Raw genomic sequence first — 72,089 nt, forward strand, 5'->3', positions numbered from 1 at the left:
AAACGACAAACTTTGATCTCTACACTTAGAGACACAAGTTGAAGACCAGGAAAACTAATGTAAACCTACCTCACAGATTCCCAGAAATGTTACCCCGTGATGCAGTGGAAATAAATTCGAACATAAATTGTAAAATAAGTTTAAATCTTTCAAGAATCTGCTAACATCACAATCAGACAGTGAATTGGAGTAAAACGAAAGAAATGGTTGAGTTGTAAAACATGGAAACTGATAAAGAAAAGAATAACAAAACTTGACAATCATTAAAAGGAATAACAGCAGATTTTTTTTACCTAATTAAGAACTGAATATATGAGCCTTGATAGTAAAGTAATGAGATGATTTAGAAGCGAGAAAAGAAGGGTCACAGTTCCTTTTGTTTTTGGACAAGAATGAAAAATAGCAATTTGCTGACTTATGGAACCTGTTTGAAATATCTTAGCCATATAATAATGTATGAAGGACAGCACATACATTAACGTATACTCTGCGAATATGTGTTTTATATGATTATATATAGGCCTATACAGGCCTATACAGGCCTATACGTATCAATATAAATTTTTCCCATTGTACTGAAATAACTAAACCCATATATATGGATTGAACATTGCATTTTAATGTAATATTGGTCATTTATGCATAATATAATGTACATTCAATCAAAATAATGATGATTTCGTTTATTTTATATTGTTTTACCATATTCTCTTCAGTTATTTATTTCCTTATATCCTTTCCTCACTGGGCTATTTTTCCCTGTTGGAGCCCCTGGGCTTATAGCATCTTGGTTTCCAATTAGGGTTGTAGCTTGGATAGTAATAATAATAATAATGTATGGAGACTGAACAATAAGCTAAGCTATGAAATTATGCCAGCCAGAAATGAGAAATAGTAGTGTACCTTAAATGTGAATAATATAATTTAGCATAAATTTATCAAAATGTTATAATAAAGTAATTATTATAACAGAATATATTTATTGTATTAAATTAACTAATTATATTTCATTATGGTGGATAAAGTAATGATAATATACTGTAAAATGCAATACAATACACAAAATGGCCGTTGTCGGTCGGCCCAAATAATGCTAGCATATGTATTAATATTTCTTATTCCTTACTGTATTTAGGAATAAAAAAGCATAAAATAAATCAAAATAGAACTAAAATTTATATTTAATTTTTTAAAAAAGTATAAAAACACTCAAAAATTATGAACAAAGTTTTTAATAATATAAAATAAAATAGAAATTAGAACTATTTTACTTATCTTCCCGGTATTGGATCCCAGAATGAATGTAAACAGACGTTCAGAACTTCAGATGATTCGGTCTTTATTTAAAAAAAAAAAAAGTCTCCTTTAACAAACAGTGTCTATTTCACATAGAAAATTAGCAGGTAAGATTAATGTACACTTTTGTAAAAGTTTATAAATGTCATTTGTCATATATATTAAGAATATAAACTTAATTTCGTTGATTTTAGTTGAATCTTGGGGCCCAATGTCTTGACCCGCTTACGATTCATATTAACTTATGTCCCCTAAAAGGTGTTAATACATAATTAGCTATGAGTATAACAGTTAAATCTCACCCATATCAATATATAATTTATATTGAACATTTCATCTTACTTTAGCAGAGCAAAGCTACCCAGGCTTGATGGAAAATAGTCATACGGTGGTGGGCTGGTTCTCGAATGTAGTTTTATCTATTTAATAATATTTTTAGATAATAGATAAATATTCTTATCATATATCACGTTTCGGTTTTATTATAGTTATATGCAGTAAATGACCAATCTAGTATAACTAGGGAGCAGTTATAGTATTGTTTTCTTATAACTGGCTTATGGATGCTATCGCTTATATTTACCCTTGCACCGCTAACCCAGTTTACGAAGGTAGCTTTACCCTGGTACCCCAATGACCAAATATCTGTTCTGTGTCTCCGTTCCTACCCGCCACACCTCGAAGTATCTCGGTACAGTGCACTGGTAAGGGGTGTATGTTTGATAGCGGCCACCTGTATGTATAATGACGGCTGGGGAAGAATAAGCCAGTGTAAGGGGGATTGTAGGGGGCCGTTACACCCCCGTTATTAGGTAAGTAGGTAAGGACACAGGTTGTAGGTTAGGTTAGGGGGGAAAATTTATGTTAATGTCAATTTTTAAACCGAATGGGAGGAAGTGGCCGCTGATATGAAAAGGCTGCGGTAGCTATTCCCTGGTACCCTAATGACCTAATGTCAGTTCAGTGACTCCTTTCCCACTCGCCAGACCTCATAGTGTCTCTGAACAGTACACTAATAACGGCTGGCTAAGAATACGGCAGTGTAGGGGGCCGCTAAACACACTCCCCCTCGTTAGGTAAGTAGGTAAGGACACGGCCTGTAGGTTAGGGTGTCTATTTACTATGCACTCATGAGGAACTGGCCGCCGATATACAAAGGCTCCTTTGATAAAGTTGAACCGAAGGATTTTCAGAAAGAAATGCACTTTAATATAGCATACAAAAACAGATCAAACTGATTACTGTATTTCAATATACTAAATGGAATGACTGCATTTATTGTATATAATATGTATAGTAAAATAGATATGACCAGTTATTTTTTAGCTTAAGAAGAGAATTCCTCAACTCATTATAGAAAGGCTTTGTTATTTAATTTCTTTTCCTTTTTTTTCTTTTTGTAGGCGAGACCACTTTCTCATGATGTCAAGTATGGATCAGAATCCGGCCAGCAATCAGTCACAGGCACCCCAACACAAGAGGATCATAATTCAAACTGGTTGATCAAGGGAACGGAAAAACAGCATTGCAAAAGAGGGTGAGTACCGTTATTTTTTTACAACTTCTGGTTAATTATACTTAGCTGCCACATCTCTCATTTATTTTGTTTATACTACTAATTCTGTTACTGGACTCTTGGATAAAAGTTTTATTCCTGTGGCTGTAGAAATCTTTTTTAAAATTTTCCTGTTAATAGACTTTTAAGTGTAAAAGATAAACCTATCACTTCCTACAAGAGAAAATTAGTTTTTAACCTATTGCGTTTTTAGTTATACAGTAGGGTTAATGAATGCTTCTTCCTCATCCCTTTTGTTCTATAGACAGAGCAAAGTACTGTATGTAGTTTCATCAGTGTTAATTTACTTTTATTTCAATGAAACTCGTCTGGGGTTCATACAGCTTTGTCCTTGAAAAGCTGCCCATTTATCGATGTCTATCTTTTAAATGTTTTGTCTTTTTCCCTCACTCCCCATTGCCAGCCCCCTTGCATACTATTGCCGCATATAATACTGTAAATAATATTGTTTGGCAAGAAGCATGGTCTATTCTTTGGTTCATCAAGCTTATTGCAATTAGTTGTGTTGTTAGTGCTCCTCTTTTCTAGGTTGAGATGTTGAGTATTACTGTACTTTATAATTAAAATTAGTTAACTCATATGTTTCCTTCTAATGTTGGAATGCATTTGTGCAAGTAGTTTATGGCAAGAACGATTATATAAGATCCTTGCTCTAATTGTGTCACTTGCTGGGGACATTTTTAAATATTTAACTTAGCCGGTGAATATATAATAGCTGCTACTCAGCGGCTCGACAGAAAACACACTCAGAAACTCGCGAGCGATCGCTATGAAGGTTGCGGGTGTGCCCACCAGCGCCAACTATCGGCCAGATACCACTCTTGCATGTAAACAAACCCTTCAATTCTTCTCTGTCGACCTTGACGACAAGACGTATCAATACTCGCTGTATAACCTGGAGTTTTCTCAACATATTTGGTGAAGTACTTCATTTTGGTTTGAGCTTTCGCAGTGCAGGTGTTTTTCCTCAACTTAAACTCTTGAACTCTTTATTGGACAGATTTAATTGTTGATGACTTGGATTGTTTTTTGGACTTTCTTTGACTAATTCAAAATGGCTGACGCTTCACAAGCCCCTAGATTTTGTAAGTGTAATGCTGGGGACTGTAATAGGCGTCTTCCAAAGGCCTCTCTCGATCCACATACTGTGTGTTCCAATTGTCGGGGTAAAACCTGTCAATTGGGAGATCGGTGTGAGGAATGCGTGGGCCTTTCGGAATTCGATTGGCTCGAATACGATAAGTATGCACGTAGGCTAGAGAGAGATAGGGTAAGGAGGAGTTCCTCTAGGTCAGTAGATTTTTCCTCTCCACATGCCCCTGACCCTAATCCTTCCCCTGTAGTGGTTGTACCTAACCCCCCTTCTGGCACTCAGGAACCATCTATGCAAGACATTTTACGTGCTATTCATGCCTTGGGTGAAAGAGTTGAAGCGTTAGCAACTGATCGTAATCAACTCATGGCTGACGTTAAAGAGCTTAAGTGTCAGAGTGCCACAGCGGAAAATAGTGGGAAAGTGATTAGTGCGCAAAGTGTTGTGAACAGTGTTGCGACCGAGGGTTCGTCTGTTCGTGCCTGTCGTTCACCTAGTCCGAGACCTCTTGCAAGCTCCCAAGCCCAGGGGAGAAGTAATGTCGTACGACTTATGGGTTCGAGAGGCCTTGATCAGCGAACAGACGTTCCCTCTATGGTATCAGGCGTATCTCACCAAGATCGCCCCTACCATAAGACGAGAGAGCCCATTTTCTCCTCGTCATCCGAAGGCTTTTCGCATAAGAAACCGTGGAGCAAGGTTTCTAGGCCCCTTAAGCGAAAGTCGGTCCCTTCAGGACAGGTCCAGCGTCCTGGATGTAGTCATTGGGACAGTTCTGACCCGTTGCAGTCATCGGATGACTGCTCGCCGCCTAAGCAGCAACGTTACACAGGCTCAGAGAGTCTTGGTGTAGGCAAGGTTGTGCCGTCTCAGACGTTAACCCCGTCGTTTACCGCACCCATTCCCGTGGACCCTAAATGGGTTATACTGCAGGACATGCAGATTAAGCTCGCCTCCCTTATGGAAGACTATTCTGCCGATAAGGTTCACGTTGAGCCTAGCCGTTTATCTCATCGAGATCCTGGCCTTCAGCCGCCCAAACGAACCTTTGTGCGTCCTGTTGACGTTGGCGTAGCTAAGTCACGTCATTCACGATATGTAGAGCCTCACTCGATGCGGTCACGTGTTGATTTTCAGCCGCATTTGGACGTTAGGCCACTTCCTAATGCTCCTGTTGATGTTCAGGACGTTCGCCAACCAGCGGAGTTGACTTGTTTTGACGCTGAGCGTCAACCACCGCAGTCTAGAGTTGTTTTGACTGCTCAGACTAGGCAGTCAAAACAGTCTCGAGTGGACGCCGAGCGTCCTCCCGCACCTGTTGTTGTTGACAGTTCACAGACTGTTAAGCAGTTACATGACGTTGCGTCCTGGTCCGCTACTAATGCACCAGTGCGTGTGGACGCTGCGTGTCAAGCATTGCCAACCCCTTTGCTTGTTTCTCAGCAGTTGTCAGATGAGGATCCTTCAGATGAGGACGTTGCTGACCCTCAGCATGATGATCATCCTTCGGATGTAGACGAACCCAGAACAGTTCCTCCATCAATGGACTTTAAGAAAGTCATGTTAATTTTTAAGGAGTTGTTTCCCGATCACTTCGTCGCTGTTGCTCCTCGTTCGCCACCGTCTGAGTTTGTTCTAGGCGTACCTGCTAACATGCCAGCCTTTACAAAACTTGTGCTCTCTCGCTCTTCCAAGAGAGCTTTACGGCTTTTAGGCGACTGGTTGGAAACCAAGAGGAGTTTGGGGAAGACGGCCTTTGCCTTCCCTCCGTCTAAACTCTCGTCTAGATCGAGCGTCTGGTATGCCACGGGAGGAGTTCTCGGCTTGGGAGTCCCTGCCTCTGCCCAGGGTGACTTCTCAAGCCCTGTAGACTCTCCCCGCCGCCTAGCCATGAGACGCTCGAAGATTAGTTGGTCCTCCTCGGACCTTGACCATCTGCTGAAAGGCATTTACGGAGCCTTTGAAGTTTTCAACTTCCTTGACTGGTGTTTGGGAGCCTTAAGTAGGAAAATCTCATCGGCTGATAGAGATGTCTCCTTACTGATTATGTCCTGTATGGATAAAGCCATCCGCGATGGTTCCAATGAGCTCTCCTCCTCTTTTACGTCGGGAGTCTTAAAGAAGCGAGAGTCCCTTTGCTCTTTTCTGTCGGCAGGAGTTACTCCCTGTCAGAGATCTGAACTGCTCTTTGCTCCCTTATCAAAGTTTTTGTGCCCGCAACAATTGGTTAAGGACATAGCTTCTTCACTCGTGCAGAAGGACACCCATGACTTGGTGGCGTCCTCTGCTCGCAAAGGGACTCCTTCGACATCCTTTTCTGCTAGACCTAGGATAGACACTCCGGCGTCCAGATTTATTCCGCCCTTTCGTGGCAGAGCTCCCAGCAGGGGAAGTACTCGTGCCGAGGGAAAGAGAGGAAAGAAGAGAGGAGCCAAGTCCTCACGTGGCAGAGTCTGACTGCCCGCAGCCTCAGACAGCAGTAGGAGCCAGACTGAAGAACTTCTGGCAGGCCTGGGAGAAGAGGGGCGCAGACCAACAATCTGTGAGGTTGCTCAGAGAGGGGTACAAAATTCCATTTGTACGCAAACCTCCTCTAGCGACTTCCCCCATCGACCTCTCTCCCATATACCGAGAGGAATCAAGAAGTGTCTCTTTTGCTAGAGAAGGGAGCGGTGGTGAAAGTCTCGGACCTTCAATCACCGGGGTTTTACAACCGTCTCTTCCTAGTACCGAAGAAGACAGGAGGTTGGAGACCGGTGCTAGACGTCAGTGCACTCAACGTCTTTGTTACGAAGACAAAGTTCACCATGGAGACCACGAAATCAGTCTTAGCAGCGGTCAGAAAGGGAGACTGGATGGTCTCTCTCGACCTAAGAGACGCATACTTCCACATCCCCGTACACCCAGATTCCCAACCGTTTCTGAGGTTTGTTTTCAACAATGTGGTATACCAGTTTCGGGCCCTGTGCTTTGGCCTAAGTCCTGCTCCTCTCGTGTTTACGAGGCTTATGAGGAATGTAGCAAAATTCCTCCATTTATCGGGAATCCGAGCCTCCCTGTACTTGGACGACTGGCTTCTCAGAGCCTCGTCCAGTCATCGCTGTCTGCAGGATCTTCATTGGACATTGGATCTGACCAAGGAATTGGGACTTTTGGTCAACCTAGAAAAGTCCCAGCTGATTCCATCCCAAACTATACTGTATTTAGGGATGGAGATTCGCAGTCCAGTTTTTCGGGCTTTTCCGTCTGCCCCCCGAATAGAGCAAGCCCTGCTCAAAGTCCAACTGATGTTGAAGAGAGAACGATGCTCAGTCAGGAATTGGATGAGTCTAGTAGGAACTCTATCATCCCTGGAGCAGTTTGTCTTGCTAGGAAGGCTACACCTTCGACCTCTCCAGTTCCATCTAGCCTTTCACTGGAAAAAGGACAAGACGTTAGAGACGGTCTCAATCCCGATCTCCGAACCAGTAAAGGCATGCCTGAATTGGTGGAACGACAATATCAGTCTGAGAGAGGGACTTTCCCTAGCAGTTCAGAACCCAAACCACGTACTATTCTCAGACGCGTCGGATTTGGGTTGGGGTGCGACCCTGGACGGTCGGGAATGCTCAGGTCTGTGGACCTCAAGTCAGAGGAGCATGCACATCAACGGCAAGGAGCTTTTGGCAGTCCACCTGGCCTTGATGAACTTCGAGAGTCTCCTTCGAAACAAAGTGGTAGAGATCAACTCCGACAATACCACAGCCTTGGCATACATTTCCAAGCAAGGAGGCACCCACTCCCTGACGCTGTACGAGATCGCAAGGGACCTGCTCATTTGGTCAAGAGATCGAGGCATCTCCCTGTTAACGAGTTTTATCCAGGGCGACTTGAACGTCTTAGCAGACTGCCTCAGTCGGAGGGGTCAGGTAATTCCTACGGAATGGACCCTCCACAAGGACGTGTGCAAGAGTCTTTGGGCGACTTGGGGTCAACCCACCATAGACCTCTTTGCAACCTCGATGACCAAGAGACTTCCAATCTATTGCTTTCCAGTCCCAGACCCAGCAGCAATACACATAGACGCATTTCTTCTAGATTGGTCTCATCTGGACCTATATGCATTCCCACCATTCAAGATTGTCAACAAGGTACTGCAGAAGTTCGCCTCTCACGAAGGGACAAGGTTGACGTTAGTTGCTCCCCTCTGGCCCGCGAGAGAATGGTTCACCGAGGTACTTCGATGGCTGGTAGACTTTCCAAGGAGTCTTCCTCTAAGAGTAGATCTGTTACGTCAGCCCCACGTAAAGAATGTACACCAAAGCCTCCCCGCTCTTCGTCTGACTGCCTTCAGACTATCGAAAGACTCTCTAGAGCTCGAGGCTTTTCGAAGGAGGCAGCCAGTGCGATTGCAAGAGCGAGGAGAGCTTCTACCATTAGAGTATACCAGTCGAAGTGGGAAGTCTTCCGAGACTGGTGCAAGTCAGCATCTGTTTCCTCGTCCAGTACCTCTGAAGCCCAGATCGCTGATTTTCTCTTACACCTGAGAAAAGTTCGCTCCCTTTCAGCTACCACGATCAAGGGCTACAGGAGCATGTTGGCTTCGGTCTTTTGGCATAGAGGCTTAGATCTTTCCAACAATAAAGACCTACAAGATCTCCTTAAGTCTTTTGAAACCTCTAAGGAACGTCGTTTGGCAACTCCTGGATGGAACTTAGACGTGGTCCTAAGGTTCCTCATGTCAGACAGGTTTGAGCCATTACATTCAGCCTCCCTGAAGGATCTCACTCTCAAGACACTTTTCCTAGTGTGCTTGGCCTCGGCTAAAAGAGTCAGTGAACTGCATGCCTTCAGTAAGAACATCGGCTTTTCTACAGAAAAAGCCACTTGTTCTCTTCAACTTGGTTTCCTGACCAAAAATGAACTGCCTTCTCATCCTTGGCCTAAATCTTTTGATATTCCTTGTTTATCAGAGATCGTAGGCAACGAACTGGAAAGAGTGTTATGTCCTGTTAGAGCTCTTAAGTTCTATTTAGCTCGTACTAAGTCATTACGAGGTAAATCTGAGGCATTATGGTGCTCAGTCAAGAAACCATCATTGCCTATGTCAAAGAATGCTTTGTCATATTTTATCAGATTTTTAATACGAGAAGCTCATTCCCACTTGAATGAGGAAGACCGATCTTTGCTTAAGGTTAAGATGCACGAAATTAGAGCTATAGCAACTTCCGTGGCCTTCAAGCAAAATAGATCTCTGCAAAGTATCATGGACGCGACTTTTTGGAGAAGCAAGTCAGTGTTCGCGTCATTTTACTTGAAAGATGTCCAGACTCTTTACGAGGACTGCTACACACTGGGTCCATTCGTTGCAGCGAGTGCAGTAGTGGGTGAGGGTTCTACCACTACACTTCCCTAATTCCAATATCCTTTTAAATCTGTCTCTTGAAATGTTTTTAATATTGTTTTTTATGGGTTGTACGGAAGGCTAAGAAGCCTTTGGCATCCTGGTTGATTTGGCGGGTGGTCAAAGTCATTTCTTGAGAGCGCCCAGATTAGGGGTTTGATGAGGTCCTGTTAGTATGGGTTGCAACCCTTCATACTTCAGCTCCTGGGAGTCCTTCAGCATCCTAAGAGGATCGCTGGGCTTCGTGAGGAAGACAGACTTACAAGGCAGAGTAATCGTCTAAGTCAACTTCCTTACCAGGTACCTATATATTTTGGTTTTGTTATATTGATAACTGTCAAAAACTCTTAGCATATACGCTGTAAACTTAATTAACTCTGGTCTCTACCCACCGCCTTGGGTGTGAATCAGCTATTATATATTCACCGGCTAAGTTAAATATTTAAAAATGATATTTTAATTTATAAAATAAATTTTTGAATATACTTACCCGGTGAATATATAAATTAAAGGCCCTCCCTTCCTCCCCAATAGAGACGCAGCGGGATGAGAAGAATTGAAGGGTTTGTTTACATGCAAGAGTGGTATCTGGCCGATAGTTGGCGCTGGTGGGCACACCCGCAACCTTCATAGCGATCGCTCGCGAGTTTTTGAGTGTGTTTTCTGTCGAGCCGCTGAGTAGCAGCTATTATATATTCACCGGGTAAGTATATTCAAAAATTTATTTTATAATTAAAATATCATTTTTATGAGATAAACAACACTGTTGATGCTTAAAATGTGTAGACGTACAAGACAACTTATGAAAGATCATATCAAAATTTCTTATAAATGGGTTTGTGTGGACTCAAAACGTAAAAGGAAAGTAGATCTATTTTGTGGAAAATTTTGCCGTGTTCTTGCAGTCTAAAAAGGATATATCTTATGGCATTGGTAGTGCTTTTGGCATATCCTGTCTTACTACAAACCCCAAGTTATTCCTGTTGTTTTGCCTAACAGTTCTAGTGTAACAATTAATAAGATAATAAGAGTTGAGGGCTGACATGCAGTCCCCTAATTATCTCTCTGATCCAGGTGCTTCTATTGCTGAACCCTGGCCTATCCAAGATCCAGATTCTTGTGATCTTCTGGATTCTGAAACAGTAGTTTAGGTTAGGTTATCTGAGCTCCTAGCCCTCCTGTAGCAGGCGCTAATGAGCAACAGTTTTACACCCTCAATAATGTGGCTTATTCCCCATTGAAGGACCTGCTCCAGAACTCTACAGTTCCAGAGACGACGTTAGCATTTGAGTCACGGACAAGTGTTCTCTACACGTAATGTATCTGGAAATGGGGGTTGGTGGGGAAAACCCATTGTAGACATCGGTAAGACTTTTCAACAAAAAGTTGGAAGTATTTTTTTCAATGGTACCAGATCCTCTAACATGGAAAGTAGATGTCATATTGAAGGACTGATTGAGCCTAGACTTTTATGGTAACCCCCTGTTCTCAATGATTTGGGCAGTAATAAGCAAATTCCGAGTGACATTGAACTGCAGGAGGATTCTTGTGGCTCCTTTTTCCTCTTAGAGGGAATGGTTTATGGGTTTATGCTCTTTCCTGTCAGATTGCTAGACTCTTGTCTCTCGGGACCTAATTACTCAGACAACCTGTCTCTGGAGTCATGGACCTAAGGCCCTATGTGGTTCAGCTAACCCTATTAGAGAAAAGTTTTCTAGACCTTTTTAGACTGTTTATTTTAACTTCCAAGTGATATTCTGTATCAAAGAGAGAGACATGTCTATTTTTATTGGTGCAAATCTTGGAAATTATCAGTGACTAAAACTAGTTTGGACAATATTATCAAGTTTCTTTCTTTTCAATATCCACGATCAAGGCTTATATGTCCATGCTTAATACTATTCTCAAACATCTTGAATTGAACCTCTGGTTATAAAGTCAGTTCATTGGAAATTGAATATGGTGTTACAATAATTGAAAAGTTAGCTTTTGGGACAAGAATGACTGCAAGAATTATCTACATTCCATCTTTAGAAAGGAAGGGGGTTAATCCTTCATGGTAAGGTTTCTTTGTCCAATTAGGACTGAAAGGTTATCAAGACAAAGTGAATAGGATTAGGAAGACCTAGCTGTTTGTAGGATCAGGTTATGTACATCCTCTCACCAAGAATACTATGTTCTTTCTTATGAAGACTTAGTAACAAAAACTCGCGATGAATTCGATCCCGGACTTGTGAAAAACTTGAAAATTCTGTTTCGTGATATTAGGAGTACTGCTACTTCTCTTAACCCTTTTACCCCCAAAGGACGTACTGGTACGTTTCACAAAAGCCATCCCTTTACCCCCAAAGGACGTACTGGTACGTTTCACAAAAGCCATCCCTTTACCCCCATGGACGTACCGGTACGTCCTTGCAAAAAATGCTATAAAAAATTTTTTTTTCATATTTTTGATAATTTTTTGAGAAAATTCAGGCATTTTCCAAGAGAATGAGACCAATCTGACCTCTCTATGACAAAAATTAAAGCTGTTAGAGCAATTAAAAAAAATATACTGCAAAATGTGCTGGGAAAAAAATAACCCCCTGGGGGTTAAGGGTTAGAAAGTTCCAAATACCCTGGGGGTAAAATGGTTAATTTCTGTAAGAATCTGTCTATGGAAAGGGTTGAGAAAGCAGCATAGAGGTGTACCAAATCAGTTTTTGCCAAGTATTATTTACAAGTCTTGTTTTCTTATAGAAGTTTCTGGATTTTAGATCCTTTGGTAATGGGAGGTGATGTCGTAATGTAATTTGGCAATTGGCCTTTGTTTCTTTGGGTAATTGGTATTGGTCAAAGTACTTTTAATTTGTTGTTAGGTGAATTTTTTATGCCTTACAATACTGGCATTATGTAGTAATATCAGGCTTTCTCAATCTGGAATAGAGTTCTTGTAAAAGATGAGAGGTGTTCTCTCTAGGTTTTGTTGATTCTAATGTACAGAACATTCAAAGCATCCATACGAACCTCAGGTAAGTTTCATAGAAATAGAAAGAATTTTGAAAATAAAATTTGTTATTTATTTAGTCAACTGAGGTTTATATATCCCCCACGTCCCCACTGATTAAGGGAGGTCAAGAACATATTGAATTTGCTTCAACTTTGTAAACTGAAGAATGGACCACATTTTTTGCCAAACAATGCTGTCTTCTACTTTTTTTACTACTACTACTAACTAAGCTATATTGCTAGTTGTCATAGCAGATCATCTGTCTCCATTTACTTCTAGCCCCTGAATCCTCCTCTGCCACACCAACTGCCCTCATATTTCCTCTTAATGAATTCATAAATCTCCTTTTAGGCTTTCCTCTCCTTTTCCTACTTGGTGGCTCTATGATTAGCATGTCCCTCCTGACATATTCCTCCTCCCTTCTCATCATGTGCCTGAACCTCATTATTTATGCTTCCATTGCTTTTTTCCAAATTGGTTTACATGTACAGATCCTTTAATGATTTTATTTCTGATCTAAATCCTGCCTTGTTACCCATGTGAGAACCTCAACGTTTTCATTTTTTGCATCTTTCATCTCTGTCTTGCTTCTTGATTAAGGTACTGTGCAGTCTCCAAACCATACAGCATAGCTGGTCTTATCACCACCTTATAGGTCTTCCCTTCTGTCGTATACCACCCTGAATTCTCTTCCTCACTTCCCCATTGTTTACCTTTTTCAGTTCTATACTGCATTCCTGTCATCTATTATTTATATATTACTGTTGTTTATTCACAGAGAACCCATCGCTTGTGGACAGACTACGAATGGAACATTTACCCACCGCTTTTCTTCACCACTCTCAGACCTGCAGGAGATATCAGCCTTTGGAGATGAAGGAGAAGGAGACACTGGTGACAAGTGGGTTATCATCTGTGACGGGGAATCATGGGGCCGTCAGCAGACTGTAATGCTTCGACATTCTGATACTGATGTGTAAGGAAACATTGATATACAGTGATGCCTCAGGATACGAAAGTAATCCGTTCAGGATACGGTTTCGTATCCTGAGTCGCGTTTTACATGTAAATAGCCTAATCCGTTCCAAGCCTTACAAAAAGTCACCTTTTCTTTCATAAACACGCTAAACTGTAGTAATAAACATGCAATGCAGCCATTTCTATCATTCAATAATTATCCCAACCGTTAAAAACAGCCTAATTCATTCCAGAAACCACCATGAGATTATTCAATAATGTAGTTATAGCCTAGTTATCCCCTCCAAGCCCTAAGAAAACGGTCGATTTTCTTTACTACTGTATAAAAGTTACGGTACTGTATGTAAAGCATTTGGATCAGTGAAGGTGTATTGTTACCTGTACACCTAAATTAAGGGTTGATACCCTGAAAAAAAAGGTACTGTACTTTCGGCGACGAGTTGGGATCTCGTAAGCTTTTCGTATCCTGAAAAATTTTTCGTATACTGGGGCATAAAAATCTTTGTATCGCTTTTCGTATCCTGAATTTTTCGTAAGCAGAAACTTTCGTATCCAGAGGTATCACTGTATGTTGCTGAGCAGTCTGTTTGGTAAAGGTTTAATTCCACAGCCTTTGAAAGTAATGTACTGTTGAAGGATTGTTGTCATTAATTATGGAACATGGTAAACTTATTTTAATCAAGCTTTTGATGTGAATTACAGTATGTGTAAGTGAAAAATTGTAGATCATATGTTCAAATACGTAGGGTCTAGGGTAAAAATGTTCAGCTATCATCAGTTATAGTAGTCACCTTCTTAACCCTTTTACCCCCGGGGTATTTGGAAATTTCCAACCCTTAACCCCCAGGGGGTTATTTTTTTCCCAGCACATTTTGCAGTATATTTTTATTTAAATTGCTCTAACAGCCTTAATTTTTGTCATAGAGAGGTCAGGTTAGTCTCATTCTCTTGGAAAATGCCTGAATTTTCTAAAAAAATTATAAAAAAATAAGAAAAACAAATTTATATAGCATTTTTTTGTAAGGACGTACCGGTACGTCCATGGGGGTAAAGGGGTGGCTTTTGTGAAACGTACCAGTACGTCCTTTGGGGGTAAAAGGGTTATATGAGAATGATAATTTATCAACTTTCTTCGTGTTATTTAATATTCATTATTAGGAAAATTAGTTTACAACTTTCATTCTAATTCAAATGGGTAACTATATAGATGCAGTAAGTAAGAAGTAGTTACAGGTGACAGCCTCTATACTGTGGACTTTGCTATCTTGGCTGAAGTTCTCTCTCATGAGGGTACACTTAAGTAATTTTATGTCAGTTTTTTTCTCTTGTTTTTAGTCAAACAATGATTAAGGCAACATTTTTTATTTTACTGAGAATTAACCATAAATTTTACCAGAATCTTCAACCTTTTTTCATCAGTACAGAAATTAATCGGAAATCTTGTGAATTTTACTTTTGGTGTTTTCTTTATCCTATACTGGCCAGCTTTTTTAATTCTTTATGCTCCTTTTTCTCTTGTTCATATACTGTTTTATCTTTGAAGAGATGGATCTTAACACTATCGAGTTTTGCCCCTAATTTTTTTTTAATCCATCGGGAAGAATCATATTTTGTTCCGTAACTGAAATACAAACCACGCTATTTACATGGGGTAATTACTTCGGCGTAGCTGAATGACGAGCCATAAAAGTTTTAACGAGGGTTTACTACCCCGCCGCTAGTTAGCGGGGGGTAGGGAGGGGTAGCTAGCTAACCCCCCCCCCCCCCCTCACACACACCAGTGAATGCTTCACTTTACTTTTGGCTCGGGCGGAGAACAGACCTGTCTGCTCTCTCCCTCGCTTTGACTGCCATTTGTTCCGTAACCGAAATACAAACCGCGCTATTTACATGTGGTATTACTTTCAGCGTAGCTGAAATGACGAGCCATTAGATTTTTAACGAGGGTTAACTACCCTCTCGTTAGTTAGCGAGGGGGTAGGGGAGGGTAGCTACCCCTCCCCCCTCACACACCGGTACAACCGGTGAACTGATTCACTTCGCTTTTGGCTCGGGCGGTGAGCGGACATGTCCACTCTCACCCTCGCTTGGCAGCCATTAATGTTTTGTCTTTACTTAATTACTTAATATATATATATATAAACATTCTTATGTTTATGTATATATTTGGGTATAAAATACAGTAAGTTTCCTTTTCAGTGTTTGTGCTATGTGTGTGTAGTGTACGACAACATCACCGCGTAGTTCCAGGCCACCACGGTGACACTTCGCGGGTCGCGATCTCTCCTTTGGTCCTTCGGTCGCTCCTTCGGCTTCCGATTCTCGGCCGCCGTGGGGAATCGCCATTGCTGGACTTTATTTATGCATCTGTTTTCTCCGCTGTTCCTCCTTCCCTACGGGGAACTTGGACTATCAGCGAAGGGAACGTGGGAGTTTAGTTTGACTACGGTCTCTCTCTCTCTCTCTCTGGAGGTCGTTCACCCTTTTACTACTACTACGTACTTTACGGTAGCTTCCTTCCCGTTGCGGGTTGAGTTGCTATTCCGTTTATTTTATCTCAATTATTTTTAATGAATTCTAATTGTATTTGTTAACTTTTCAGCTTCTGCGTAGAACGCTTCCCTTCGGGGTTCAGTCGTTCTTACTATTTGTGAACATTCTTAGATGAATTACATAATTATAATTGTTATAATTCTGTTTTTGTTACAGTTCTCCGCCTTCCCCCCTTCCCTGTGAATGATAGTGGGGGAGGAGGGCGCATACCTTGAGTGTAATTCTTTTGTTCTTTTCCCTCGGGGTTCCTCTTCGGAGTTCCCTCGGGGGAATGAATGTTGACTAATTATTTATTTTATTTTCACAGTTAACAATCTAGTTTTTTCGTTTGCCTAATGTGCCAACGAAGCAGAGCTGTCCTGTTTGGACCTGGGGAGTCTGCTGTTGCTGCCGCCTCTCTAGGACTTCGTCATGGGCGTGTTCCCTTCTCCTAGAAGTTCTCCCGTGACAACTGTCAGCTCTTTAGTTCATCTTAGAATGCTCAGGAGGTTCGCCTCCAGGGGTAGGTAACTTCCCTTCCGAGGGAGGTTCCCTTCCCAGGTATGAGTTTTTTCCCCTTCAGGGGGGGAACTTCTCTTACCTTAATATTTCCTGGTTGTTTTTTCCTGGTCCTCGGGCGGTTATGCTCTTGGTGCTGAGCAACCGCTTTTGTAACCATGCTCAAGGGGCTGAGCGGTTGCTAGGCCGGACCATGGAATTCGTGCGACTATGCTCTTGGGGCTGAGCGGTCGCACCTGCAGCTACGCTCAAGGGGCTGAGCAGCTGCAGGAGCTCCTCTTCGGAGGATTACTCCTTATAGGTCAGCTTGTTGATCCAACGGCCCTTAGGGGCGCCATCATCAGTTTCTTCTTGTCTCTTTTACGAAGTGTTCACCTCTCTTATTCGTGAGAGAGGACACTCATAGAGACTCCTCTTCGGAGGACTCCCCCTGCTGTTGTTGCTGATGTTGCTGAAGGCTCAGTTCCCCCCTCCGAACATCCTTCGAGGGGGCAGCTGAGTCCAACGGTCTCTCCTGCGAGTGCTTCTCCCCTTCGGGGGAGTTCACTAACAGACTCCTCTTCGGAGGACTGATGATGGTGCTCCTGTCCGTGGTAGTCTTCATCTTCACCTCCGACGTCCCCGCAGAGGATCCTCCTCGACGAGAGCAGACCGTTGCTGCTGCATCACTAGAACTTTCGGCAGATCGTTCGCGATCTCCGACGCCTTCCAGACCTTCTTGTCTTCAATCTCCGTTCCTGGACGCAGATGCGCTGTGGGCGCCAACACACCCCGTTATCCAACAGGCACCGGGCCCTTCGGGGCAAAGGGCTTACCTCACAATGTGAGTAAGTCCCTTAAGTGCCAGGTTTTTCCTGTGGAACCACGTTCTCCTGCGCGCTCGCGCGCAATCTCTCTCCTGCTGTGGACCAGACTTCTGCTGAATCAACTCTCCAGCGATCTCCTGTAGCTGAGTCTCGCCGTAGATCTCCTGATCGCCAGTGCTCACCTGTGGTTCTGAGACCTCCTGTGCGCCAGCACTCTTCAGCTCGCCAGCGCACATCTGCGCGCCATGTTCCTGCTACACGCCATGCGTGCCAACGGTCTCCTGAACGCCCACGATCGCCTGCTCGCCAGCGCACATCTGCGCGCCCTTTCCTGATGTGCGCAATGCGCGCCAATGTTCGCCCACGATCTTCAGATCTGGGTGCAGGCAAGGAGATTATTCTTTCGCTGAACGCCCACGATCGCCTGCTCGCCAGCGCACATTTGCGCGCCCTTTCCTGATGTGCGCAATGCACGCCAATGTTCGCCCACGCGCCCACGATCTCCGGATATGGGCGCAGACAAGGAGATTATTCCTTCGCCTCCTCGCCGACGATCACCTGCTCTCCCTCAGAGCTCGCCCACGCGCAAGCCATCGCCTGTGCACCATAATCGGTGCGCACTTCAAGACTTGAAGGAGTCTCTGCGCGCCCGCGCCCCCACGAGAAGTCTCCTGTGCCCGCCCACGAGCGTTCGCCCTTGCGCGCAACCTCACCATCTGGTTCTGCACCCTCGCTGATATCTTCTGGCCGCGCAACAGCGTACCAGCAATCTCCTAAGCACCCGCGCGATTCTTCGCCTCCGCGCAAGCATTTTTCAACGCGCCCACGCTTTAGATCGCCGTAGGTCTCCTACGCGCCCACGCTTCAGATCGCCGTAGGTCTCCTACGCGCCCAGGCGTTAATTCTCCTGTACGCGATCGGTCGCTACTCGCCAACGCGCCATCGGTCTCCCAGCCACCAGCGCTCACCCTTACACCCGCGCTCACCCTCACCTGCGCGCCCGCGCGTAAACGCAGAGCAGCGCACATGCAGGAGCAGGAAGAATCTTCAGAGAGGTCTGGGCAACATTCTTCTCCTTCTTTTCAGGCAGGCCCCATCATCTCTACTCCTCAGGATCGCCCGATCCCCTTCCCTCCAGCGGGAGTCGCTGACACTGCGTCTGTCAGCCGTCAGCAGAGGAGTTACTTCAAGATCATGGGGGAGCCTTGTTTAGCTCTTCCTCTCCACCATTCCGTGGAAGAGCTTACCAGGGGAATTTCTCTCGAGAAACTCTCCGCTTGGCAGGTAACATTCTTGGCTTCGGAGATCTTGAGCCAGGAGAAAGCCGCAAAGTGTGCCATGCAGGCCACTTCGTGGCTGGACGTCTGGCTTGGATCTCTGGGCATCCTGTTGCGATCCGAGGACTTGTCCAAGGAGAGCACCAGGAAAGCCATGGAGACTTTCCTCCTCTCGGGCACGAGCACCATCGATTTCCGGCTCACCAAGTTTCGAACTTGTGGGCAAACTCGATGTTGAAGCATCGAGATGCAGTGACCGAGAGGTTCCTCTCGAAATTCCCAACCGTGGATGTCTGCAAGCTCAGACACTCTTCCATCCTTGGAAAGAGCTTGTTTGAGCCCAAGGACGTGGAACGGACAGCTGAGAGGTGGAGGAAGTCGAATCACGATTCGCTCCTCCAAAAGGCGATTACATCCAGACCCTACAAGCCTCCAGCACCTCAACAACAACAGCCTCGTCAGTCTAGGACATCGGAACCGGCTCCGGCAGCAAAGACAAAGGTGTCTAAACAGCAGCCCCCTCCTGTCAGGGACAAGAAGGACGGGAAGTCCTACTGGGGAGGCAATGATCTTGGAGGGAGCGGCCGAGGCTGCAAACGCTAGGATTGGCAATCCCCCTGCATGTCCACCAGTAGGGGGATGCCTAAAGTTGTGCGTTCAGGTGGCAGCAACTCGGGGCCGATTCCTGGACGATCTCCGTGATCACCCAAGGATATCGCGTCCCGTTCATAACATCTCTACCTCCCCTGACAGCGAATCCAGTGTCGTTGAGCTTTTATGCCATGGGATCGGCAAAGGGGCTAGCCCTTCGGGCAGAAGTCGAGACCATGCTCAAGAAGGATGCTCTCCAAGAGGTCGTCAACGGCTTCCCCCGGCTTCTTCAGTCGATTCTTTCTTGTAAAGAAGGTGTCTGGAGGCTGGAGACCTGTCATCGACCTCTCAGCTCTGAAAAAGTTTGTCAAACAAACTTCGTACAGCATGGAACAGCAGAGACGATCAGACTTGTAGTGAGACCACAAGACTTCATGTGCACACTGGATCTGAAGGACAGGTACTTCCAGATCCCAATCCATCCGTCTTCCAGGAAGTACTTGAGATTCAGCCCTGACAACAATATCTACCAGTTCAAGGTGCTGTGTTTCGATCTCTCCACAGCACCGCAGGTGTTCACCAGAGTGTTCACCCTGATATCTTCATGGCCACACAGGATCGGCATCCGTCTCCTTCGCTATCTGGACGACTGGCTAATCCTGGCAGTCTCGGAATCGACCCTTCTTTGACACCGAGACAAGCTTCTGGGACTTTGCCAAGAGCTAGGGATCATGGTAAATCTCGAGAAGGCTTCTCTGCTTCCATCTCAACAACTGGTATATCTAGGCATGATATTAGACACCAATCTCCACAAAGCCTTTCCATCAGATGACAGGATAGCAAGGCTGAGGAGAGTCGCAGAACCTTTCCTCAGACGAGGAGAGCTTCCAGCCCATTCTTGGTTACGTCTCCTAGGTCACCTTTCCCCCTTGGCCCTTCTAGTTCCAAACGGCTGCCTCAGGATGAGATCCCTGCAATGGCGGCTCAAGTCCCGGTGGAATCAAGGCAACGATTCCCCGGACACTGATCCCTACGGGACCTGCGGAACGAATGGACCTGCAGTGGTGGTTGACCTACGGAAACCTTCGAAAGGGAGTGCATCTTCTCGTCCTTCCCCCGAATTTGATACTGTTCTCGGACGCGTCAAAAGAAGGGGGGTGCCACGTTCTGAACCAAAGGATCTCAGGCCTATGGTCAGAATTAGAAAAGTACCTGCACATCAATCTGCTAGGAATGAAGGCCGTATATCTGGCCCTATAACAGTTCCAATATACCCTGGCGGGTCACTCAGTGAGCGACAACACCACGGTAGTGGCTTATTTCAACAAGCAGGGAGGTACCTTTTCACAACAGCTTTCCCATCGTGCAGTAAAGATACCGAGATGAACCGAAGTCCACTCAATACCACTATCGGCTCGCTTCATTCCGGGCAAAAGGAATGTGCTCTCCGACAGTCTGAGCAGAGCCTCGCAGATAGTGAGTGCCGAGTGGTCTTTGGACCCTCTAGTAGCCAACAAAGTCCTGACTTATTTGGACCTGTTCGCGACAGCCTTGAATTTCAAGCTGCCGCTGTACTGCTCCCTGGCCCCGGACCCCAAGGCATTCTGCCAAGATGCCTTCCTACAACGGTGGGACAACATCGACGTCTACGCCTTCCCACCGTTCTGTCTGATGAGAAGGGTGCTCAAGAAGGCCAGACTATCGGTCAACCTGTCTATGACTCTGATAGCTCCGCTATGGCATCGTGCAGAGTGGTTCCCGGACCTTCTGCATCTCCTGACAGAACTCCCGAGAGAGCTTTCCCCACGACACGAGCTACTCAAGCAACCACACTGCAACATCTACCACAAAGCCGTAGCATCGCTTCGGCTTCACGCCTGGAGACTATCCAGCATCTCCTCACAGAGAGAGGCGTTTCGCAACAAGTTGCGGAGCGGATGTCTCGACACCTGCGAAAGTCATCTGCAGGGGTCTACCAGGCGAAATGGAGAGTCTTCTGTGGTTGGTGTCGTGGGAGAGGTATCTCTCCCCTCGATGCTACTATTCCAGCAATAGCGGAGTTCTTGTATATCTGCGGGAGGAAATGCGCCTTTCGGTCTCGGTGGTAAAAGGCTACCGCTCAGCCTTAAGCCTGGCCTTCAGGCTGAAAGGAATAGACATTTCCCCCTCACGGGAACTTTCTTTGCTCATACGAAGCTACGAACTTACCCGCCCCCAGTCGGAAGTGAGACCTCCTCCATGGAACGTGGTTCGGGTTCTTAGGGCTCTTAAGAGACCTCTTTGCGAACCATCGCGCTAGGCTTCTGATCGTCACCTGACTTGGAAGATGGTGCTCCTGCTCGCTCTGGCCTCGGCCAAGAGTATCAGCGAACTCAGGGTCTTTCGTACAACGTCGCCCATTCAAGAGGATAGGGGGAGGTAACGTTCAGGTTCGTCACTGAGTTGGTTGCTAGACTCAAAAGGATTTCGAGTCTCCGTTCTGTAACAGATGACCAAGACCATCTCCTACTATGCCCAGTAAGGAGTCTGGGGTGTTATCTTAAAAGAATAGCTGCAGATCGTCCTCACATGCAAGCCCTGTTTGTGAGCACAGGAAGGACGAAGAGGAGGGTCACCAAGAATACCTTTTCAGCCTGGATTCAAAGGGTCATCCATCACGCCCTAAATCCAGACCCTCCTCCGTCACGTCGCCCTAGAGCACACGATGTCAAAGGCATCGCAACGTCCCTGGCCTTCAAGAGGAACTACTCTGTGACGCAGGTGCTACAAGCTGGAGTCTGGAAGCGTCAAACGACCTTCACAGCCCACTACCTGCAGGACGTGACCCACAGGAGCCTCGATACTTTCTCTATCGGCCCTGTGGTGGCTACACAACAGCTGGTCTAACCTGAGGCTCCTTAATGGACAAGTAGCAGAAGGTTGAGGGCATTGTTACCCGGTTTTAGACTGCATGAAGGAAAGAGTATGTCTGGCCCGTACTCTTTTCTTCATCCTCCCCTCTCTTGGGGAAAGCAGCATCCTGGGTTCTCTGCATAGCTGACCTCAAACCACTGCAGGTAAACCATGCTTCCTTGTGTTCCTAGTAATAATATAATACTGTTGCGTCCCCCATACCCTGACGAGGTGGTATTGGGAACGTCCTAGCCTAGAATTCCATCTAAAGGACTTCAGGTCAACTTCCTAGGACAAGTCACACTTCATTCCTTCACACACAAGCTTGTGTAGGCCGCACGTTCCTTGCGGAGCAAGGAATTTGCGAGGTGCAGGGACTCCTTTTCTCAAGTGCTACTCACTCGGATTCTGAGTCCCCGGGCAAAGCCAAAGCCAGTAAGGCTGGGACTTTTCCACCCTACCTAAGGGTTAAGTCACCCTATGTAAATAACGTGGTTTGTATTTCGGTTACGGAACAAATGACAAATTCAGATAACTTGTATTTTTCCTAACCATACAAACCTTACCTATTTACACATATTTGCCCGCCAGCCCTGTCCCCCGTGAAGTCCTACCTCTAAGCGAAGTGAATCAGTTCACCGGTGTGTGAGGGGGGAGGGGTAGCTATCTATCCCTCCCCTACCCCCTCGCTAACTAGCGAGAGGGTAGTTAGCCCTCGTTAAAAATCTAATGGCTCGTCATTTCAGCTACGCCGAAAGTAATACCCTATGTAAATAGCTAAGGTTTGTATGGTTAGGAAAAATACAAATTATCTCCGAATTTGTCATTTTTCCTAGCTCTACAAACTTGAATCATTACCTCTTCCAACAAAATTGGAAGGAGGTTATGTTTTACCCCCTGTTTGTAAACAGCTTCCTGACCATAATTTTAATTGTATATTAATGAAACTTGCAGGGATTAACTGCTATGTAAAAAGCTGCAAATGATTAAATTTTGGAAGGTTACAGTCAAGGAAAATGTCCAGTTCATGTAATCACCCACAATTTGTACATCATTGTCACAGAGACTTCAAACTTGGTTTATATTTGAGTGTATGAAAATCCACGCCAATTAATACATGTTAAGGTCAAAGGTTAAGGGCAAGCAAATAGTCGAGAAATAAGTTTCTGGGGTGAGGACTGCACTCTACTGAATTCCCTTCTAGTTTATATATATTTCCCAACTCATTCACGCTACAAGTCCTGACCAAGAACAGAGTGATAACAAAGGAGCTAGCTCCGACACCCTGAGCCAGGTGGGAATAATCTGCAACCACACAATGTTGCTAACGCCACGATATTTCATCAATTTTGTTGTAACAAAACCACAGAGGTAACCCTTATAAAGAACTCGGCTTTGTATAGCTAGGAAAAATACAACTTATTTTTTAAATTTGTAGTATTTTGGCCGTAAATAATCTTGGTTTTTGATCGTATAAGTTCTGACATGAAAACAAATCTCATGTTCTTAAAACAAGAGAAACTTCATTACAAAATGATATTCCTTGATTTTTTTATTTCCTTTTACGTATATCAATTCTACTGCCATTTTCTCTTCATGCTGCTTATTCTATCTGTTGAGATACTACCGCTAGAGTTATTGGGTCGTTTCAACTGGCCATATTGTACTACACTAGATCCCCTTCTGGTTACTGCTCATTTTCCCTTCGCCTACACATACACCGAATAGTCTGGCCTTTTCTTTCCCATTCTCCTCCGTCTTAATTCACCTGACAACACTATCACCAAACAATTCTTTTTTGCTTAAGGGGTTAACTACTGCACTGTATTTGTTCTGTATCTACTTTCTTCATGGTAAGGATAGAAGAGACTCTTTAGCTATGGTAAGCACCTCTTTTAGGAGAAGGATACAGTACTCTAAAACCAAACCATTGTTCTCTAGTCTTGGGTAGTGCCATAATTGTACCACTGTCTTGGGTTAGAGTTCTTTCGCTTGAAGGTACACTCGGTCACACTTCTGTTTCCTTATTTTCTTTCCTCACTAGACTTTTCCCTGCTGGAGCCCTTTGGGCTTATAGCATCCTGCATATTCAATGAGGGTTGTAGCTTAGCTAGTAATAATAATGATAATATTTACATGTGATTTTAACAGGTATGGACATTTTCCTAACCCTAAAATGATGGTCAGAGATTTTATTCTTGTGCCTCTGATATTTTGTTAGTAATTTTATTAGTAAAGAGTCTTTTCTTATGTACTTGTTTACACTTTTGATAACAATCTTCAATCAATCTTGGTAAATCTGAATGATCCATCTTCTTTCAGGATGTCTGAGAAACTAAGTTGCTCAACTGAGGTGGATTAAATAGCGTCTTGCACGGTCTGCTCGTTAATCCTGTTGCTCGGACACTTTCCAAACACAGAGCTTTTCCAGGTATGGTAATATACTCTTCCATTTAGTTCATTGGTTTCCAAGAGACCAGATGTAAGTTGATTTTCACTCTATAAAGGGAGGCTCTTAACTTCCAAACATCCAGATATACAAACGCAAATCCAACTGAAATTCTAAATGTCAGATATTTTATAAAAAGTTCATGATGAAACGCTGTAATTGAACAAAATTATTTCATTTAATGCAGAACTTTCATTACTTATCTGCTACCATTTTATATAATCCTTATACAGTATTAAGCTTCTGTGTGAAGTACAGTACTGAAAAGTACACTTATAAAACTACTTAACTAAGATTTTATTTTTATAGACTGACCTAAAGTTGGAACTGACATGCCAAGAGGGAATATTACTGCATTATCAAAAGGGCTTATCAGTGTAAAGGTCACTTTCTATCCATTTCATGTTATTTCATAAGATTTGTCTTTCAGGAAATGTTTAGAATTAGTTTTTTATTCATACAATATATTGCTGAATTTTATATTTGACTTCTGGAGTAAAAATCCACATCATTATTTAGTAAAATTTTAGATGATTTTTATGTAATCTCATTGCAGACAGAAATGCTCCCCAGTTTCCATTTAGTGCAGTGTGCCCTTTTGAAAGGGATTGGTGCACTAGTTAAAATTTGGAGGAACTTGTAGTAATAATAGCTTTGCTTTTTAGGTATTTTTATATATACCAGTATCTATTTATTCTTCAAATATTAGAAATTACTTAAATATTGGAGTAAAGTGTCTTTTGAAAGGATTGGTGAACTAGTTAAAATTTGGAGGGATTTGTCACATTAATAGTTTTGGTTTTTAGGCATTTCTATACAACCCTGGTTTCATTTTATGTTTAAAAGTATATTAGAAATATTTTACGTAAATGCTACTATAGGAATTTCATACTCTCAAAAGCCTAAAATTGTCGAGAAAATAAGGTCATTTAAAAAAACATAAGGACAAGGGTAGTTGGAAAGAGGCCAATACTGTAAAAAAAGAAAAAAAATATAATTGCATTTAGCAGAATGGTCAGCTTGGTTGATGCTGAAGATATACACTGTTTTAGAGACTGAAAGATTCATTTCTATTTTCTTTATGCAATTTTTCTGTTTCACTAACATATTCAGTATAAATACTCTCTTTATAATTGGATTTTTAGTAATGAAGCAAAATCAATTTAGAATGATGTACTGTAGTGCATTTGTTTTATACACTTTATTTGACAACTCACTCTGTAGCTTTATAACCAAAGTTTGAAACGATAGGTTGGTTTTGTAATGTATTCATAAGCCGAAGGAATATTTGAGTTTTCAACACTTCCAGTTTAATGTATATAGTCATCCCCTGCTTATCGAGGATTCGCATATGAAACCTGACTATTTGTTGACTTTTCTAGTTGGAAATCAAAGTCATGGGTTCCAGGTTAGGCTTACCCTAAGTCAAAATCTAACTAAATTTGACTTACAAACAGCTTCTTGTAACCTATTATATTTGTAAGTTTAAGGACCTTCTGTACTGTTTATTTCTTCCTTTTGCAGATCTTGTGGAAGATGGGCTTCTGACGGCACCCCAGATGTTTGTCCAGCAGTTTCCAGTCTAATCGGAGCCTTGGGGCCACATCTTGGTCCCCTCGTCACCAGAGAAAGATGCTGTCCTTTTTCTTGCTTACACTCGATACATTTGTCCCTTTCACATATGATTTATGAAAAGGTGAGTGGTATCCATATTGTAGATCAAGTAAATAGTGTTCATAATTACCCTGAATTAGTTTAGATGGGTTGTGTCCTTACAGTCGAATATTATGATTATTATTATTACTAGCTAAGCTATAACCCTACTAGGGAAAGCAGGATGCTATAAGCCCAATAGTTCTAACAAGGAAAATAGTTTAATGAGGAAATGAAATAAGGAAACATATAATAGTGTGCCTGAGAGTACCCTCAAGCTAGAGAACTCTAAACCCTAACCCAAGGCAGTGGAAGACCATGATACAGAGGCTATGGCACTACCCAAAAGAATAATAGTTTGATTTTGGAGTGTATCTCCTAGAAGACACTGGACACAACAACATCAACCAAGCTGATCATTCTGGTAGATGCAATTTTCATTTTCTTTCCACGCTTATGGTATTGATCTCTTCTTGTTAACTAAAAATATTTTTTAAATTTACACTTCATTAGTGAGCATCGACAATCGCACAGTTTACAAAACTAGAATTCTAAGTTACGACAAGGAAAAAACTACATTCTACACTTATAAAAAAATTTAATTTTAATCGGAAATTCAACGTAGAAATATACTGTTCTCGGCCGTATTATCTTGTTTGGTCCAAAATAATATTACTCATCATTAACAATACATGAACCATATTTATTTTACAACTGGTTATCTTGTATTTATCAATCTCTCATACAGCACCAACAGCACATGAAACTCTACGGAAAATACGCGACTTTGGCTTCAAATTGGTCGACCACCCGCCTTACTCTCCAAACGTGATCCCCTCCGACTATCACCTCTTTCCACAACTGAAGAAACATCTCAAGTGAACGAAATTTCATGAGTTTTCATAACCCAGTCAAAAAAAAACAATTACGAGGATCTCAATGTGAAGCTGGGCTCTTAGGTGAGGGTTCTATAGTGGCATAGCTATATCTTGCTCCCCCCAGATTGCTATTTTAGTCTCAGAGTTTAGAATCTACAAAATTTATCTTTATTTTCTAATTACTTTTTCATAAATATGCAACTTCCAGTGCACACTTGTCTTCTCTTCTGTCCCATTGGAAAATTCTGGCCACAGCTTCATTATAGTTTGCAGAATCAGCAAGTCAGTCCGAAAGCTCCATTCTTGAACGAAGTAGCAAGAAATACGCGTAAAGGGAAGGAACGAACACTGCAAAGACTTTTTCGTGAGGATTACAGTGTGCCAGGCCAGGCATACGTGCAATACCCATTTCAGATCTGTTCCGTGGTCATGAACAAACAGTGAGAAATCAAAATTGTTCTCTAGTCTCAGGTAGTGCCATAGACTTCCACTGCCTTGGGGTAGAAATCTCTACTTGAGGGTACACTTGGGCACACTATTCTATCTTATAACTCTTCCTCTTGTTTTGTTTTTTTCTTTAAGGTTTTAGTCTTTATATGAAAGATTTATATCAATGTTGTATCCATTCTTAAAATATTTTATAATTGTTCATTACTCCTCTTGTACTTTATCTATTTCCTTTCCTCACTGGGCTATTATTCCCCGTTGGAACCCTTGGGCTTATAGCATCCTGCTTTTCCAACTCAGGTTGTAGCTTAGCTAGTAATAATAATATATTTTCTTCTTTGTCATAACTTTCAAGTTTAGTAAAGTGTGTGCATATAATTGTGGTGTTGGTTGGTAGTGGTGTGACTATCAACGAATCCACTGTGAAGCCGATGGAGGTTGTACACATTACTGGGTTTTCGTGTGTTGTTAGCGAGAAGTGCAACTGTGCATTCCTCTTGCTATCCAAAATGGTGTTGACATGTAACTTGTGTTCTTTAAGGATATGTGTTAATGCTACAGATGATGGGAGAAATTACTTGACGTTTGTTACAAGAAATTTCTGATGGGTATCAGAGATGGGGCATTGTCGTAAGTGACTCTTTTTTTAGTTAATTGTTACTTATGTACCGACTTGGTGGTAATGGTGATTGTGTAATGACATGATAATGATTATTCTTATAATTATTGGTGTGAGTTTATATATGTTTATGTTATGTGGTGATTACCCATGTTTCTTCTGTATTGATAAGTAAATTATTTGTGGTGTTGGTATGTTTTATTGACTTGTTATACTGTAATTCTTACAGGTTGAAATAAAGTTTTTTATTAAGACAACCTGAGTTTATGTGGTATCCAAGCAAGCATTTCAGCAGTACTCAACATGACAGGTAAAAAGGGCAGCTCTACTGGAGAGGACAACATTGCTGGGATGTTACTGGAGGCACAGAAGAAGGCAAAACAACAGAGGGGAACTGTTAAGGCAAAACTAACGCATAAGCTTGGTATGTTTCATGAGTAAAGGTCCCCAACTCACAAAGATTCGGACATTTGGACCTTTTCAAATCAAAGATAATGTAAAGAAAAGAACAACAGGGAAGGCCTATGGGAATATATTCAATTATATTGTCACATGAGGCATGTACATTGATGTTGTTGATGAATATAACAGTCTTTTAAAGTGTTTCAGAAGATTCACAACTGTTCATAGCTATCCTGATACTGTGCACTGATTGAAGCTCACAAATAGTATTGGCAAATAAAGACCTGAAGAGTGACATTCACAACAATGGGACATGCATGAGGTCACTGAATTTGGAGCAAAAGAAGGCTTGAAATGGAAATTTATTCGTTCAGCAAATGCTGTATGGCCAAACGGTGTGAGGCATTAGTTAACTAAAAAAAGGTTTCTGTTATTGCTCGTAGGGGCTACTATTTTAATATTTATGTGATTTACAGAACTTTTTTTGAAATACCAGACTTAATGAATGGCAAGCCTATTGGATTGAAACCTGGTATAGATGTGGAATTAGGACCATTGTGTCCAAACTATTTACTTTTGGGTACAGCATGAAATAGAGTACCATCTGTTTCATGGTCTACTTCAGGTGACATTAAGAAGTGTTTAAACTTTATACAAAATGTTGTCAACACTTATTGGAGTAAGCGGCAGAGAGATATCTTCACACTCATTGTACGGTGAAAGTGGCACTCGGAGAGAAACATACAAGTCGGTGATATCGTTATAATAAAAGATAAAAATGTTGTGTGAGAGTAATAGAAAATAGGACAGCTTGTAGATACAGAAATAGTCAGGCAAGAGATGTGAGAATTGGATGCAAAATACAAAGACCAGAACAATACTAGAGACATAGTGACAGTTATCAATAGATCTGTTCACAGGTTAGTGGTATTGCCACCCATTGAGGAGCAATAAAAGTGGCAGGAGTGTATTATCAGTTACAGACACTAATAATTATTATTATTATTACTAGCCAAGCAACAGCCCTAGTTGGAAAAGCAAAATGCTCTAAGCCCAAGGGCTCCAATAGGGAAAAATACCCCAGTGAGGAAAGGAAATAAGGAAATAAATAAATGATGAGAACAAATTAACAATAAATCATTCTAAAAACATCAACAACGTTAAAATAGATATACATACATGCATATACCAAGGCACTTCCCCCAATTTTGGGGGGTAGCCGACATCAACAAATGAAACAAAAAAAAAAAGGGGGACCTCTACTCTCTACGTTCCTCCCAGCCTAACAAGGGACTCAACCGAGTTCAGCTGGTACTGCTAGGGTGCCACAGCCCACCCTCCCACATTTTCCACCACAGATGAAGCTTCATAATGCTGAATCCCCTACTGCTACTACCTCCGCGGTCATCGGAGGCAGCAGCAGGGCCTACCGAAACTGCGTCACAATCACTCGCCATTCATTCCTATTTCTAGCACGCTCTCTTGCCTCTCTCACATCTATCCTCCTATCACCCAGAGCTTCCTTCACTCCATCCATCCACCCAAACCTTGGCCTTCCTCTTGTACTTCTCTCATCAACTCTTGCATTCATCACCTTCTTTAGCAGACAGCCATTTTCCATTCTCTCAACATGGCCAAACCACCTCAACACATTCATATCCACTCTAGCTGCTAACTCATTTCTTACACCCGTTCTCACTCTCACCACTTCGTTCCTAACCCTATCTACTCGAGGTACACCAGCCATACTCCTTAGACACTTCATCTCAAACACATTCAATTTCTGTCTCTCCATCACTTTCATTCCCCACAACTCTGATCCATACATCACAGTTGGTACAATCACTTTCTCATATAGAACTCACTTTACATTCATGCCCAACCCTCTATTTTTTACTACTCCCTTAACTGCCCCCAACACTTTGCAACCTTCATTCACTCACTGACGTACATCTGCTTCCACTCCACCATTTGCTGCAACAACAGACCCCAAGTACTTAAACTGATCCACCTCCTCAAGTAACTCTCCATTCAACATGACATTCAACCTTGCACCACCTTCCCTTCTCGTACATCTCATAACCTTACTCTTACCCACATTAACTCTCAACCTCCTTCTCTCACACACTTCCAATTTCTGTCACTAATCTGCCAAGCTTCTCTTCTGTGTCTGCAACCAGTACAGTATCATCTGCAAACAACAACTGATTTACCTCCCATTCATGGTCATTATCGTCTACCAGTTTTAATCCTCGTCCAAGCACTCGAGCATTCACCGCTCTCACCACTCCATCAACATACAAGTTAAACAACCACGGCGACATCACACATCCCTGTCTCAGCCCCACTCTCACCAGAAACCAATCACTCACTTCATTTCCTATCCTAACACATGCTTTACTACCTTTGTAGAAACTTTTCACTGCTTGCAACAACCTTCCACCAACTCCATATAACCTCATCACATTCCACATTGCTTCCCTATCAACTCTATCATACGCTTTCTCCAGATCCATAAACGCAACATACACCTCCTTACCTTTTGCTAAATATTTCTCGCATATCTGCCTAACTGTAAAAATCTGATTCATACAACCCCTACCTCTTCTAAAACCACCCTGTATTTCTAAGATTGCATTCTTTGTTTTATCCTTGATCCTATTAATCATTACTCTACCATACACTTTTCCAACTACGCTTAACAAACTAATACCTCTTGAATTACAACACTCATGCACATCTCCCTTACCCTTACAGTATATAGTGGTACAATACATGCACAAACCCAATCTACTGGCACCATTGACAACACATATTAAACAATCTCACCAACCATTCAAGTACAGTCACACCCCCTTCCTTCAACATCTCAGCTCTCACACTATCCATACCAGACGCTTTTCCTACTCTCGTTTCATCTAGTGCTCTCCTCACTTCATCTATTGTAATTTCTCTCTCATTCTCATCTCCCATCACTGGCACCTCAACACCTGCATCAGAGTATTGTGTGTCCCATTGACAAAATGCATACACTCACTTTTTGACAAGCTGCTACACTCGGTGTTAACCTGACAACATCCTATTACAGTACACACCTGTGACCTTCTGGTGCATGTTGGAAATCTAATTCTGATTTATTTAGATTTTTCACAGCAATTTCCAGGCTCAGTACCTGTACTGACCCAGCATTGCATACCTCAGCCTTAGTATCAGTTACAATTTCTGATGTGCACCTTTTTTATCTTTTAATAAATGAAACTAACATTCATGGTCAATTGCATGTATGGCACAGCAACAACATTGGACACATCTCAATCAAACCACCCAGCCACTGACGTCGTCTTCAGCTTTTTAGCCTGTTGCCGCTAATATCACTCGCAGAAATGGTGCTTATTGTACCATCCAATGCGACCTTGCTAGGCATGCGACTTTTTCCCCCATAATAATGGATTGCAAATTGTCAGATTTTTCCGCAGTAAAAACATAACCCAACGCTAGCGGAGAAATTGGCACAGCCTCTCAGGTGCACAAAACTCGCATTTCACTTGTACCTTGTAGCTGGATTTTGTCACATCTCTTATTTTTCTGGTAAATTGTAATTACAGCTGCTTATTCTAACTGTGGCATAGCTGATTCCTCGTCCCCCTTGATGCCTGCCTCGTTGAACTGCCTTTGCTCCCCTTTTTGTATGGGATATCTACATTCCTGTGCTGCCTTCTTGAATCTCATTTTTCCAATGTTTCACTAATTTAATTAGATTTCTCAGAGGGTTCTGAAGTATCCTGTTATAGCTTTTGATTCAGTATGCCAATGCGTTTTCACTTGAATCATCACTGCATTTATGGGTACGCAAACACGTGCTCGATGGCTTCCCGCCGGGACCTGTAGATTTATTTCGTTCGCTGTTTCTCCTGTTTGACATCCTGTGAAGAAATTATACCACAAAACTGCTATGTTCGTGTCTTTGGAGAAATTTTCATTGGTCATCAAAGTCCACCCTTGAACCATTCCTAGTGGCTGAAGAGAATTTAGTGTCTATGCTCCTTGTCATTTATCTCTCCAGAGTAGCCTGATATTCATTACTGCCTCATCGCAGAGGAACTTACTGATTTTTATCCAATGCATAGATTGCTTACAGTGTCTGAAATCCTCTGTTGAGACTTCATATATGATATGCTTACTATTTCCCCTGCCTTGTGCTGGATTATTCCAACCTGCTTGAACTAACGCATGTAGAAGTTTAGATCCATAGCCAGTCTCTCTTCTGCTGTTTCTCATCTTACTTATGTAGGGGTGTAATTCAGCAATCTTCAGTGAAACCCCAACAATCTGCATAAGTAATATTCCTTCAGTGCACCATGTAGGATACTCTATTGGTATTATTATTATTATTACTAGCCAAGCTACAACCCTAGTTGGAAAAGCAAGATGCTATAAGCCCAAGGGCTCCTATAGGGAAAAATAGCCCAGTGAGGAAAGGAAATAAATAAATGATGAGAATAAATTAACAATAAATCATTCTAAAAACAGTAACAACGTCAAAAACAGATATGTCCTATATAAACTATTAACGTCGTCAAAAACAGATATGTCATATATAAACTATAAAAAGGCTCTTGTCAGCCAGGTCAACATAAAAACATTTGCTCCAACTTTGAACTTTTGAAGTTCTACTGATTCAACTACCCGATTAGGAAGATCATTCCACAACTTGGTAACAGCTGGAATAAAACTTCTAGAATACTGTGTAGTATTGAGCCTCATGATGGAGAAACGCCTGTGTATATAGAATTAACTGCCTGCCTAGTATTACGAACAGGATGGAATTGTCCAGGAAGATCTGAATGCAAAGGAAGGTCGGAATTATGAACAATTTTGTGCAACATGCATAATGAACTAATTGAATGAAGGTGCCAGAGATTAATATCTACAGTAGATCAAGAATAAGAAATTTTATAGACCATAAGTTTCTGTCCAACAAATTAAGATGAGAATCAGCAGCTGAACACCAGACAGGAGAACAATACTCAAAGCAATGTAGAATGAAAGAATTAAAATACTTCGGAATAGATTGATCACCGAAAACATTGAAAGACTTTCTCAATAAGCCATTTTTAGTGCAATTAAAGAAGACAGACCTAATGTGTTTCTCAAAAGTAAATTTGCTGTTGAGAATCACACCTAAAAATTTTAAAGTCATACAAAGTTAAAGAAACATTATCAATACTGAGATCTGGAGGTTGAGGAGCCACTGTCCTTGACTTACTTACAATCATACTTTGAGTTTTGTTAGGATTCAACTTCATACCCCATAATTTGCACCATGCACTAATTTTAGCTAGATCTCTATTAAGGGATTCAGCAACCCCAGATCTATATTCAGGGGTTGAAATTGATGCAGAGAGAATAGCATCATCTGCATATGCAACAAGCTTGTTTTCTAGGCCAAACCACATGTCATGTGTATATAGTATGAAAAGTAATGGGCCAAGAACACTGTCCTGTGGAACACCAGATATCACATTCCTATATTTATTATGGTGCCCATCAACAACAACTCTTTGAGATCTATTACTTAAAAAATCAAAAATAATGATAAGAAACGACCCACCCACTCCCAACTGTTTGAGTTTAAAAACAAGGGCCTCATGATTAACAAGGTCAAAGGTAGCACTAAAATCAAGGTCAATCATACGAACTTCCTGACCACAATCAAGGGATTTCTGTACAGCATTGGAGATTGTAAGAAGGGCATCACATGCTCCAAGGCCTTTACGAAAACCAAATTGCAGACTAGGGAATAGATGATTACCTTCAACAAACCTATTAAGACGTTTTACCAGAAGACATTCAAAAACTTTTGATAATATGGGAGTTATGGAAATTGGGCGGTAATCGGTTAGACTTGAGCTACTGCAAACACATTTACATAGAGTAATATTACTAATTCTCTAACAAGTGCTAAAAGCTCTTTTTGCTAACCTGCGCAAAATAACAGATAACTTTGGAGCTAAGAAATCTGCAGTCTTTATAAAAAAAAAAAAAGGAAAAATACCATTTGGGTCTACAACTCTATAAGCATCAAGGTCCATCAACAGAGCTTTAATTTCACGAGATAGAAAAGCTAAACTAGTTAGTTTAGCCTCAGGAAAACAGGAATGAGGAAGTTCAAGTTTTCATTACTCTGTTTACTATAAAAAGCATCAGCCAAAAGGGTTGTTTTTTCCTTTGGACAGAGTAACAGCCATCTGGTTTAAGTTGCATCTACACCACAGAGTGCAGATTTAAGGGTAGACCACCATTTATGTTCCTGAGTTGTACCAGAAAGCGTTTCGGTAAATTTTTAGTTTCAGCCAAATTTGGAAAAATGCAATAAAAATATATTTGTTGCATCAGAAATAGTGTGGTTTCAATGAATTTAACGTTTATTTTGACTGCAAACCAACCGATTTATAGATTTACTATGTATACCCTAGTTCATCCCACCAATTATGGGGGACACCCTTTGGGAACCGGGGTTTTGGGTGGGGGAAGGGGGGGGAGGGTGTTGGGGCATTGAATGATATTTGCAATAAATGAATAATTAATGTTCCAGCACCCCTCCCCCATACCCCTAACTAGGCATACCGGGGGGAGGGGGGTAGGGCCCCCAGCGACCCCCCTTAAAGCCACAGTAATTTTCAGGGCACCACAGAACCTAACAAACCCACCTAACCTAACCTAGGGGCCCTGTACCCCTACCGGGGGGGGCTTCGCCCCCCCTGCGACCCCCCCTTATGGCCACAGTAATTTTCAAGGCACCACAGAACCTAACAAACCCACCTAACCTAACCTAGGGGCCCTGTACCCCTACCAAGGGGGGGCTTTGCCCCCCCCTGCGACCCCCCCTTATGGCCACAGTAATTTTCAGGGCACCACAGAACCTAACAAACCCACCTAACCTAACCTAGGGGCCCTGTACCCCTACCGGGGGGGGGGCTTCGCCCCCCCCTGCGACCCCCCCTTAAGGCCACAGTAATTTTCAGGGCACCAGAGAACCTAACAAACCCACCTAACCTAACCTAGGGGCCCTGTACCCCTACCGGGGGGCCCCCCCTGCGACCCCCCTTTAACCAGGGGTAAATTTGAATATATATATTTTGTTAAATCACTTCTTACCTTAAACGGAAGATGACGATGAAGATGTGGAAGGTTGTGGTTGACCCTCCTTTACAGATTTGGTACAATACCACACATGTCTATCCTCACAAAAATGTAAAGCCGAATCACATTTACCACACTGGACACTTAAAGGTAATACGGAATGCTCCCTTAGAAAACGATTCACTACTTCAGGAGTTCCATTATAATTCCCATGAAATCTGCCGATCACATCAAAATAGGAATAACGACATATTTCACACAACCGTACCGGAGGATCCATGACAGTCAAGTGACGTGTGATGAAAATATAGAAACCGGAACTTTTGAAAACCGAAAACAAACGACAATCACGGGTTTCTCCCATAATGAAATAGGGAAAAAAACAAAATACTATCGTTTACAATGTTATATTGCACGAAAAACAGATCCTTGAAACAAGACTGAGAGACCAATGAATCGTCCAATAATAACCCTTGAAAAGAACCCAGTAGTATTTTGATTGGAGGAGCAAATGCGCATTCAAGCAAATATTGTCACATTGCGCAATGGGGAGGAGCCAAGTAAGATGAAAACAGATATACAAACGAACAAGAGCTACCTTGCGTGCCCATGGAAAGATATACACTAAACTTAGAAAAAGTCAAGACCTTCAATTCCTGAAATATTTTTTTTCTCTGTAAGTATGCATTAGCGACAATAATGTATTGAGAAGAAGTGTTTTGTTATCACGTGCTTTACTAGGAAAATATATTAATATAATACATTTCCCAATTTGGTTGAATCCAAAACTTTACCAGGGTTTCTTTTATGGTTAAATTGTATTCCTTTTCAGTTGAAGCATAAACTCTGAGCAAAAGCTGTAAGCTGAGTATAGTTATTCCAGGTCAAATCTGATCTGTTACCCTTCCAAAGATGATAGGCCTCCTTCTTCCCCAAGTAAGCCCGTCTACAATCATCATTGAACCACAGTTTGTCCTTCACTTGGTACCTTAGTACACGAGAAGGGATACACCTGTCAATTATGTTGACTAGATTCTCATTCAAAGGGACAACAGGATCTACACTATTATATAATTGTGACCAATTCAAGCACAAAAGATCATGCAAAATCCCATTCCACTCTGCTTGAGATTTCATATAAATTTTACAAGAGTATGATACATCAGGGACAGGCTGCTCAGTCTTCACTACTAATAAAACCAAGGCATGATCAGATGTCCCGACTGGAAAACCAACCTCACTTGTAACAATGCCAGGGGAGTCAGTGCATACGAGGTCCAAGCAAGTGAGTAGCTTCACTTATAGTATTATTATCATGGACTAGATCAAAACTTGAATTGCTGGAATTTCAGTAACCAGTCAAAATATATTTGCATATTAAACTCATGTTTGAAGGATTCTTGGGTGTTTATAACTTTCTCTTTAAAGAATGACTGAGACAAGGTAAAATGACAACACTCTAGGAGGACAATGCCTTAGAGACTGATTCTATATACATATGATGAGCACTAAGCCCCGTCGTCTCTCAAGTTAGGACCAGAGAGGGTCAAGCAATGGCTGTTGATGACTCAGCAAGTAGATCTGTCTGTCTGTCTGTCTGTATAGATTGCCTTACCTTGTGTAAGACCAGTAGATCCATATGTTGCCCCAAAACACCCCATCCATACCACACAAAGATAATCAGTTATACAGAATTTAAACAGCTCGTTGAGCGAGATTTTTTACTATATATAAGAGAGACATAATCTCTACAAGTTTTGAGTTTCTTAAAAAGAAATCCAGCTAATTTTTACCCCTAAATTTTAGAGCTCCCTCTAGTTATTAGAAAATGTTAACCTTATTAGTTCACACTAATCTAACTATATAAGTTATTTGAATATCAAATTATAGGCTTCTAATGTCAATATTACAACACCAGCTGGAATATTTTTCAGATCATAAGTTAAACTACGTTTTTCATCATCTGTTTAATGTTTGCTTAAATTCTATACTACACTCTACAGCCGTACACACACACACAAACACCATAACCAAAACAGTAATTTATTCCTTTAAATCAAAGTTTACTTGAAATTCTACAAAATATGAATTAAAGTTGGGGAGTTCCTTCACTATCTAAGCTCTGTATAATAATAGAATCTATTGAATATTCCTCATTAGCGATTTTCAACACTTCAAACCAGCAAACAAAATTATTCAGTCATTTAAGCAATCTGTAAAATGCAGATGACGTCACTAAAACGTATTTTCTTAATAAAAACACAGATTTAGTCTCTAAACTGTATCCTTTTGATAGATTATGTTATATAAACATCTTATAATGACTATATCTATATACTTTGTTGAAATACATCTCTAATTTCCCGAGAAAAAAAAAAAACAATAAATCTTCAGCCCCGCCTCTCGTGACTAGACATCGTAGCCAGAAACACAGTCTATTATTCTTTCGAATTTGACGTATTTGTTTAACTTACGGCCCTTAATACGAGCCTTTATTTGTTTATTTGAAGAATTACTACATTTTTTTAAGGTTATTTTTGTAAAATCTAATTTTCTAAGTCATAATTCATCTGATATCCGTATAGGTATTCCCTCCTATGCCTCCTACGTAATTTCATTCATAAATATGATTAGTGACGTCACTTACAACCATCAATCACAACAGAGGACGAATCAACCATTGACACAACAGATATTTTCCGCTAAATGTACAGATAAGGTGAGACCGTTCCTCTGGTTTATGGTTAACAAATAAATAGAGGTAAAGCTTTTGAGCTTTTTAATGTAATAAGTAACTGGTTTCTCAAATAATAACTCATAAATCGCAGGAACGCCCTCTTGGCGGGGTACTCCAGCCCTCTGATTGGCTGTATCTTCTCAGCTGTGATTGGTTGTCACCTTTGTTTACAAATTCCCACATACAAGTTAAACGTCGTAGCCAAAACCTAGTTGATTATTTCTTCAAAAAATACGTATTTATTCAGCTTAAGCAATCGAACAAGATTTATTATCTATTATATTTGTAAATAAATTATATTAAAAGTGTATTTTTACAGGAAAATATAATTTATCAGTCCTAAATAATCTGCCATACGTATAGATACTTCAGTCTTACCGAGTCGAATTCATTCATAAAATACTATTGCCTGACGTCACATACAACCGCCAATCACAGCAGAGGACGTATCAGCCAATGAGACGACAGATATTTCCCGCTAAAAATGCATAAGGCGAGAGGGTTCCTCCGACTTATGAGCTGCTGTTGACAAAAAAAAATCAGATTCACGGGAGATTTTGCGCAAACGCTCTCTAGCTAATGGCGTTTTTTTCATCCTATTTCTTCTTTTATACGTACAACAATGATATTTGATTACGAAATTATTGTTTTCGAGTTTGTTTGATAAAATTTGCAATTTTAAGCCATACTTTATCTGAAATAAGTATATTGTTGGCATTTAATCCATATAATGATGTATTAAGGTTGATTATGCATGTATTCGACTCAATATGATATGATATAATTAATTAATTATCTATCCACCATATGTTAACCAACCGTTTTAATGTAAAATTTACAGGTATTTGGGCAGATTTCTTCAACAGCAACTCATAAGCTCCCGTAACTCTTGGTGGTACATTCCAATCCTTTGATTGGCTATATTTTCCTCAGCTGTGATTGGTTATTGCCTTCAGTACTACGGTTTCACACACAAACGAACACACATATTTAACATCGTAGCCAGAAAGACAGTCAATTATTCCTTCGAATATGACTTATTTATTTAACTTACGGCCTTTAATAAGATTCCTTATTTATTTTGTTTTGAAATTGATAATGTTACTGAGATTATTTTTTGTAAAATTTAATTTTCAAGGCCCGAATTCATCTGAAATGGGCATTGGTTTATCCACTTAGGGCTTACACTAGCATTCATTCATAAAAACACGATTAGTGACATCACCTAAAACCACCAATCACAGAAGAGGGTGAATCAGCCAATGAAACAACAGATATTTCCCGCTAAATATACTTAAGGCGAGATGGTCGCAGGAACTCTCTCTTGGCGGGATAATCCAGCCCTCTGATTGGCTGTATCTTCTCAGCTGTCATTGGTTGTTATACCTGTTTACAAACTCATGCACACATTTAACATCGCAGCCAAACCCTAGTTAATTATTTCTTCTAAAAAGACGCATTTATTCAGCTTAAGCATTCGAAAAAGATTTGTTATCTATTTTATTATTAAATATATTATATTAAAAGTTTATTTTTACTATAAACTATAATTTATCAGTCCTAATTTATCTGCAATACGTATAGATATTTCACTCCAACCGAGTCGAATTCATTCATAAAATACTATTGCCTGACGTCACATACTACAACCAATCACAACAGAGAACGTATCAGCCAATGAGACGACAGATATTTCCCGCTAAAAATGCATAAGGCGAGAGGGTTCCTCCGACTTATGAGCTGCTGTTGACAAAAAACTCAGCTTCACGGGAGCAATTTCGGGTAAACGCTCTAGCTAATGACGTTTTTTTTTCATCCTATTTTGTTTTCGTAAGCGTTTTAATGTAAATTTACGGGTATTTGGGCAGGTTCCTCCAACAGCAACTCATAAGATGCCGTTACTCTTGTTAGTACATTCCAGTCCTCTGATTGGCTATATCTTCCTCAGCTGTGATTGGTTATTGCCTTCGTTTCACGCACAAACGAACAAACGCATAGAACATCGTAGCCAGAAAGTCAGTCGATTATTCCTTCAAATATGACTTGTTTATCTAACTTACAACCTTTAATAAGTTTTTTATTTATTTTATTTTAAAATTAATAATATGCCTAAGATTATTTTTTGTAAAATTCAATTTTTGAAGCTCTAATTATTCTAAAGTACGTATAGTTTTTTTAACCCTAGGTAACATCGTAGCCAAATCGTAGATTAATTATTCCTTCAAAAATACTTATTTATTCAGCTTAAGCAATTGAACAAGATTCATTATCTATTTGGATAGTAAATTAGTTCTATCATACGTTTGGTTTTATGAAAAAACATAATTTATAAGACCTAATTTATCTGCAATACGTATAGGTATTTCACGCCTACCGAATCTAATTCATTCATAAAATACTATTGCCTGACGTCACATACAACCACCAATCACAGCAGAGAATGTATCAGCCAATGAGACGACAGATATTTCCCGCTAAAAAGGCGAGAGGGTTCCTCCAACTTATGAGCTGCTGTTGACCAAAAAATCGGCTTCACGGGAGCCATTTCGGTCAAACGCTCTAGTTAATGACGTTTTTTTCATCCTATTTTGTTTTCCATAAGCGTTTTAATGTAAATTTACAGGTAATTGAGCAGGTTTCTCCAACAGCAACTCATAAGTCCCCGTTACTCGTGGTGGTACATTCGAGTCCTCTGATTGGCTAGATGTTCCTCAGCTGTGATTGGTCATCACCTTCGTTTCACGCACAAATGAACACACGCATGAAACATTGTAGCCATAAAGTTAGTCAATTATTCCTTCGAATATGACTTATTTATCTAACTTACGGTCTTTAATAAGATTTCTTAATTATATAATTTTAAAATTAATAGTATTATTAAGATTATTTTTTGTAAAATTTATTTTTTCAAGCTCTAATTAATTTAAAATGCGTATAGGTTTTTCTACGACTTTACCCACAAACGAACACACACACACATTTAACATCGTAGCCAGAAGGACAGTCAATTATTCTTCGAATATGACTTATTTATTTAACTTACGGCCTTTAATAAGATTCCTTATTTATTTTGTTTTGAAATTGATAATATTACTAAGATTATTATTTTTTAAATCTAATTTTTAAGGCCCGAATTCATCTGAAATGGGCATTGGTTCATCCCCTTAGGGCTTACACTAGCATTCATTCATGAAAACATGATTAGTGACGTCACCTAAAACCACCAATCACAGAAGAGGGCGAATCAGCCAATGAAACAACAGATATTTCCCGCTAAATATACTTAAGGCGAGATGGTCGCAGGAACTCTCTCTTGGCGGGATAATCCAGCCCTCTGATTGGCTGTATCTTCTCCGCTGTCATTGGTTGTTATACCTGTTTACAAACTCATGCACACGTTTAACATCGTAGCCAAACCCTAGTTAATTATTTCTTCTAAAAAGACGCATTTATTCAGCTTAAGCATTCGAAAAAGATTTGTTATCTATTTTATTATTAAATTTATTATATTAAAAGTTTATTTTTACTATAAACTATAATTTATCAGTCCTAATTTATCTGCAATACGTATAGATATTTCACTCCTACCGAATCGAATTCATTCATAAAATACTATTACCTGACGTCACATACAACCACCAATCACAACAGAGGACGTATCAGCCAATGAGACGACAGATATTTCCCCTAAAAATGTATAAGACGAGAGGGTTCATTTGACTCATGAGCTGCTGTTGACGAAAAAGTCAGATTCATGGGAGCCATTTCACGCAAATGCTCTAGCTAATGACGTTTTTTTTTTTCATTCTACTTTGTTTCCATAAGCGTTTTTAATGTAAATTTACAGGTAATTGAGCAGGTTTCTCCAACAGCAACTCATAAGTCCCCTTTACTCGTGGTGGTACATTCCAGTCCTCTGATTGGCTAGATCTTCCTCAGCTGTGATTGGCTATTGCCTTCGTTTCACGCACAAACGAACACATGCATAAAACATCGTAGCCAAAAAGTTAGTCAATTATCCCTTCGAATATGACTTATTTATCTAACTTACAGCCTTTAATAAGATTATTTATTTATTTTACTTTAAAATTTATAATATGACTAAGATTATTTATCCGTGAAATTTAATTTTTTAAGCTCGAGTTAATCTAAAATACGTATAGGTTTTTTTATTCATGAATACGAGTGTGTGACGTCACATACAACCAGCCAATGAGACAACAGATATTTCCCGCTATAAATGCATAAGGCGAGAATATTTTGTAATACCATATACGCAGAAAACAGCATTTGTTAAACTATTTTTGGTTAATCAAAAGATATTTAATTAAAGTATTCTTACATTTATGATGCATACACCCTTCTCCTTTCTGTATTTAAGTAAATACAACGAGTTATGGATAATGACGTCATCAATCAAAAATCAATAATAGCTATGAATAATGACGTCATGAGTCAAGAACCAATTACGAGCTCGATAGGTAATGACGTCATTATCAAAGCAACCAATCACAGGGCACAACCTTCCCATTAGACGAGCTTAACACTGGGGCTTATGAAATGCTATGCTGACTTATGGAACCTATTTTAAATATCTCAGACATATAATAATGTATGAAGGAAAGCAAATACATTAATGTATACTGTACTATGATTGTGTTTTTATATAATAATTATGCATACACGTTTCAACACAATTGTTTCCTGTTGCACTGGAATTACTAATCTCTTACATGTGGATTATAAATCTAATTTTGATGTTCTATTGGTCATTTATTCATAATGTAATGCACAATTAATCAAAATTGGTTGATTTTTATATTGTTCTTCCATGTGTACGTAGATTGAACAATAAGCTACGCTATGAAATTATGCCAGCCATAAATGAAAAATTGTAGTGTACTCTATAATGGATGAAGATAATTTGTGTGACTTGTGCAAAGATGAAGAAGATACTAATGAACATTTATTTTTATGCCCAAAATTAGGACAGCTAATGAATGTAGACATAAGATTAGGTACGCTGAAAAATCCTAGCAGGGATCTAGCTGCATTTATAGATAGGGCAATGCATATAAAAGAAGAGTTTAAGAAGTCCAAACTGACCACAGTAGATGGCCAAAACTGATAATAGCAAGGTTTTATCCTATCTAATTTCAAGGTAGAAGGGAATAAAAGTAAAGATTGAGAATCTCATTATGGTATTAATTTATTTAAGGCACAGGTGATATAAACTTAATAACAATAAAAAGAAGTTTCTATGACGTCATGGGTATAGCTTTAATCCCGGTAAAGTATCTTAATTAAATCTTCAAATTCAACTAATATCCAGAATAAATTCTACTAAAACGTATTTAAGTATAATAGCAGTTTATTTATATGATTTATATTTCATATATTTATATTATTTAAAGTAATAAAATAAGATAAAACATTTTAAAGATGTATAGTTTATTTGTTTTGGTATGACGTCACCAAGAAGCCATCTCTAATTTGTGACGTCATTACCCACAAGCAAACAAACCAGGAACCCAGCGGCCAAGGTAAATAATTGCATGATATTGTATAATTGCATTACATTACGTCATTTATAATGTAATTATCAATAGTTAAAAGAAACTTTTTAACTAATAGGAACACAGTAAGCGAATATAATCCTTTTAATTATAAGATGATCACCTTGCTTGACGTGTAACAGCTAGGGGTACTGTATTGCGTTCGGTAAAGTTACAGTTTATCCTTATAAAAAGCAAATTATATTACATTAATTACATGTATGTTCATATTATGTTATTCTAATTATTCTTGTCTAGTTGCTAACTAGTTCTGTCTTCTCTAGTTGCTAACCATTTTGTCGTCGTATTATCCATTTTTGTCTTCGTTTTTTAACCATTTTTGTGTACCGATTCTTGACGGATTTCCTGACCCGGTCCGTCCCAAGAAACTACGAATTGCCATATATTAGCAAGGTAAAATAGCAAGTATTTATCAAATAAATTACCTATTTATGGTTTTTCCTTCACAAAAACAGAACTATTACCATTTTATATTTGTTTTAGACGAATGATTTCCGTGGTCTCGTATTCTTTACGTTCGACCAAGGGTGGTGTGTAAGCTACATTGTAAACTCAATTTCCGATAGAAACGAAGATAAGAATCGTTATAATGAAGACAAGAACCGTTACAATAATGAAAATAATCGTTATAATAAATCTAACAATCGTTAGGAAACAGAAGAATCGTTAAAACGAAAATGAGACGATAAAACGAAGTCAGAAGGTAAATCTTTACTGTAGTACAATAACCCAAATAAAGAAAATAAGAAGTTTTCTTGGTATATTTGTGAATACTTTAAACTGTACTGATGCAAATAATTAGGGGAAACATATTATACACATTTCAAATGTTTTAAAATGATATTTTATTGAAAAAACTACATTTTAAAAGGGAAACAAACTTGACCCCATTTAACGCAGTCTAGGAGCCATATCCTGACCTAACTACTGGGGAGGGGTTGGCTACTCCCCCATCAACCAGGCTTAGACCAGCGTATCCTGATCTTACCCTAAAACTAGTACTTAGAAGACAATTCATCGCCTCACTTATACTGTATAGTATTTTATAGTAATATACATGGTTAGACAACTCGGAGCCACACTTGTACTATATTGTCCACTAACTTACAGAGTAAGACAGCTCATATACACATAACCTTGGACATGTCAGAGAGTGTCATGTGTCCACACAAGAATATTATAAAGTTTTAATCAAATATTTGCTCTCCAAACACTCGGGTATGACTTTCCTTAGGATAAGGGGGGGGGGTTGTATGTATGATAGCGGCCATCTGTATGTATGATGACGGCGCACTGAGAATACGGCAGTGTAAGGGGGTCGCCGGTGTCCCTTACCAACCCCTTTAGTTAAGTAGGTAAGAATACTTCTTGTAGGTTAGGTTATTGGGTGAAGTTTAGGTTAGTTTATGTCCATATTTTATGCTCGCTGGAGCAACTGACCGCTGATATACAAAGGCTCCAATTGGGGTTATAGGGATGGGTACATGGGAAGGAATCACAGGGTTATGACTTGTCTTAGGGTAAGAGGGGTTATAGGGATGGGTTGTTGGGAAGCAAACACAGGGTTACGACTTGTCTTAGGGTAAGAGGGGTTATAGGGATGGGTTGTTGGGAAGCAAACACAGGGTTACGACTTGTCTTAGGGTAAGAGGGGTTATAGGGATGGGTTGTTGGGAAGCAAACACAGGGTTACGACTTGTCTTAGGGTAAGCAGGTTTATAGGAATGGGTACTTTGGAAGCAGGGTTACCACCACCATTTCAAACACTCCAGCCTGAAGATGAGAGATAATACTTCTCTTAATGTGACGCTGTAAACTGTACTTTACCTTCTTTGTGTACTCATTTTGTAAATTGCATTATGCCCAATTTTGACCCGCATTGGATCCACCTCACCCATGATGATGAAGGATGAATTTTGCCTTCTTATTGGCAGAATGCAGTAATGCTGAAAAGAAAATCATCACATCTATTAACCCTTTTACCCCCAAAGGACGTACTGGTACGTTTCCCAAAAGCCATCCCTTTACCCCCATGGATGTACCAGTACGTCCTTTCAAAATAAAATGTAATAAAAAATTTTTTGATAATATTTTTGAGAAAATTCAGGCATTTTCCAAGATAATGAGACCAACCTGACCTCTCTATGACAAATATTAAGGCTGTTAGAGCAATTTGAAAAAAAATATACAGCAAAATGTGCTGGAAAAAAAATAACCCACAGGGGGTTAAGTGTTGGAAATTTCCAAATAGCCTGGGGGTAAAAGGGTTAAGCAATGCTACCGGCAGTGATCATATTCAAAGAAGTAATCTGAAGAGTCACAATAACCCGTCAATAATGTCTACTCTAACCTAGGTCGCTGGGTCCTTATTGAAATGGGGGTGGGGGTGTGATGATTCGTCCCCTTTGCTTTATCCTTCAATAAGCCACTTGTGCGCTTGGGCTACTGGTGGCCCATTACATTTATTATCCCTTATTCGGCATAAGAAGTTGCAGATGGTGATTTGCCTTTTTGTGGTGTCTGTTCTTTATTTGCATTAGGAAAAGCTAAATATTCAGGACGTTTACTGTAAAATATACTGATGCACAATGTAGAACTGAAATATTGAGAGAGCAAGCTTAAATTGTAGTGCCTAGTAAATTGATAAGGGTAAAAAGGGAAATGAGCAAATTTGTACTTGTACTTTGAGAATAAGCCTTTGCAACGGCTCCTCTATTCTTTTCTTTATATGGTATTGTCGTTTGTCACTTGATGTCTTGTTTTATTATTTTTTCTTATTTTCCACAGTTCCTGGTTAAGATTTTTTTCTGCTTTCTGTTTCTTTTTTATCATGATTCTTGAAACAAAGAATGTCCGCTATTATTTCACATTCATTTTCAATATATGGTTGATGTAATAGTGTGCAATTATTTCTTGTTTCCTTTTACATCTCGCAGTGTAATATAAAGTGTTCCAATGTTTCTTCTTCAGGGCCACACATACATTATGTATCTTTATTTTTGTATCTGCCTCTCCAATTTAGATCTGAAGTGTCTGTTCTTGCCTTCATCATTAGAGTCTACTTTGCGTGAATTATTGCTTCTCTTACTTATTATCACTACACATATCCCGTATCGTATTTTGAAATTAGTTTTTTATAGGATGAATAACATAGGAAATTAGAAATTTACGTTGAGAGAGCACATTCTGAAAATTTAGGGCAATGATCATACTACCATCAAATAAGATGACTTAAGGTCTATTCAAATGAGACTCTTTAGCTATGGTAAGCAGCTCTTCTAGGAGAAGGACACTCCAAAATCAAACCATTGTTCTCTAGTCTTGGGTTTTGCTATAGCCTCTGTACCATGGTCTTCCACTGTACAGTTCTCTTGCTTGAGGGTACACTCAGGCACACTATTCTATCTTGTTTCTCTTCCTCTTTTTTGTTAAAGTTTTCATAGTTTATATTAGGAAATATTTATGTAAATGTCATTGTTCTTAAAATATATTATTTTTCCTTGTTTCCTTCTCACTGGGCTATTTTCCCTGTTGGGGCCCCTGGGCTTATATCATCTTGCTTCTCCAACTAGGGTTGTAGCTTAGCAAGTAATGATAATAATAATAATAGACTCTAGCTATGGAAAAATGAGTGGAGCTGATGTACAGCTTGTGAGTACCCAAAATTACCTGATTAATAGAAAGCCTTGAGACTCTTTCTAACAAAATATATGTTTTTCAATATTAAACTTACCCGATAATCATGTAGCTGTCAACTCCGTTGCCCGACAGAATTCTATGGAGGGATACGCCAGCTATCACAATACTAGAAGGGGGTGTATTTACCAGCGCCACCTGTGGCCAGGTACTCAAGTACTTCTTGTTGACACCTCCTCAATTATTCCTCTGTCGTGCTTCCGGCAAGACGTTCTGGGATACGCTTATGTTCTTGGAGTATTTTCACGACTTTGGTGAAGTATTTCTCTTTGATTTCGGCTGTCGCTTTACTGGAAACTTCTATATTAGCTTAGTTAGCTTTTGGAATTAATTTGATTAATTTTGGTGACGAGAGAGTATGAACTCTCGTTCACTTTTCAATGGCCGACCCTTCCCTTAGACGGAAGTGTTGGTGTCTAAGAGAGTATAGACTCTCTTTCTTAATTTTGCTTAACAAAAGTTATAGATTTATTTTATATCTCTCCGCCTCTTATAGGCCTCTTCGATTAACTTCCTTTTATTATAAACTCATTAAAATTAATTTTTATATTTGTTTATATTCGACCTTCCTAATAGTAGGCGGTCTTTTACCGAAGTTAATAAACTTTGAGCCCGTCATTTCGGTTTTACCTGTTAACATATTATGCTATTTCCGCCACAGAGTTTGAAAGATTTTCTTTGACAGTCTCGTACTGTTTTCAAAGCTGAACTAACGTTTTGTTTTGTCTCTGCAGTTGTTGACGTTCAGAACGTTCAACTTGCACTCTATCGTTACGATAGAGAAAGAATGTTCACGGTTTCACGTTGCAGTAAGAGTAACCGTGTCTAGCGTTTTGTTCATTCTTTCTTAACTTAATGGTTTTGATCCTAATAAAGGAACTTTTCAGTTTTTTTCCTTTAACAATAATATGTTTTAACGATATATATGATTGGGCTCTTCTCTCAGGTTCTAAGTCAAGAGAGAGAGAGAGAGAGAGAGAGATAGAGACGGAGGGAGAAAGAGGATAAACGTTTCATTCAAGCCTGCCAGGCGTACGAGTAACGTCGTTATCGTTTTTTGCTCTTCTCCCTAGTCTCTTTAGGGGAAGAAACTAAACGTTTCTAGAGTGATCTAGTGTTTAGTCTCTTTCCAACCACTGAATTATCTTTCATTAGATTTTTCTGTTACATTGTAATTCTGTTTTCGCAATTACTAACTTTGAGAAAGGATAGAATTGCGTATTTCAGGTACAAACCACTTAAAGTTTCGAGTTCAGTGAAATAAGTGCAAACAGAAATCAAAGTGATAAGTGATTAGTGCGTGAGGGTACTTTTGTGCGCGCCAGTCGTCCTCCCAGTCCGGGACCTCTTGCAAGCTCCCAAGCCCAGGGGAGAAGCAATGTCGAAGGGCATAAGGGTTCAGCAGGCCTTGATCGGCGCACAGAAGTATTCTCGGTGGTTGTGGGCGTGTCTTACCGAGACCGTCACTCCCACCCGCAGACGATTGAGCCCTTATTTTGCTCGTCTGCAGAAGAGATTAGGGGAGAAAATAAAGGCAGAGTAACGCTGGTCTCAGGTCTCAAGACTTCTTAAACGTTAAGTCCAGACCTATGCCAGACGTACGAAGTTAAAGTTCACAACCCGAATGCAGTCATTGGGTTAGCTCTGACTCTCCTCAGTCATCAGTTGATTACACTCCGCCTAAGAGGAGTAAGGTTCTGCCACAACAGATCTCTGCTGTTAAGGCTTTACCTCAGCAGAACTTAGTGTCTGCCGACCCCAAGTTAACTCTACTGCAGTCCATACAGTCACAACTTTCGGTCTTGATGCGTGAGTGTCGGGCTGAGAGTGTTGCACCTCCTCCTCCGCCTACACTCCCTCCACCTGTTCTCGCTCCGCCTGTGCTCGCCCAGCCTGCACCTGCTCCGCCTGGTCGCAGCACCATCTGCCAGGCGTACGATGTTGTGAACTCTACTACAGTCCATGCAAGCACAGCTTTCGGACTTGATGAGTGAGTGTCGGGCTGAGAGTGTTGCTCCTCCGCCTCCGCCTACACTCCCTCCTCCTACACTCGCTCCGCCTGATCACAGTACCATCTGCCAGGCGTACGATGTTGTGGACTCTACTACAGTCCATGCAAGCTCAGCTTTCGGACTTGATGAGTGAGTGTCGGGCTGAGAGTGTTGCTCCTCCGCCTCCGCCTACACTCCCTCCTCCTACACTCGCTCCGCCTGATCACAGTACCATCTGCCAGGCGTATGATGTTGTGGACTCTACTACAGTCCATGCAAGCACAGCTTTCGGACTTGATGCGTGAGTGTCGGGCTGAGAGTGTTGCTCCTCCGCCTCCGCCTACACTCCCTCCACCTACACTCGCTCCGCCTGATCGCAGTACCACCTGCCAGCAGTTCCACCTGCCAGGCGTACGATGTTGAGACACGTGCTGAGTTTGCTGTTCCCTGTGGTGTTCAGCCTCCGCCTTTCTTAAGGCAACCTTTACATTGGGATCAGGAGGATTATACCTCTCTTCCTCCGCCTCCACTTGCTGCTCCACCAGTGATGCAACACTCGGTTGAGGTACAACAACCTCTCCCGTCCATGAGTCAGTTTCCTCAGCTCTTGCTGCAGCGAGCTCAACCCTCCATAAGGCAAGCACCACAACACCTTAGCCTTGCGCCTCAGGAGCCTCAGCTTGCGAGACATTTACCTTGTTCTGCGCAGCCTCTTCCTCATCGCGCTCCGCTCACACCACAGGAACTGGAACTTGCTACTCCGCTTCCGCCAACCGCTCAGCAAGCGCAACCCTTGGGTTCAACCACTCATGCTAGGAGTCAGCCTCCTCCACCCATGCGCCTTCCTTCTGCTTGTCTTTTATTCAGCCTTTGCAGACTGAGCCTCAGGTGTTCCCTCATCGGAGTCTTGAAGAGGAAACCACACTATTGTTGTTCCAGCTCGTTCTGACTCTGCTGTTCAGCATACCATGGTTTAAACCCCATGCAAGCATGCATAAAGCACTCTAGCACTGGTCATGGAATTTCTGAGAAATGTTAAACGCCATGCACACGCTCTGCTTTCCTTTCAGCAGGCTCTGCTTACAGCAGGCTCTGCTTACTACATGCTCAGCATTCAGCATGCTCTGCATTCAGCATGCTCTGCATACAACATGCTCTGCATACAGCATGCTCTGCATTCAGCATGCTCTGCATACAACATGCTCTACATACAGCATGCTCTGCATACAGCATACTCTGCATACATCATGCTCTGCATACCTTACCGCATGCTTCTCAACACATCTTGGGTTGTTGCCAACTCACTAGACTGTCAAGCAGTTTCATAACGTTGCCTTCTAGTCTGCTGCTTTGCACCAGTGAACTCTCACTCAGAGAACTTAGCTTTTCTAGGATAAGGTCCCTGTAGATGAGAAAGTTCTTTTCTCCCTCCTTCTGATATTCCCTTGAGGACTCTGTCATTTGGAGGGAGCCTTTAGCTGCATAACCTCTTATGGACTTTTATTTAAGCATAACATGCTTACAGGGAAGGTAATGGTTACACTTCAGCCGCTAATCCCGTCTGTTACCACACCTGCTCCCATAGACCTTGAGCTGTGTTGCATGACATGCAGTCCAAGCTTAGTCCTTGTTAGAGGATTTTTTGTTTACGGAGTCAATGTGTCACGGGGAAGACGTTCAACAACCAACAGAAGGGACTTGTTGTGACGCAGTGCGGCAACCTCAGCAACCCGTTAAGGAGTTGTCTGTACGACCCAGACAGTCTAGACAGATTCGGGTTGTCACTGTACTTCCTCGCTTGCCCATGATTGACAGTTTACAGACTGTGCAGCAGTATCATGATCTTGTGTCCGGCTCCGTCAGACGACTGGCTTTTAAGAGCTCCCTCAAGTCGTCGCTGTCTGGAGATTTTCAAATGGACTATGGATCTGACCAAGGAACTGGGCCTCCTGGTCAATTTTGAGGAGTCTCAGCTCGTTCCATCCCAGACCATTGTCTCCTTGGGTATGGATCTTCAGAGTCGAGCTTTTCGGACTTGTCCGTCGGCCCCAAGGATCTTCCAAGCCCTAGAATGCATCCAGAGCATGCTGAGAAGGAACCGATGCTTAGTCAGGCAGTGGATGAGTCTAACAGGGACACTTTCATCGCTGGCCCTGTTCATCGAGTTAGGGAGACTCCACCTCCGCCCCCTTCAGTATCATCTAGCTGCTCACTGGATAAAGGACATGACGCTAGAGACGGGCTCAGTTCCTGTTTCCGAAGAGATGAGGTCTACTCTAACGTGGTGGAAGAACAGCATTCTTCTCAAGGAAGGTCTACCTTTGGCTGTTCAGACCTCCGACCACCGTCTCTTCTCGGACGCATCGGACACGGGCTGGGGTGCGACACTGGACGGACAGGAATGCTCGGGAACATGGAATCAGGAGCAAAGGACACTTCACATATATTGCAAGGAGTTGTTGGCAGTTCATTTGGCCTTGATAAACTTCAAGTCCCTCCAGCTTAACAAGGTGGTGGAGGTGAACTCCGACTACACCACAGCCTTGGCTTACATCTCCAAGCAGGGAGGGACTCATTCGAGGAAGTTGTTCGAGATCGCAAGGGACCTCCTCATTTGGTCAAAAGATCGAAAGCTCACGCTGGTAACGAGGCTCATTCAGGGCGATATGAATGTCATGGCAGATCGCCTCAGCCGGAAGGGTCAGGTCTTCCCCACAGAGTGGACCCTTCACAAGAATGTTTGCAGCAGACTTTGGGCCCTGTGGGGTCAGCCAACCATAGATCTATTCGCTACCTCGATGACCAAGAGGCTCCTCTTGTATTGTTCTCCGATTCCAGACCCAGCAGCAGTTCGCGTGGATGCCTTTCTGCTGGATTGGTCCCATCTCAACCTGTATGCATTCCCGCCGTTCAAGATTGTCAACAGGGTACTTCAGAAGTTCGCCTCTCACAAAGGGACACGGCTGACGTTGGTTGCTCCCCTCTGGCCCGCGAGAGAATGGTTCACTGAGGTACTGCAATGGCTGGTCGACGTTCCCAGGACTCTTCCTCCTAGAGTGGACCTTCTGCGTCAACCTCACGTAAAGAAGGTACACCCAACCTCCACGCTCTTCGTCTGACTGCCTTCAGACTATCGAAAGACTCTCAAGAGCTAGAGGCTTTTCGAAGGAGGCAGCCAGAGCGATTGCCAGAGCAAGGACGACATCCACTCTCAGAGTCTATCAGTCTTAATGGGAAGTCTTCCGAAGCTGGTGCAAGGCCAATGCAGTTTTCCTCAACCAGTACCAATGTAACCCAGATTGCTGACTTCCTGTTACATCTAAGGAACGTAAGATCCCTATCAGCTCCTACGATCAAGGGTTACAGAAGTTTGTTGGCAGCGGTTTTCCGCCACAGAGGCTTGGATCTTTCCTCCAACAAAGATCTACAGGACCTCCTTAGGTCTTTTGAGACCTCAAAGGAACGTCGGTTGTCCACTCCAGGCTGGAATCTAGACGTGGTCCTAAGGTTCCTAATGTCATCAGGATTTGAACCGCTCCAATCAGCCTCTTTTAAGGACCTCACATTAAAAACTCTTTTCCTCGTGTGCTTAGCAACAGGTAAAAGAGTAAGTGAGATCCACGCCTTCAGCAGGAACATAGGTTTCACATCTGAAACGGCTACATGTTCCTTGCAGCTCGGTTTTTTGGCTAAAAACGAGCTTCCTTCCCGTCCTTGGCCTAAGTCGTTCGAGATCCCAAGCCTGTCCAACATGGTGGGGAACGAACTGGAGAGAGTACTTTGCCCAGTTAGAGCTCTTAAGTACTATCTAAGAAGGTCAAAACCATTACGAGGACAATCAGAAGCCTTATGGTGTGCTATCAAGAAGCCTTCTCTACCAATGTCTAAGAACTCAGTTTCTTACTACATCAGGCTTCTGATTAGAGAAGCAAATTCTCATCTGAAGGAAGAAGACCTTGCTTTGCTGAAGGTAAGGACACATGAAGTGAGAGCTGTGGCTACTTCAGTGGCCTTCAAACAGAACCGTTCTCTGCAGAGTGTTATGGATGCAACCTATTGGAGAAACAAGTCAGTGTTCACATCATTCTATCTCAAAGATGTCCAGTCTCTTTACGAGTACTGCTACACCCTGGGTCCATTCGTAGCAACGAATGCAGTAGTAGGCGAGGGCTCAGCCACTACATTCCCATAATCCCATAACTTTTTAACCTTTCTCTTGAATACTTTTTATGGGTTGTACGGTCGGCTAAGAAGCCTTCCACATCCTTGTTGATTTGGCGGGTGGTCAATTCTTTCTTGAGAAGCGCCAAGGTTAAAGGTTGTGATGAGGTCCTTTAGTATGGGTTGCAGCCCTGTATACTTTAGCACCTTTGAGTTGATTCAGCCTCCCAAGAGGAACGCTGCGCTCAGTAAGGAAGACGATCTTATTAAAGGCAGAGTAACGGTTCAAGTCGACTTCCTTACCAGGTACTTATTATTTCATTGTTATTGTGGATAACTGATTATATGAAATATGGGATACTTAGCTATCCTTTAATCTTGTACACTGGTTTTCACCCACCCCCCTGGGTGTGAATCAGCTACATGATTATCGGGTAAGTTTAATATTGAAAAATGTTATTTTTATTAATAAAATAAATTTTTGAATATACTTACCCGATAATCATGATTTAATCGACCCTCCCTTCCTCCCCATAGAGAACCAGTGGACCGAGGAATAATTGAGGAGGTGTCAACAAGAAGTACTTGAGTACCTGGCCACAGGTGGCGCTGGTAAATACACCCCCTTCTAGTATTGTGATAGCTGGCGTATCCCTCCATAGAATTCTGTCGGGCAACGGAGTTGACAGCTTCATGATTATCGGGTAAGTATATTCAAAAATTTATTTTATTAATAAAAATAACATTTTTCAGATTTGAATGCGAATCGTCCCACAAGCCACACCGGGAAACGGATTTCTTAATCAGAAAGGATAGTGGTAAGTAGAGTTTATGTTTTGTAGGGTGGGATTCTTGGAACCAATTAAGTTCGTCCTTTCCATTATCACTAATTCCGTTTAACTTCCTTGTCTGAGTACCTACATTCCTGGATCTTTGCTTATATCTTCCATTCCTTCGTTCACTTCTTTAACTATTTCATCACAGCAAAACATAATTAGTGGGGAAAGTTGAGGCAAACAGAGTGAATATTTCTGGTAAAATGTCTCTTCCGTTACTGAAATTATGAGTGTTGTTATAAAATAATTCCTTTGTTCCGTAACTGAAATACAAACCACGCTATTTAATATGGGTAATTACTTTTGGCGTAGCTGAAATGACGAGCCATTAGAATTTTAACGAGGGTTTACTACCCCACCGCTAGTTAGGGAGAGTAGCTTGCTACCCCACGCCCTCACACACACCTGTGCTTGAGCTCACTTTGCTCTCGGCTCGGGTGGTAGTCGGACGTGTCCGCTGTCACCCTCGCCTTCCTTGACAGCCATTGCTAATCTTTTTGCTTTTCCTTTGATAGAGTGTGTGTGAAGTTGGCCTCTGCTATGCGTAAGTGTCCTGGATTACCTGACCGCCCTTGTGGCACGTATATGTCGGCGGTCGAAACGGACCCCCACACCTTGTGTCCTTACTGTAAGGGCCAGCGGTGTGATAGGAATAATGTGTGTGGGGAGTGTAGGGAGTGGTCTACCTCCCAGTGGTAGAGGTTTTCTCGGCGCCGGAAGAAGAAGTCCAGACGGGATAATTCTCCTTCGAAGGTTTCTTTGAAAGGAGAAAATCCCAAGGGCTCTTCTTCCGTGGCCCAAACCTCCTCCGAATCTCCCACTCGATCTGTTTCTTCTGAGAAACTGTCGAGTGGTAGCGTAGGCCGTAGTTCTGTTGACCGATCTCGGGGTTTGGGAGAGTGAGTTGCCTCCCATAGCGAGGCAGCTCCTCCTCCTCCCCCGTGGGAGGATTTTAATGTACCTGTATCTAATAATGATTTGTTACAGATTTGGGCTTCCTTGGGGCTTGAGGGTTCGCCCTCCAAGGAAGCCTTGTTTGACATGATCAGGTTGGGGGCAGCTGTCAAACAATTGCCGACTTTAGCAGAGGTTGATCCTCTGTCTATCGTCTACGTTGTTGTGGCAAAGGCTTCCGATGAGTTGTATCAAACCTCTGCTCATGATGTTCCCCCGATGTAGCTGAAGGCTTAGTTCCCCCCTCCGAACATCCTTCAAGGGAGGAACTAAGTCCAACGGTCTCTCCTGCCGGTGATTCTCCCCCTCGGGGGAAGTTCACTCACAGAGACTCCTCTTCGGAGGACTGCTGATGGTTAGCCCGCTGACCCCATGGGCCCCAGAGGGCGTATAAGGCGTAAAGCCCGCCTTCCTTCACCTCACATGGGTGTTTGGAGGCGCCTCTTCGGTTCATCATCTCTGCAGTCCGCCGCAGAGGAACCTCGCCGTCGTTCTCCGACTCTACCAGCTACATCCCTGGACCTCTCCGCAGACCTGCTGACCTGCCGTCGCCGTTCCTGGCTGCTGACGCGCTGTGGGCGCCAACTCATCCCGTTGTAATACGGGCAACTATCCCTTCGGGGCATCAAGGGCTTTCGCACAAATTTGTGCATAAGTCCCTTACGCACCATCTCCCCTGCGCGCAAGCGCTCGCCAGCAGATGATGTTCCTGTTATAGCGCGCCAGCGCTCACCTGCGCACCAGAGCTAGTCCAGTCAAGGCAGGGTCTGACTGTCCGCGCCTTCAAGCAGCAGTGGGAGCCAGGCTAAGTTACTTCTGGCAAGCGTGGGAGGTAAGGGGAGCTGACCTTTGGTCCGTTCGTGTTCTAAAGGAAGGATACAAAATCCCATTCTTATCAAAGCCTCCTTTAGCCACAGATCCTGTGTATCTCTCGCCCAAATACAGGGAAGGACCGAAGAGGCAGGCCATGCAGCTTCAGATGTCTCTCTTGCTGGAAAAAAGAGCGATAGAGAGGGTGTGGGACTTGGAATCGCCAGGGTTTTACAACCATTTGTTCCTGGTTCCCAAGAGTTCAGGGGAATGGAGACCGGTTCTAGATGTAAATGCCCTCAACAACTACGTCCAGAATTCAAAGTTCACCATGGAAACTCAGAAAACCATGCTGGCAGCAGTAAGGAAAGGCGACTGGATGGTATCGTTGGACCTCCAGGATGCTTATTTTCATGTCCCAATACATCCAAGTTGCAGACGTTATCTGAGGTTTGTGTACGGAAAGGAGGTCTTCCAGTTCCGAGCCTTATGTTTCGGTCTCTGCTCAGCCCCTCTGATATTCACGAAGATCATGCTGAGTGTGGTGAGCATGCTGCACTCAAGAGGCATCAGTGCCTCCCTGTACTTGGACAATTGGCTCATAAGAGCTCCCTCAGCCGATCGCTGCTTGAAGGATCTTCAGATGACTTTGGATTTGGCAAAAGAGTTGGGACTTCTAGTGAGTTCAAAGAAGTCACAGCTGACTCCATCCCAGAAGATTCTTTATTTGGGGATGGAGATTCAGAGTCAGGGTTTTCAGGCTTTTCCACCCCCTGCAAAGGATTCAGTCAGTGTTCCTAAGGCTTTGTGCCTTTATGAAGAAGGACGTCAGTTCGGTGAGAGAGTGGATGAGCCTTCTGGGGACCCTCTCATCTCTGGAAAAGTTTGTGTCTCTGGGGAGGCTGCACCTACGTCCCCTTCAATTTCATCTCAATGCTCATTGGAAGAAGGGAGACAGTCTCGACAGGGAGAGTATTCCCATTACGAGTGCAATCAGAACACACCTTCAATGGTGGAACAACGTTTACAGATTCAAGGAGGGCCTCTCACTGGAGCAAAAGAACCCAGATCTTGTGTTGTTTTCCGACACCTCAAACTCGGGGTGGGGAGCAACCTTAGGGAAAAGAGAAATCTCAGGTCTGTGGACAAAAGAGCAAGAGATTCTTCATATCAATCAAAAGGAGCTTTTAGCTGTGCACTTAGGCCTCAAGGGATTCGAGAATCTGGTCCTAGGCAAGCTGGTTCAGATCAATGCGGACAGCACCACGGCCCTAGCGTATATAGCAAAGCAGGGGGGGGACCCACCTGAAGTCTCTTTACGAGTTGGCGAGATCTCTTCTCGTATGGGCGAAGGAAAGGATTGTTTTATTGACACGATTCATTCAGGGGGTCAAGAACGTGAGTGTGGACAGACTCAGCAGGAGAGACCAAGTTCTCCCCACAGAATGGTCGTTACACCTAGACGTTTGCAAGAAGCTGTGGCGGTTATGGGGTCATCCCCTCATAGATCTGTTTGCAACCTTGAAGATGAAAAGGCTGGAGACGTACTGCTCCCCAGTTCCGGATCTCGAGGCGGCTCACATAGACGCGTTACTGTTGGATTGGTCGCACATGGAGGTGTACGCATTCCCACCCTTCAAGATCCTGTACAAGGTGGTGCAGAAGTTCGTATCTCACAAGGAGACCAGAATGACCCTAGTTGCTCCTTTCTGGCCGTCAAGAAGTTGGTTCACAGAGGTACTGGAATGGATGGTGGATGTACCGAGAAGCCTTCCGTTAAGACCAGATCTTCTCAGACAACCCCACTTGGCAAGAAACCAACTAAACCTCCAAGCTGTACGTGTGACTGCCTTCAGACTCGAAAAACTCGTAAGATCTAGAGGATTTTCGAAGGAGGCAGCCAAGGCTATTGCAAGAGCAAGGAGGACTTCTACCATCAGGGTGTATTAGTCCAAGTGGGAAGTATTCAGAGAATGGTGTAGGGCTAACTCGGTTTCTTCTTCCAGTACCTCTATAACACAGATTGCCGATTTCTTCTTAGATCTTGGAACTAAGCATAACTTTTCTGCCTCGACTATTAAGGGGTACAGAAGTATGCTGGCAACTGTTTTCAGGCATAGAGATTTGGATCTCTCCAACAATAAAGACCTACAAGATCTTCTTAGGTCTTTTGAAACTTCTAAGAGATGTCATCAAGATTCACCTGCTTGGAATTTGGATGTAGTTCTTAGATTCCTCATGAGTGACAGATTCAAGCCTCTGCACTCAGCCTCTTTTAAAGATTTAACTTTGAAGACCCTTTTCTTGGTGAGCTTAGCGATAGCTAAAAGAGTCAGTGTGGAACATTGGTTTCAGAGACGGGAAAGCCATATGTTCCTTGCAGCTGGGTTTTCTGGCCAAGAATGAGTGTCCTTTACATCCGTGGCCGAAGTCTTTTGAGATTGCTAATCTCTATGATGTAGTGGGTGATGAGGTGGAAAAGGTGCTCTGTCCTGTTAGGGCACTAAGGGTCTATTTGGACAGAACAAAGAGTTTAAGAGGCAGCTCGGAGGCTCTCTGGTGCGCAGTTAAGAAGCCCTCGCAGCCTATGTCGAAGAACGCCTTATCCTTTTTCATAAGGCTCTTGATTAGAGAAGCTCATGCCCAGTGAGGTGAGGCAGAGCTTAGACTGCTTGAGGTGAAAACACACGAAGTAAGAGCGGTAGCTACTTCGGTAGCTTTTAAACAAAATCGTTCTCTGCAAAGCATAATGGATACAACTTTTTGGAGAAGTAAATCTGTATTCGCATCCCATTACTTGAAACGTGTTCAGACCCTTTATGAGGACTGGTACACTTTGGGTCCATTTGTTGCGGCGAAGGATCTACCACTACGCTCCCCTAATTCCTAGTACCCTTTTCTATCTCTTGGAACTTGTTTAGTTTTTATGGTTGTATGTGGAGATTGGTCGTCAGTCTTCCGCAATCTGTCGATAGGAGAACGTCAGCTTTAGAGGACCCGCTAGAGCCTGTGGTATCCCCTCCAAGCTTAAGTAAAGGGTGTGTTTTTCTTGTCACTATTCATTGGAAAGCTTTTAAGATCTCCATTACCTACGGTCAGGAATGCTTAGACTGGATATAGAAATCAGCCAGCCACAACTTCAATCCTCCTTCATCTCCTCGCTACGATTAGCCTAGACCGAGGTGACTTTCCTTTCTGTTCCGGAAACATCTCTGCCTGGTAATCAGTTGGACGGGAGTTCAGGGACCATTCAAGCTGGACCATGTCTAGTAGAGTCTACAACCTCGCCATCCTTGACGTCAACCCGTTCCTGCTAGTGACTTGGCTTATTGCTGGCTGTATTTTCATGCTTATGTCGTTGGGGTTGACAAGAGGTGTCATCTTAGCTCCTGTGCAGGACCAAAGGGCTTTGACGTATCCCCTAAGGTCTCCTATTTAAGAATTTTAAGTCACCTTGTAGTTACGCTAAAAACATTCTCCTGATAAATGATTCGGGTTTGTATGGGAAGGGAAAATAGATATGAATAAAATTTAAAATTTTACATGGCAGAAGGCTGTTGAAATTTCCTGAGTGTAAATGTTTAACATGTTCTTGGTTCGATATTTATTATGATGGTTAATAGTAGTTAGTGATAAAAGATGTTGGCAGTCGAACATAAAAGTTGTTTGTTTTTATGATTTGTTTATAAGTAAAGGAGCCACTGAAAAGGTACAACAGTAGAATAGGACTTTGGGATTCAATTGAATACATTAGTTGAAGTGGATTAGATTAATTTCTTTGTATCGTCTTCTTCTGGGATATGGATCTTGAAGCTTTGTGGGTAATTAGTTTTTATTTTGCTAGCCTTTATTTCATCTTCACCCGTAGTTCTGTGTCAAGATTGCATCGTGTTTTTAGTTGTTTCAACAAAGCTTGATGTATGTCAGGATGACGGAAAAACCCAAAATCAATCTATCAACGGTTCCTGCCAACAGTATATCATATATAAATTTATATCAAGATTTCATTATATTCTGGGATCATATTCTGGGTCTATTCAGTGAAGTTTTATCCATTCTCGGTCGGCAAATCTCCAGTTAGTCTGCGTCGTATTTCCGTAATTAAAAGGGCCGTTAACGTTGTTATTCCAAGTGTTCATTAAATGTTCTTTCAAATTCACCAATTTAATGTAAGAGAGGCTGTAGACAGGTACTGATTATTCCTTTATCCTTTTATAACCAAAGAATAATCCTTTATTTTGAAAGTTGTTTATATTAAAATTAGCTCAGTCCATGTACCGTACTTGAAGTGATGTTGACGAGACAAGCACTCCACTGGTAGGAGAGCTTGCAAATATCCGACTGCCATACTGAGAATTATTTCTTAAGGAATTCGTGAAACTTCCTGCATATAATAAAAATTCAAAGGGAGGAGTATATATTAGTTCTGAGCTATAGTAACTTTTCTCTTAAGAATAATTATGTCTATCAGATGTATTTGTTTTACTAAGCTCAACTTTGTCTTTCAGAAAACTTGGCCGATGACCAAGACATGATTGAGCTCGAGGATCACCTGAACAGCGAGGAGGATGAGGCGGAGGACGACTACGACGAGGAAAACGGCACCGGCAAGGCCAAGGACGAGCTGATCCTCAAGGCGGACAGCTGATCCTCAAGGCGGACAGCGACATCGATGAGATACAGGAAGATGACACGAACGGCTCCACTGGAAGGGAAGCGTCTGTGGAGACCAGGGAAACGCCGCAGGCGAAGCGAGACACGGAGTTCACCTCCGAGGATTTTAAGATAGAACTTTAGGGGGCTGCCTCGATATTATGCGATGGGGGTGAGTAGTTAACTAACTTGTTTTAACTAATAAATAGACAAAAGCAGATGATGAATTGGTGGTCGTTCCTTCCTTTACGCGTGCCAACTATCGTCCTTTGAGCGGGTCAGTCGGCTAATGCCGTTTTTTTAAGGACAGGACTCTGATATTCATACCACTTAATAAGGTGACTTATATAAACAGTTGAGGAATAGCAGAAAACTTAACCCCCAATGACTATAACAGGACTTTTGCTTGCAAACAGTACTGGACTATAATTTGACCTTTTCTTGCAAACAGTATTGGACCATAACTTGACCTTTTCTAGCAAACAGTACTGGACTATAACTTGACCTTTGCTTGCAAACAGTATTGGACCATAACTTGACCTTTTCTTGCAAGCAGTACTGGACTATGATTTGACCTTTGCTTGCAAACAGTATTGGACCATAACTTGACCTTTTCTTGCAAGCAGTACTGGACTATGATTTGACCTTTGCTTGCAAACAGTATTAAACTATAGTTTGACCTTTGCCTGCAAACAGTACTCGACTATAATTAGTCTTTTTGCTCTCAAACAATGCTAACAATCGTTTTATCTTTCCAGCAACTGAAGAAACTTCTGAACGAGACCTTGCAGCTCAAGGCGCACAAGATCAAGCCGGCCGGCTCGAACAAAGACTGGGCCTACGTGACTTTCCGCGACGAGAAGTCCAGGACCAAGGCTCTGACTGTGCTGGACGAGTTCAAGTGGAAGAAATGCGTCCTCTCGTGTTCGGTGAGTCTTATAATAAGTAGAAAGAGTACAGTAATCGTAGATTTCAGACCTCTGGCAATTAAGATTGTCAACGCTTTACTGTACTCAAGCCTACGGACCAGGATTTCGTCTTTTCGTGTTGGCTGTGAGTGTATCTACATCACTGCATGATAATAAGTCTTCGGTCCGAGGTTTCCTCTTTTGTATGTTGGCCGTGAATAAATCTATTACATAATAACAATATTAACCCTATTTGGAACTTTCCAACCCTTAACCCCCAGGGGCTATTTTTTTTTAAGCACATTTTGCAGTATATTTTTTTTAAATTGCTCTAACAGCCTTAATTTTTGTCATGGAGAGGTCAGGTTGGTCTCATTCTCATGGAAAAGACCTGAAGTCTCTCAAAAAATTATCAAAAATATGCAAAAAAAAAAAAAAATGTAAATAGCAGTTTTTGCAAGGACGTACCGGTACGTCCATGGGGGTAAAGGGATGGCTTTTGTGAAACGTACCAGTACGTCCTTTGGGGGTAAAAGGGTTAACCAGAATTATGATCTTCATCTGGATCACCTAAAAAATGTAAGGGGTTCTTCTGGGGCATAATGCCAATCCGTTGTTGCAATTTGATGAAAATCCAGCACGAAATTTAACGTAATCCCACACACAGATACGCGTAAAAAAGTAGTCGGGTAAATCCAGGTGAAAATATAACCTCGCTGGTAATAACAATGTTTATGTATATCACTGTAATATGTGGATGTGTATGTGAAGACTCAGCTGATCATTTTTTATTTATATGTTCATATAGGAATGTTGCAATGCACTCCCTGCTTATGCAGGCAATGCGCATTGCTATGTGGCCGAAGGGGGCTTTCATGTTGTTGGTGGTTCTAGCTTTATTTATTTTGAGGAATGGTTAAAACCGTAGAGTATTTTGGAATTCATTCCCGATGCTGTAACCAATTTGTGAAATGTGCTTCCTAATTGTACAATTATTATTGTTATTACTCTCTAAGGTACAACCCTAGTTGGAAAAGCAGAATGCTATAAGCCCAGGGGCTCCAACAGGGAAAATATCTCCATGAGGAAAGGAAACAAAGAAAAATAAAATATCTTAAGAAGAGTAACAACATTAAAATAAATATCCCTTATATAAACTATTCAAACTTTAACAAAAGAGGAAAAGAAATAGGATAGAATAGCATGCCCGGGTGTACCCTCAAGCAAGAGAACTCTAATCCAAGACAGTGGAAGACCACGGTACAAAGGCTGTGGCACTACCCAAGACTAGAGAACAATGGTTTGATTTTGGAGTGTCCTTCAGACTCGTTTTAATCTCAATGCTGGTGCTGTAAAGTATAGGAACCTTACAGGTTTCCCTTATTTGTTGTACAGTACATATTCTTGTTATGGTATTAAAGTTCTTACAGGTCTCCTGTATTTATTGTATATATTCTTGATTCTTTACTGTCTTAATTTACGTCTTGCTAAAATAGTAATTAATTCATCTATCATAGATATTTAATCCAATACGTTTAGAAATAAAAAAACTGTACATGGAGATTTCAATTGAAATCATTTATATAAATGATTTATTAAGTTTTTTCTTCCAGATCGCAAAACCAATGGAAGACCCGGTTCAAGTCAAACGAGCCGCCAACTCCAAGCTCCTGGAGGGAGTAGACCTGGACGCCAAAATCCCAATTAACGAACGGGTGGTGAAGAGCGTGACGCCGTTCGCTCACTTCACGTACGAAGATCAGGTAATGTTGGCTTTTCTCGAAGTTATTGAGTCCTTAACAATTTGATGGTGTAGAGATTTACTTAGGTGATATGTTAGGTAATGGATGCAAAGTCTGTTTTCTTTCAAAGTTTATTCATGTTTTTATTACCAGCTAAGCTACAACCCTAGTTGGAAAAGCAGGATGATTTAATCCAAAGGGTTCCAACATTGTAAAAGCACCCAGTGAGGAAAGTAAATACATATATGAATAGACTCGAAGAGAAGTAATGAATAATTAAGAGGTTTTGAGATCGGTAACGTATAAAAATAGATCTGTAGTGTATAAAGTATAAAGAGAGCCTGGTCAGTCTATTCGACATAAATAAGTAGATACATTCTTTTGCAATTGTGGTTCCACTAATTCAACATCCTGCTTAGGAAGATCATTCCACATATCTTTACTGATGAGAGAAAATGAAAAGATTTGATGTTATGTTTCATGACAAGAAAAGTTGAGATATATCACGCCATTGTTATACTGAGGGATGCATTGCTATTAGGTCTTTGGATTAGTTTGATACCATGATATTGAAAGGTGTACTAATAGGAAAGGGGAAATGATTGTGAATTGCTAGGTTGGGCAAGACATTGTAGGATTCTTTGAGGAGTGGCCATGCAGTTTGATGTTGATTCTCTATTGGGACAACTTTTTCTTTACCTTACACAGACGCTGATTAATCTGAGAAAGATGTAGTAGTTTTTGAAGACTGACCATGTAATTTGATGTTGATTCTCTAAAGATCATGTTATAAGATAACCACTATTGAGACTCACAGCATGTTCACTTGACTTTTCCTTGTACACATCGAAGACCACATCAATTTTCATGCTTCTTTTCTTTAGTGAAACATCTGTGAAAATAATCGGACGCCTTCGAATGTGAGATTTTCATTATTTAGTTTCGAAATTAGTGTAATGCCATTGCGTCTCTTAACATCTCACTGGGTTCAAGGTCCTTTTTTTTTTTTTTCAATAGATGACCCACAGCATTTCAATAGTTTTGCAAGTACAGCCTTGTTTGTTTTCTTCATAGACCCATTAACTTAAGTGGCTGACCGGAAACCTGACGCATATCTAAGACTGTTCAAAGAAATTAGCATCGTATTGCGAAACACCTTTCTCTATCTGCTATGTAAACTATCTCCTGGTGATCATTCATGAAGTGTTTCCCTTTATTGATCCAAAAGTTTTTAGTTTAAGCTTCGGAAACTCTCACCGATTTGTAGTCGTCATTTTTGGAAAATGTAAAAGACTTCTCCTATCTGATGAGCCGAGAGTAAGTTGGCACATACATGAGGAGAGGCGATGATACCAGTGGAGAGGTGAACAAGTATCGAGCTTCCCAGGAAGGGTTTTGTCCAACTATTTTCAAGTACAGTAGATTAATAAGAGAGGCAATATTAGACTCGTCTCAATGCGTGACTGTAATATTGGGATGGGCGAATCTTCTACAGTGGGAAGTGATCGGTTCTCGTAGCTGTCTCGATACTGTTACTCGTTGCTTTCCTGTTAGTTAATGGCGGGCCACTGTTCTTGATTTTAAGCTCAGGGAAGTTTTTTTTTAGTTTATATATGAAAGATCTATTTTAATGTTGTTACAGTACAGTTTTTATAGTTTTATTTTAATTGTTCACTACTTCTGTTGTAGTTTATTTACTTTCCTCGCTGGGCTATTTTTCCCTGTTAAGCCTTTGGGCGTATTCATCACATAAATCACTGGTTGAAGGTTTGTACTATTTTGATGATTGAAGGAAAGAAAATGTAAATATTTAAATTGTTTGAAGATTTTATGGTAAATGTCAATTTAAACCAAGCCTCTAGAGAAGAAGTAATATGAGCTACAGGCGAGTGTAGAAATAGATTTTATTTTTGAAATTCAATTTTTAATTGGAAAAATCTAACTGAAAAACTGAAGATGCATATGTGGCTTATTATTACGTGCCGCTATTTTAATATATTGATTCTTTCATTCTGCCTTGTTTTGAGTATTGTAATCCTGTCTGGTCTTCAACTGCTGATTCTCATCTTAATTTGTTGGACAGGAATTTAAGGTCTATTAAATTTCTTATTCCTGATATAGATATTAATCTCTTGACACTGTTGTTCAGTTAGTTCTTTATGCTTGTATAAGATTTTTCATAGTTCTCATTACCCTTTGCATTCAGATCTTGTTTTTGTTATTATTATTTACTTATTATTTAATTATTACCTCTCTTTTTTCCCTTGAAGATATGGGAATTTGCACTCCCAACTAAGAACAATTTCCAGCTTTATTAATTTTTTCGATGTCACCTTCTAGGCATCAACCCCGATGACGATTTGCCGACTGTCGGATTCCGAGTTTCCAGTTAGAAGGCCGGGAGCCTGGCTGTCGGACCAATAGGTCATCTAGTCCACATTCCAAATACTCTGAAGAAGGTCGTCGAGGTAGGTCGGATGTTTTGAGTGTTAAGATTTGACGGTGCTGAGTAGAGATGGTCCGAGTGTTTTCATTTACATTTGCAACAGCGAATATTCCCATGTGTTTCAAGATGCGCATTTGCTTTTGCCTGCGAAATATTTTTCGAATATCAAATTCTCCTGCTTCTTTTGCAATCTCTTTGGTCCCATTCTGTTATTCTTGTGTCCATCTGTTATATGTCGTTCTCGTTATGTCCTGCCCGTGTCCATTTCTTTTTCTTGTTAGAATACCCTCTACTTTAGTCTGCTCTCGTATCCATGTTGCTCTTTCTTTCTCTTTGTGTTATTCCCATCATTATTCTTTCCATAGTTCTTTGAGTTATAACTAGCTTATGTTCTAAGGCTTAGGTAAGGCTCCAAGTTTCTGATGCATAAGTTAGAAAAAATACGTAATATACATATATACAGTATATATATATTGTTATTAACTACATGCAATTATATAATTATATTCATGATATATAACAGTTGAAAGTTATCAATTTTAAGTCCATTATAAAAAAATTATTTAAGGAAACTAATAAATCTTGATGTGGTAAGTAAAAATAGTAAGAAAACTGAATCGAGAATTGTAGAGTATAAACAACATGGAAATAATAGATCCATAAATGTGTCTGTGGTTGTCGGTTATCGTTATTCACGAGGGGTTATAGCTACGGGCAAATTACAGCAATTTAAAAAAAGAATACAGGTTTATTTATCTACTTAGCGGTTGTCAACCATCGCAGTGGGGGCTTGGGTCTTGATGCTCGCAATAGCCAAAAAATTACTTTACCTGTAAATTTAATGATTTCTCTAAGGCCACAAAAAACTGACCAGTCTTTTTCTATGCGATCTCCATTTTATTTAAGATCCTAGTGGTAAGAAGCTACTGATTTTCAAACTGATGTTTACCCCTTTTTATTTTCCATCAGGTATTCCAGGATTACATTCGCAGCTCGGAGCACAAACCGTTCGATCCCCTGACCCACGAAGGGGTGTGGAGACAGCTCACCGTCAGGACGTCGTCCCACGACGATGTTCTCATAGCCGTTGTGGTCAGTATAGAAGAGTATCGGTTTTAAAGACGGATAGGATAGGTTTAAAACTTGCAGTGGAGTTTGGGTCCATTTATATTAAAGCAATCCTGACCCCTTTTGACTAAGTGTTCTGGGTCAGGAATCATCTTGGGGTAAACCACTCGCAAAAGAGAAATCTCAAAGTACAGTAGTGACCTCTATAAATCTGTGTATTGTCTTTGTGCCTAACTTGGTGCATTGTCTCTGCACCTAACCTAGTGCATTGTCTTTGCACCTAACCTGGTCCATTGTCTTTGAACTTAACTTAACAGGGGTCCTTCATCCTCTTGCAACTCTACATTTTATAAGTCTCAATATATGTGCCCTTCTTATTACTGCAGTTGTCATTCAACCTCGTTAAACTTGAACTTTGTAGTATACTTTACTCCTCAATTGGCCTCCCAGGCCCTGACCCCAGAGAAGGTTCCATATATCCATACTTCTGAATTATATTAAAGTCAAAAGTTCTCTACTCTGTCTGAGAAATTTTTGGGTATTTTTGCATTGCAATATTTCATATTTAGCCGTGGGTGAAGTAATAGATAATCTATCTCATTCTTTCTCTGTTCATTGATATAATTTTCCTTGCCAAGAGGAAGGCCAAGGTTTGGGTGGATGGATGGAGTGAAGAAAGCTCAGGGTGATGGGATGATAGATGTGAGAGAGGCAAGAGAGCGTGCTAGAAATAGGAATGAATGGTGAGCGATTGTGACGCAGTTCCGGTAGGCCCTGCTGCTTCCTCCGGTCGCCTTGGATGACTGCAGAGGTAGTAGAAGTAGGAGATTCAGTGCTATGAAGCTTCATCTGTGGTGGATAATGTGGGAGGGTGGGCTGTGGCACCCTAGCAGTACCAGCCGAACTCGGTTGAGTCCCTCGTCAGGCTGAGAGGAGCGTAGAGAGGAAAGGTCCCCTTATTTTTCATTTGATTGCCACGACGCGAGCGCCATCTGAACTACATCCTTCTTTTGGAATCTTAAGTGTTGAATTTGTTTGTGGTGCTCTCGGTCTTTTTTATCAATCGTGGATTTATTTTGTCATGTCCGAAGCTCCATCTTCACACATTCCAATGTTAAGTACCATAGTTTGTTTTTACAGTTTTTTATTGTACCGGGCTTTTGTTTTATATCCAGTATAGTCTGTTTTATTATTCCCGTCTGGCCTTTCATGGCGGCCATTGTTTGTTCACTTGTTTGAGAATTCATCTTTGTCTGCCCGTTTAGTACTCTGTCACTTAGGTTCTTGGTTAAGTCCCTGGCCTTATGCCTTTAGAACCGTTATTATTTTTTTTTTTTTTTTTTTGTGTATTTATGCTCATGGTACTTTTTGCTAGCAAGTCCAGCCTACGAACGAGATAGCGATCTAGCTTTGTATTTGTTTAGTACCCGCCCCACCGAGGTGTTCGTCACTCGACTGTGGTATTTATTTTAAGTTTTAGCAGATGCTATTCTTCAATCGTAGTGTTATATGGATGTACATTTTTATTTTATACGTTTATAATAGTGTTGTGTGATTTTTAGTCCTGTTTTTGTGTCCAAGAGAGCGAGAGCTTGGGGTCCCCGTTTTCTGTTCGCAGTCACGAGTTACCCCTTTCTCTCGTTTTCTTTCTTAGCTCCGGTGGTTGAGCGGATTTCCCGTTTTCCGTTTTGTGCGTTCAACGGGTTCTCCCTCCCTCACCTCTCCCCCTCTGGGTGGATGATAACTTACGAGTTATTTATTTTTCGTGACTTTTCAATAGTTAGCGTTATTTTGGTCCGTGTTTCGTCCTCTCCCCGTTACGGCTCGGGAGTAGTTTATGAACGTTTTCCACTCCGCCTTGAGTTCTACTCCGCCATGAGGGATTCTCAATGACTTTCGGTCTATTGTTATATTTATATATTGTTTACTACATGGGACGGGCTTCATATTGTTTAGATACGACCCTCCGGTGGCCCTTACTCCGGTCTCAGGCCACGGCCATATCCACAATAGCCATTGTTATTACAATTGTGTTTTTATTCACAATAATTATTCAGGACCTTTCTTCTCCCTCCGGCCTCACCGGAGATCGTTAATACGTTTTGCTATGATCTAAGCTTTAGCCTTTAGCTGCGGCTTGGCTTTTTATCTTTCACAATTGAATTATTAGCCACAATTTAATTATTCAGGGCATCTCATTATCCTCCGGCGTCACCGGAGGTCGCCCATACACTTCACACTTATATTTGCCTTGCCTTTAGCTAAGGCTGCTTTATTCAGGATGTCTCATTACGCTCCGGCTTCACCGGAGGTCGCCCATACACTTCACACTTATATTTGCCTTGCCTTTAGCTAAGGCTGGTGTTTATATTTATTTTAAGGGCATGTCACTGCTTCCCCGACCCTCGGAGGTCGGCAGATTGCTTTAAGTTATTTATCCTTATGTCATTAACAGACGTTAGGTAAATTACAAATATACAAACAATTGAATATTAAAGTGCCAACAATGGTATGGGGCGGTATCATCTTAAAAGTAATATTCGGTTGTTAGTTCAATGCAATATTGGTGCTTAGGGAATTTAGTGAGTGCCGGAACTCTAGAATAATAGGGTTTTTTATCCCCTTATCAGAGTTTCAAGAAACACCAGACTCATGTCTCCTTTCTTTTACAGAAGGCCCGTTGTACTGCCGAAGGATGCCCTGCCTCGTTCAACGACCCCGTTGGGCATGACCTCTGCCGGTCTCATGCGCACTGCTCCATTCCCTTTATCCAGGAACCGGGACAGGCCCAGTACATGGTTTGGTTCCCGGATTTGTGCTCGCTCTGTTACGAGCTGTCGTCAATTCTACTGAGCGATGAAATTTGAAAATATAAAAGTCCAAGAATTTTTTCTTCCTTATTACAATAGGTCTTTGCTCTCTGGCTGTTTAGATAGTCTGGTTTAAAGGTCGCTCATGAATGGCAGAGGCAAGGGACAGTGACATTGCCCTAGGAATCGGGACAATGGCCTAGAGACTGACCATATATTATATGATCAGCACCCAAGCCTCCTCTCCACCCAAGCTAGGACCAGGGAGGGCCAGGAAGTGGCTGCTGATGACTCAGCAGATAGACCTATAGGCTCCCCCAAACCCCCCAAACTTAGCTCACAAGGATGGTAAGGTTGCAGACACTAATGGCACTAACGAGTCTGAGCGGGTCTCGAACCCCCCGACTGGCAAACACCAGGCAGAGACGTTACCAATCAGGCCACAGCACTTTTAGTCTGTAACTTTAGTTTTGAGTACAGATTATCCCATTCATGCTTTCTTTTGGTTTTCTTTTTAATATTTCACGAATTTCATAAGTTGTGTTGTGATAGGCAACAGTTTTTTATCCCTTTTTCTCTCTTTCCATATGGGGAAAACTATAAGGATGTTTTTTCTTACCATAAATACACGTAACATAGTTTCTGTTATCATCATCAGTGTCATACAGTGAGAGTACATGTTCACATGGAGCAAATTTTGATGATATTGTTCCATAGGAAGCCCACAAGTAGAAAATTGAAACCTTTTGAATTGTAACTTATTAGAAAACTACAGATAGGAAGGTAAACAGATCATCTTGTGGCAATATGGACTCTTGAACAGTTGGTAAACTGGGTTAAATATATGGTGATTATAGTTTGAGGCCCTTGAAACAAGCAGTTGCGTCTTAAACTTATGAAGAGCTTCGGGTTCCACGTCTTAACGGAAATCTTGTACACACTTGTGGCGTATTTAGTAGAGGACCTTCGGTAATGGGCTGGTTTTTATCTTAATACTTTATTAGAATAAGAATGCAGATGGTCTTCAAGAAAAAAAGAACACTAATTCCTGTAAAGGCTCTTTAGGTGATATGGAAATTCTGTTTTGTAATACTATATGTCTTTAGAGAGAGTGGAAGTGGTTATATCCCAGTGCAGGTCAGTGTTATAATGTGATATTATACATACATATACCAAGGCACTTCCCCCAATTTTGGGGGGTAGCCGACATCAAACAAGTGAAACAGAAAAGGGGACCTCTCCTCTCTACGTTCCTCCCATCCTGACAAGGGACTCAATCGAGTTCGGCTGGTACTGATATTATAACAAAAGGAATCCCACTTTGTACAGCTGTTTGTAAATGAAACGCCAGCTCAGTTTTCGTAGTTGTCAGAGGAAGGAATGCCAGAATTGCTTTTTAAATTGTTTATAGAAGGAACATCAGAATTGACCCATTGCTCATAGAATGTATTACAAAATGATCACTGTTGTTTGGCTTATACCAACACACTGTCCTTTGTTGACCAGATATTCAGTTAAAAGGGAACAGAGAATGAACATTCAAAGGAAATGTGTCTCCCTCAAACCATTAGATGTCCTAGGGGATCCCTGTTACATAGGGATAGAAGATCCATTATCCGTTTGTAACTCCCTGATTGCTACATGAACTTTTCTAGACCTTGCATCCTGGTCGGTAGAAATTCGGTGTTGGATACCTTTGGAATTAGCAAGTATCAAGTAGGAATACAGAGGAAACCATTGATGAGATTACAGTTGTGCATGTTTAACTTAGGCAATCATATTACAGGGGAAATTTTGATTCACTGATACTCAATTACATCTTTAAAAAAACAGTTAGTAAAAGAGTGGCAGGTTTTGATACAGTTAACCACAACAACTGTTTCCCTACCCTTAGGAATAGTAAATGATAGATGACGGTGTGAGGAGCAAGGATTTACCTTATTCCAAAATCTAGCAATAAAATTTGATGGATCTTCATGCATGAATGTGACAATCTTTCTTGAGGTGCTTATATCACTTGGGATATGGAGATACATGATTTAATTGCTACAACCTCTGTTTTCCTTGAGAGTGTTGGTTACATTTTGTCATTGGTCATATGAGGTCAAGATAACAGAAGATTGCAGAAGGGATGTCATTGTGGATATTTTTTTAAAACCTTTCAGTAGTCGTACCTCT

The 72,089-nt window shown here is 41.5% G+C and overlaps 2 protein-coding genes across 3 annotated transcripts; both read left to right on the plus strand.

Moving 5' to 3' along the window:
* The first annotated feature begins 1,859 nt into the window (after positions 1 to 1,859).
* LOC137635402 (stromal cell-derived factor 2-like) lies at positions 1,860 to 28,115 on the plus strand. Its single transcript, XM_068367879.1, has 6 exons — positions 1,860 to 2,000; positions 2,700 to 2,833; positions 13,116 to 13,313; positions 24,255 to 24,363; positions 25,906 to 26,077; positions 26,783 to 28,115. The coding sequence occupies exons 1-4, from the start codon at positions 1,860 to 1,862 to the stop codon at positions 24,292 to 24,294; spliced, it is 513 nt and encodes a 170-aa protein (XP_068223980.1). The 3' UTR covers positions 24,295 to 24,363; positions 25,906 to 26,077; positions 26,783 to 28,115.
* A 15,648-nt stretch (positions 28,116 to 43,763) lies between these two features.
* LOC137635403 (uncharacterized) lies at positions 43,764 to 67,220 on the plus strand. 2 transcript variants are annotated; one of them, XM_068367881.1, is made up of 7 exons: positions 43,764 to 43,803; positions 54,438 to 54,502; positions 60,793 to 61,109; positions 61,696 to 61,866; positions 63,459 to 63,608; positions 65,928 to 66,055; positions 67,003 to 67,220. In XM_068367881.1, the coding sequence occupies exons 3-6, from the start codon at positions 61,104 to 61,106 to the stop codon at positions 66,009 to 66,011; spliced, it is 411 nt and encodes a 136-aa protein (XP_068223982.1). In that variant the 5' UTR covers positions 43,764 to 43,803; positions 54,438 to 54,502; positions 60,793 to 61,103; the 3' UTR covers positions 66,012 to 66,055; positions 67,003 to 67,220. The 2 variants fall into 2 exon arrangements, with proteins under 2 accessions (XP_068223982.1, XP_068223983.1); XM_068367882.1 differs by lacking the exon at positions 54,438 to 54,502 and having other exon boundaries at positions 43,777 to 43,803.
* The last annotated feature ends 4,869 nt before the right edge of the window (positions 67,221 to 72,089 follow it).

The sequence above is a fragment of the Palaemon carinicauda genome, unplaced genomic scaffold (assembly GCF_036898095.1).
Source record: "Palaemon carinicauda isolate YSFRI2023 unplaced genomic scaffold, ASM3689809v2 scaffold120, whole genome shotgun sequence".
Classification (NCBI taxonomy): domain Eukaryota; kingdom Metazoa; phylum Arthropoda; class Malacostraca; order Decapoda; family Palaemonidae; genus Palaemon; species Palaemon carinicauda.

Bases quoted from the DNA above. Each gene is read 5' to 3' on its own strand.
- LOC137635402 (XM_068367879.1), top strand. From the start codon at position 1,860: ATGCTATCGCTTATATTTACCCTTGCACCGCTAACCCAGTTTACGAAG. The intron at 2,834-13,115 runs GTGAGTACCGTT...GTTTATTCACAG, and splicing joins AAACAGCATTGCAAAAGAGG to AGAACCCATCGCTTGTGGAC. The intron at 13,314-24,254 runs GTAAGGAAACAT...ATCTTCTTTCAG, and splicing joins CGACATTCTGATACTGATGT to GATGTCTGAGAAACTAAGTT.
- LOC137635403 (XM_068367881.1), top strand. The intron at 61,867-63,458 runs GTGAGTCTTATA...TTTTTCTTCCAG, and splicing joins AATGCGTCCTCTCGTGTTCG to ATCGCAAAACCAATGGAAGA. The intron at 63,609-65,927 runs GTAATGTTGGCT...GTCACCTTCTAG, and splicing joins ACTTCACGTACGAAGATCAG to GCATCAACCCCGATGACGAT.